The sequence below is a fragment of the Musca autumnalis genome, unplaced genomic scaffold (assembly GCF_047663935.1).
Source record: "Musca autumnalis isolate F117 unplaced genomic scaffold, ASM4766393v1 scaffold_4, whole genome shotgun sequence".
NCBI classification, from domain to species: Eukaryota; Metazoa; Arthropoda; class Insecta; order Diptera; family Muscidae; genus Musca; species Musca autumnalis.
In genome coordinates, this window is record NW_027411977.1 from 4,676,231 (window position 1) to 4,741,406 (window position 65,176).

The following is a 65,176-nucleotide window of genomic DNA, read 5'->3' on the forward strand; positions in this document are numbered from 1 at the left end:
AAGGAAATAATATTTCCAAAACTAAAGTTTGGGTATGTTTCATGCGCAGACATTTTCGTTTCGAAATACATAAACAGGCTGTCTATGTGGGAGGTACCAGAAGGAGTAAACCGATATATTCGAACAAGATTTAAGGGTGAAAAAATATTAGGATGTGCAAAGGCTGGGCCAATGTCAATCACTACTTTCGATAGTTATCGTGCCCATCAGGCATTGTAGTTGGTCACCGTAGATTTGTCTAGAGCTTTTATACCATTCCGAGTATGTGAGGAAGCAGGGACTTGCCCAAAGTACAAAAAGTACTTTTAGTAAAAATTTGCAAAGGATCCTCGAACAGCATATCTTTCCACGTATTTATACCCTACACCACACTGTGGTAAGGGGTATTATGTCTTTGTGCATTTGTATGTAACATACAAAAGGAAACGAAATAGATCCATAGTTCCTTTTGGGGATATACATATAATCACTTTCTGAGTCGATTTATGCATGTACAGGTCGCATTTTTTGTCCGATTCAGCTGAAAATTTGGGAATACAATTTTTTGGTCATAGGAAGAACGCTATTGCTTTTGGTGAAAATCGGTTCAGATTTGGATATAACTCCCATATATATTTTCGGCCGATTTGACGTATTTGCTGCACCAAACACGCTATATACGTCAGATTTTGATGAAATTTTGAATGTGTGACTAAATTCGGGCTAGAAATAAGTGTTCCAAATTATATCGAAATCGGTTCAGATTTGGATATATCTCCCATTTATATGTATTTTCGGTCGATTTCGCGCATTTGCTGCACCAAACACGCTATATAAGTCTGATTTCAATGATATTTGGAATGTGTGAATGAATTCGGTCTGGAAATAAATGTGACAAATTATATCGAAATCGGTTAAGATTTGGATATATCTCCCATCAGGGACGTAGCCAGGATTTCATTTCGGGGGGGCCCACCTGACCAAAATTTTGAAAGTTCATGGTAGCGAAAATGCCATATTTAGCAAAGATGCAAACCTTATTTTAGACTTATTCTACTGATGAAATAATTTTCAATACTATTTTTTAGTTCATATGGCGCAAGACTTCTTGGCCAATTTTATCTTTCAGAACTTTTTTGACAATATCTCCCAGTTAATATATGGTCAAAACAATGAATATATTAATAATGCCATATATTTTTCGGCGGATCATTTATCAAATAATTCACAACTACAGTGAATGTTATGAAATTCAGTGATATCACTTCGGTAAGGCCAAAAGAAAGCGAATACAATGGAAAACCTTAGAAATATCATAACATTTAAATTTCAAAAATCTTAACATTACAATTTTCAAAAATATGCAAAATTCCGATGTCTACATATCGCAAAGAATTTCTGAAGGCCGAGAACTAATGCTGAGCAATAGTTAATCTATCCATCAAGAAATTCTAGCACCTAATAGCGGTTATGTAAATGACAAATTCTGTCACCAAATCGTACATCTGTGAATAGACTAATTTTGGCGTCTAATCGTCCGACTTCACTTATAGAAATTCTAGATCTTCTCATAAATTTATCAGGAACAAGGGAATCTCTGGAATCCAGTCGTTTAAAATGATATTATGTCGCCCAATCCAAGGTCTATACATGTATACATTCTTTTAGCAAAAATCCATAAACACAATTTTTCCCAATCTACATTTTTTATACTCTCAGTCTTTAGCCAAAATGTGCCTCATCGAAATAATGGATTTAGGGCCAAAAGGTGTTTGGAAGAAATCTGTTTCAGAAAACTTGGAGTCGACTTAGCTATGTCCGTTCGTCTGGGTAGCCGCCTGGCGAGCATGATAATTCTCAAACAGATCAACAGATTCGGTCCAAAATTTGGCCTTCGTGATATTTTGATCTATCTACTCTTTCGGCAAACTTCCGCAGAGTATTTCAAAATTTTTCAGCGAAGTGCACTTTAAGACCTCTATGGATAAGCTGTGTAAGCTTAAGACCTCAATGGTCATGGCTTCACTTCCTTTATGCTAATAATTAGTTATAAGTAAATATAAAATAAATTAATAAATAAATAACTCTCTGGAAACGCTTTGCTTTTTTGCAACAAGTGTTCTCGGGGCTCCTACTACTACCGTACAAGTTTTTCAGAAGCAAGTCTATACTTCCAGGGAAAATGGCCCGAAAGCTGTAAAGATCACCTAAGGCAATCATGTGTAGTGGCTAGTGCACACGACAACTTTCGAACCGGATACTGCGTTGGTCCAAACTTTGTTTATCGCAATATTTCAGCGAGCCTTATATATACAAAATTCGAAGATGGTGCTTTTCGGTCCACTTCTTCTTGTATATTCCTCCCAAATTTCAAGAATTTTAGCTAAAGTGGTATGCGCGAGTTTTCTTGAACGGAGCAACAGATTTGGTCCAAACTTTGGATTTAGTAATATTTTTTCCAAACTTAGTTTTTGCTCGAAAATGGGCCATGGTACCTCCCTCACAAACCTTCAAAATAGTTGTTTAAGTGCAGTTTAGAGCGGTATTAAGTTTTTCGTGGGCAAGTCCATATTTCCTGACATAAGAGTCAAAAGTTGAAAATTATACTGTGGCAAACTGAAATGACTGGTGGGCGCTATATCTTTTAAAAGGAATGACTCCCAAAATAAGATCTACTCCAAAAATGAACTATGTCGGTCCGGTCCATTTCTCCATACCTCCTCCGCAACACTTGTGATCAATGATACAAATCCCTATTTTTTTTGCAAGTTCATACGTCCGAAATGGCTACAAATTTCTGAAAAGCTCCTAATGCATAGTTTTTGGGTTTAAGGATTTTGGCTGTGTAGCGGCTATTCGATCTGTCTAAAGATGAAAGTTTCAATTCACACAGGATCAGGGTATATTTCTGTCTGCAAAATCGAGTGGTACTTGTTGAGATGTTGACGAAGAAGAACCTGTTTCCGATCAGTTTTGAGATTTCGTTTGTCGTCACAAGGTCCTTTACCGAAGCAGTAAAAATTAACATTTCTAGAAATGTGCATCCATTGAAAGTACTTCCCAAAATACAATTGCTGTGGGTTTCTATGACGTTTTCTTCTGGTTTTATTCAAAGAGTAATCGACAGAAAAATCTCTGAAGATGAAATTCATTGTAATTTTGAAATATTGGAAATAATATGTAATAAATCAATATATATAAAGTAGAAAAATGTTTGTACGTTTGTTTGTTTGAAGTTTATGGACTCAAAAACCGCTGAACTGATCTTCCTGAAAAAGAGTATATCACTACATGGCCTGAAAGTAACATAGGCTATAAAAATTTCTGAAATTCAGCGTTGATCCGGAGATATAGCATCAGAATCGGAGGTACCTCCAAAAAATTTAGATTTTTTATGCAAATATCTATAGAACGTAACAGATAATGTCTCCAAATTTTGGATGTGTGCAGGAATTTGGTGTAGAAATAAATCGGTCTAAATTGGTCTAGAATTGAAATCGGTTCAGATTGGGATATAGTGCCTATATATATTTTCGGCGGATTTCATGTATTTGATGCACCAAACACGGTTTATATACCCGATTTTAATGAAAGTTGCAATGAGTGACGAAAATTGGCCTACAAATAAATTTGTCAAAATATATTTTACCTTATTCGGGGTAGCGAAGCGCACCAGGGTCAGCTAATAAAATATAAACATTGACCTCAAGCTCAATAATATTGATTTTATTAACATTCGAAAGGTCGAACAAAACATAGAAAATCGACAGAAATATCCTTTTGTCCAATAGACATTTACGACACTGCGGTGGAACAGAAATTATATCATAAAAAATGGTTGATATACATAGTTTTTTTATTGCAAATTTCAAACATAATAAAGAATTTGTAATTGTTATGAATTTCAAAATAGTTCATTATAAAAACGTGTTAGAGAAAATATACAAACAATTAAAACCACAAAGATTAAGCAACAGTTTTACATTTTATTGTTGAATTGCTCTTATAAAAAAATTTCAAAAACAAAATGTCGCAAAAATGTTTTTTTTTCTGGATGTTGCCAAGCCAAAGTATTCGACCTACAAACAAACGTTCAATAAATACAAATAAACGTATTGTTCTGAAATCAGTAACACCGTCAGTCTAAAATTACGATTAGACGCTTAAACAACACCTTAAAACTTAACAAGAACTATGCATAAAATTGCTCAAAAAGCCTAACTTGTTCTTTATTTTTATATTTTCAAATATGTTGAACAATAAGTATACCAATGTAGTTAAATAATTCTCTGTAATGCTTCCAACTACTTTACATATTTCTTGAACAATTTAAAACAGTTTAAAATTTTACTCAAAAATTAAAAAATGTGTAACATAAGCTAATATCCTATGGGAACTAAAATCATTTCGTCGGTGTCTCCCATATATATTTTACATTACAGTGGTGTAGGGTATCATATAGTCGGCCCCGCCCGACTTTGATGCTTTCCTTACTGGTTTTCACTTAAAAAAATATTGGTTATGTTAACAGTGTTAAATCGTCGAGCGAAACAATTTTATTCTTTTTGCGCATTTTATAAATTTTACAATATAATATATGGCGAATAACAAAATTCCTTTACAATTCCATTTGAAAAAAATTAAAATTTTTTTTTACGAGCACATCTACGATTTTTGGTACAGAGGTAAAGGAAAAAAACCCGGTTTAAAATCTGCTCGCGTTCACGAAATTGGCCAATGCGCGCAAAAGTTATAGCGGTTTTTATTCTCATATAAAGAAAAAATATTTAAAAATATCTTTTTTGTTGTTATGAGAAAATGTATGCATAAATCGTTAACAGCAGTCCATATCTATTCGTAGATGTTTAAATAGTTATTAAATTTATTATTATTTTCGCGGAAAGTCAACAAATAATAAAAAAATTTTGAAGTAAATCCAAATTATCCTGTCCCAGAATCCGTACAAATCCTCAAAAAATAAAATAAAGAATATATGCGGAATCTAGACAATGCGTAGAAAAATATGATACCAAATTTAAAGAGATTGGGTACATAAATTGCATATTATAGCAACAACAAAAGAGAAAAACTTATTGTTGGAAAATATTGTTGCAAATATTTTTTTGGTTTGATTCTAAAAATTAGAAAAAATATTTGGGAGTTCTCCAACTATTTTGCTAAAATCCCATAGAATAATGAATGTATACAGTTAAAACTTGATCAAAACATATGGTTTACCATCGCGAGAGTTTAACTGATTACTGTGATAACTTATAAGGGTAGGAAATTAAGAGTAATATTGAAATTACAATCATTCAATTAATATTATGATTAAAAAGCCTGTTATTCGCGAATTAGTTAAAGTCGGTTGATGCGCATCCGTTTTTGGATACAGCGAATCAATCTCTGTCAAAATTTATGCATATTTCGATGTTTCACTCAGGGGCCATTGTGTGCCACCAGTTGCATCATACACTGCAAAAAACCTTAAAGTTGGTAAAAGTCGCGCAATGTGCATACGATTTTGATGCGCATCCGGTTTCGTCAGCGCCTATCAAAAATACGTCCAAATATACCAATTTTAATTAGATTCTTCAAGAACCGCGGATGTGCCTCCACATTCTATTTTTGGTGAAAACCCCATATTACACGCGAATCTCTGTAATTTGTGACACGCGTTTTCGCAAATATTATAATCGCGTATAAAGGATTCCATTTACGTAAAAAAATTCAAGAAAATCGCGATTTAGTACGCGGATTTGTCGAAATAATTTTTTGCTGCTTTTCCTATTTTCAGGGTATCTATATCCGCGGTTTTAGTGGATGGATTCGATCGCGGAAGGTCACATTAGATCTGTCGCGTAAAAAAACTAAATTCACGCGGGGTACAAAGGAAATTGAATGGCACTTGTAAATTTTAAACGCAAAAAATAGGGTTTTAAAAAAAATCACGCATTAAATATTGGCCTTTAGACTCCAATTACTAGGATGCTGTAAGGAGCACACTCATGAGATATGCATTAAACGACGTAGAATCACGAGTTTTATAATCCTAATGTGAGTTTTGAATATTATCTTGTTGCGCGTCCGAATTATTAAAACAATTCAAAAAACCCCGAAATTCCGGCTTCAAAATGTCAGCATCAATTTTAGGTGGATGCAGTGGATATATCGAAAAATGATACACCAGTATCATATTGCCCATGAAGTATTCTTTGAGTCTTTCTTTGGGCATATGTCTATAAAATGTAAGGTTAAGCCTAAAATCGGAAGGGAGCATAAAAAAACTTGTTGGCTTCAACCCATTTTTACCTATTTTTATACATTGATGCCAACACAGCTTCCACGTAAATTAATTTTAATGGTCGACCTTATGGGATTCCTCCTAAAACACTTCAGTTTAAAGAATGTATATCATACTATATAGAATATGTTAACAGTTCGCGAATTCTGAAAGGGTGAAACTCGGATTCATCGATTGTAAAAAATTTTTGTTTTTCGCCATATACTATATTTGACAGCCCAGTATGTCATAATGAAGGTTGAAACGTTTTTATTTTTAAGTGGTCCAAAGTGTTAAGAATCGAATGCCGTTACTATTTTATTCAAATATATGAATGTCATTGGGCCCATAGTGCAATGCTTCGAATCTTATACTCATACCGAAGTTATTGTAACTGCGAATATTGAATGAAGAGAAATGCAAGATTTTTTTTTCTATTCAATATGCAGGCTTCCATGACAAACGCTTTTTAGCCCAGTCTTCGGAAATTATAAGTTTGGTTTTGAACGCTAACACCTCATGATAACATTTTCATATGTAATCGAGGACGTGAGCTCAAATCAGTGTATGCACCTTTTTAACATCATTTTATGAAGTGCCTAAAAAATCAAAGGTATTTTCGAGTTCCATGGACTGCAAAAATTGGTACATCTGTACCCCTGAATAACTTTGGTGTGGCACAGTGTAATTGTAAATTCAGTTGCCTTTAAACTTACCCACAACAAGATTTTGTTACAAATCAATTGCTGACACAATTTCACGAAGTTAAATAGAAATTTGTAGAAAATTCATTTAATGTGTCTATTTATACATATTTTCAATAACTTCCCCCAATTGTGCTTTTTTATTTATTTTAGGAATATTGTTCAATACTGCTTTATAAAACAACAATTCAAATCTTAAATAAAACAATAATTTCAATGAAAATGTTTTTTTATTTTATTAAAACATGAAAAATGTACAACAAAAACAAACACCAATAACATACTGTTTGAGGTCCTTAAATCTATCTTAATCTTAATTAGTGATCTCATCTTAATTAGATTTACTCTTTTCTATGCAATTTCTTTTGGCTTTTCCCACATTCTCTTCAAACCATTTGCCATACCACTTGGCACTGTTGCCGATTGACGTTTCTTCATCAATCAACGGAGCATAGTCCATGTGAATGGATGCCCTAAGGCGATTAAAGAAAATAATCGAAGATGCATACGAACTGAGTGTGCGAATGGAATACTTGAGAGTTATCTTCTTCACAGGTTCCACAACATTGATGAACAATTCAATTAACATTGCAAAGAAATAGAAGATAAAATGAGGAATAGACCAGGAGGATTGACGTGCCTTATATTTTCCACTGACTAGACCAATTTTTTGGATAAATCTAGATGTATCATAGAGTGGAGTATCGTCTGTAATGAAAACAGGTAAACCGCCAACAGATTTAGGTGCAATTTTCAGGGATTTGTAGGCACACATGTGACCCCAAGCCACGTTACCTTTAAACAACAAATAAAAAATAATTCGTTAGCAATGCTTCTCTCCAACAACGACAACAAATATCCTTACCAGCATAGCAGAGTTGTTGTTTACCGCCTGCACCAGCAATCTTTGGATAGACATAGGAATTTCTACTCAAAAATCTTAGCATATCTGGCATGAAAAATGTATCGCCCTCACCATAGGTCAATGGTGGACGTATAGCTGTTGTTACCAGCTGTCCAGTGCCATTACTTAAGGTTTTTCCATGGGCATTGAGTACCAATTGTTCAGCCTTCAATTTGGCCGACGAATAGCCACGAATAATAAATTGTTTATCGAATTCCTCTGGTTTCTTGGGATCATAGACAGGTGTTGCTGCTTTGGACTCCGTTTGATTAATAACAACTGTACTGGAGCTGCCTTTGAAGGGAACCATACACACAGATCCACAACTGGTGTAAATCAAACGCTGCACATTATATTTTAAGCAAAGGTCCACAACCGATTGGGTAGCTGGGTATAAATAAAATAATTATTACAAAGTTTTGTTTTGTTTATTGAGAATAAAAGGACAGTACATTGTATAAATAATAAATGTTACTTACCTTCCACATTATTTCGATTCAATTCATTGTATTTTGGAGGATAATGTAAACTCATCATACCGGCACAATGGAAAACTGTATCAACGTCTTTAAAAGCATCTGATACCGAATCCGGTTCACATAAATCTCCAACAAAGGTACGAATGTCAACCTTTTCATCTGAAAATATTAAAACAAAATTATTTGTGTTTTGTAAAAAACACTCTTCCCAACACTCTTCCCAAATTTATTTTCAACCTGAGCTTAAGAACAAGTATTATTGAGCAGCTCATTAGACATATTGGATATGGAGAGGCCAAACACGAAATGAAATATAAACTCAATCTTTGACATCAGCCAATTTACGAGAGAAAAATTGATGCTTTTGACGACACTTATTACAACTATCTTTTACATATCGACACCTCCAAATAATAGTATGCTAAGTCTAAAAAGTGAGTTTTGCAGGAGAAGCTCTCAAAGTTTGGAAATTTTTTTTTAACTTCAGTACTATGCTAAGTCAATATTTGTTTATAACTTCTGTTCGGATTGACCGATCATTACCAAAATTAGACAGAATTTATGTTAAAGGACGTTCGACACCTCCAAATAATAGTTTGCTAATTCTCAAAAGCGAGTTTTGCAGGACAAGCTCTAAAAGTTTGGAAAATTTTTTGACCTTCACTACTATGCTAAGTAAATAGTTGTTTATATCTTCTGTTCGGATTGTCCGATCATTACCAAAATTTGACAGAATTTAAGTTAAAGGACGTTATATATAAAAATTTAAAGAACTTGAAAACATGTTAAGTCGACTTAGCATACTATTGTTTGGAGTCGTCGATATAACACAGCCTATACTTACCATCAATTGTATTTTTGAAGGCATTTAAATCCACACTTCGTACTTCTTTTATTCCCAATTCGGCTCTGTCCTTAAGTAATCGTCTAATGATATGTTGGCCAATAAAACCACTACCACCGGTAACTAAAACAACATCGCCACTTTTATTGGCCATGATTGGAAATATTAATTGTATTAAATCTGTAAAATGAAAAAAAGGTTTTTAGAATTTTAGAATTTTATTTTACTTAAAATATTATTTATTAAGTATTTTCATTTTCGTTCGAAATAGTGAAACAGGCTGTAAATATTTTTCAACAAACAGATTTTTTTGTAGTAGTTCGAACGAATTTGAATTCGAATCGTCTTAGTGAAACATGTCATTCGATTTCAAGTATGTTTGGCTGGCTGCGCATGATAACTCTCGAACGCATCAGGCGATTTGGTCCCAAATAGATCAAGTTTAAGATAGATCATATCGGTCCACTCCCTCGCGTACCTTCCCCACAGAAGTTCCACATTTTTTGTTAAAATGGTGCGCACGAGGACTTTCGAAGAGAGGAACCAATTTGGTCTATACTTAGTACATCGAAATTTTTCTACCAAACATAGATCAAGTTGACAATATCCGTCCACTCCTTCCAGTACCTGCCACCCAAAATTTCAAATATTTTGGCATAAGTGCAGTTTAGGAACACTTGTCGAATCGTCAGGAAATTTTTTGCAGCAGCGGCCCCTTCTACATCTGTTTCTGAGATAATGGGCCAAAGGCTCCAAAGCACGAGAAGTCATAAATTGAGAGTACAATTAGCCGAATTTTTCTCTATTGTGAAATCTTCCAAACGTAAATCAAGTCCCAAATTTTCGCGTGCCACCCTCACAAAAGTTCAAACTATTTCGCTTAAATGCTATCCATTCTATCTGGTGAATATTTCGCAAATGTGCAACACTTTTGTGCTTTACTCCAATCAAGTTTATTTTCGAAACGTAGTTATTTATTCAGAACATCCTCAATCGTTAAGATAAATAGCCCAAAAGTTTATATATTTTTGTCGCAAGTCCAATTAAGACCACAAAATTCTAAAACCCCCCTAAACACTTATGACCTGTTTCACTAAGACGATTCGAATATAAATTCGTTCGAACTACTATCTAACTTCCGTTTTTTTTTTTTTGAAAAATGTTTGAATTGTCTTAATTTCCAATCAAACAAACCTCTCCAACAACAACACGAGTTTGGTAATAATTCGAACGAATTTGAATTCGAATCGTATTAGAGAAATAGGCCAATATTTTTTTGGGAAAAACATTTTGGTTGTGTTGTCGGCATTCAATCTGTCCCCAGATTAGCTAGGCGAACAAAATATCCCCACAGAGAAAGCCGGTACTGGACCACGTTTTTTTATTGCTCCCATAGAACGGTACCTCCCGATTTTGGGTATTTATCCAACCGAAATCGCATAAATTTGGTTATTAGGCTCCGTGGGGTAAAAAATATGCCTGTAAAAAATTATCGGTATAAGTCCACGTTTTCATATACATATATAGCCGCATAGAGCGGTACTTCCGATTTTGAGAATTGTGAAGGTTTTAGCAACATTATACTGTCGAAATACCTGAAATTTAATCATCGTTGAGGGTGTAACATTCTCTGGGTGGGATTAAAAAAATAAAAAAAGTTCAATCGTACTGAATTTGCATCCCTATACGAACGTTTACTTGTCGCTACTATTTTTAGTAACCTTACGTTATTTCAGTATTGACTTCTGTAACTATTTCTTATACCCTCAGCATTTATGCTAACGAGGCAAAATGTGCCTCATCGAAATAATGGTTTCAGACCCCAAGTATGTTTGGACAAAATCAGTTTCAGACAATTTGGAGTCGATTTAGCAATGTCCGATTTAGCACGTTAACTCTCGAACGCATCAACCGATTCGGTCCAAAATTTGGCTTTCGAAGATAGGTTATATCAGCCAACTCCTTCCGGTACCTCCCCCACAAAAGTTCGAAAATGTTCGGAAAATGTGTGCGCACGATAACTTTTCAAGGGAGTAACCGATTTGGTGCATACTTTTCACATCGTGAGGTTTCAATATGGACTCAAACAGTCCACTCCTTTGGGTACCTCCAACACAAAATTTCGGAAACGTTCAGTTTAGGACCTGCTCTCGAATCGCTTTGATTTTTGTTGTTACAACATGTATTCACTACCCACCATACGACGGTACAAGTTTCACCAAGGGCATGTCTATACCCCCTGAGAAAATAATCTGAAAGTTGCAAAAAAAAACCCCGTGCAAATACACCGTGTGTAGATGTCCGATATAGCACGTTAACTCTCGAACGCATCAACCTATTCAGTCCAAAATTTGGCCTTCGTAATTCCAAACTTAGTTTAAGTTCGAAGATAAGCCGTATCGGTCCACTCCTTCAGGTACCTCCCCCATAAAAGTTCAAAAATGTTCGCAAAAAATGTGCGCACCATAACTCTTGATCGGAGTGACCGTTTTGGTCCACACTTTACACATCCTAATATTTTTATCAGATATAGATCAGGTTCGAATATGGACTATATTTGTCCACTCCTTCGGGTACCTCCCATTTTGTGTCGAATAAGGTCACTTTAAGACCTGATCTCCAATCACTTTGATTTTTGTTGAAGCTACTTACATTCGCTGCCTCAATTACGACTGCAAAAGTTTTTTTTCAGGGGCAAGTCCATACTTGAGAAAACATCCCGAAGAGTGTAAAAACTCCTATGGCACAATATGTAGTGGCTGGAGAGCACGATAACTCTAAAACTGATCGACCGATTTGGTCCAAAATTTGGCCTTCGTCATATTTTGTCAAAACATAGTTTCAGTTCGAAGATGGACAATACCAATCCACAACGTCCGGCACTTCCCCCAATATTTAAAAAATGTCACTAAAATGGTAAGCACCATATCTCTTGAACGGGGAAACCAATTTGGTCCAAACTTTGGATCTCCTAATTTTTTGCCCAAATTTAGTTTAGCTTCTAAAATGGTCCATATCGGTCCTCTCTTTAGGGTACCTCCCCCACAAAAGTTCAACATTTGTATCTAAGTGCAGTTTAGGGTCTATTCGAAGATCCTTTGGAAATGTATACCGATTTTGTACGTGCAGCGATATTATGTTTTCCGTGGACAAGTCCTGGCATACTGGTCCAAAAGTTATACGATGACCCACTGTAATGACTAATGGGCGCGATATCTATCGAAAAGATATGACTACAAAAATAAGATCCACTTGCATAATGGACTTTGTGGGTCCTTATGGGTCATTATCCACATTATTGTCTGAAAGTTCATATGTCCAAAAAGGGCTAAAAAATCTGAAAAGACCCCAAATACATTCGATATGTCCGTAGGTGAAAGTTTCAATTCACATAGGCTGAGGGTATATTTCTGTCGGCAAGGCCGACTGATACTTTTTTACTTGTTTTTACTAACAAAAATCTATAGAAATTAAAGCGCAAAATTATGAATGAAAATTATAAAAAAAAATTGACAAAACTATTGTCATCGGTGAAATTAGCGGAAACTTTATTTTGGTTGCTAACTTACCGGCTATTTGCGTGAAGTTCCAAAGTTAGGAACAAATCAAAATTTGTCTTTAACGACAAATGTCGGCAACTCTGTTGTTAAGTAGTTTCAGAATCGCACTACTGATCGTTAAAATAAACATTTATCAAAATATTCAATGGACGCTTCATAACTTTGAAATACTAACATTTTAATAAATTCTAGAAAAATGATTGTGTTCGAGAAATATCAAAAAGTATTCAAATTGATAAAGTATAATATCTTGACCTCAAATAGATGAGCGCATGTGAACTCTATTTTTGATAACTCTGTGTGTATGTGTTTTTGTTTTAAATATAGATGACACCTTAAAACGCTATCCCAATTTGCATTACAAAACTAAACGCTTATGAAATAATTGCAATTAGCAATTAAACAATTTTCCATTACACACATAATTACGTAGAAATTTAAACTTCCTGAAATGGCTACAACAACAAGATGACATTTCCTCTGTCAGTTACCATAACATTTAATTGCATTTGAATACCAACATAATATATTTATTTTATGCTTCTTTTTTCTTCTTCTTTTCGATCTATGTATGTATGTTTGTATGTCATTTAACTGAAACAAGTTTCATGGGTATGTCTTTTTGCGTATCTAGGTTCGTGCTTTTGGTCTTCTATTCATTAAAGAAATGAAATTTTGGCCAAGGTCAGAGACGCTGCCGTCGATGGTCAATACAAACGTTTGTGTTGTTGTTACTGTCATAGATGAGATGAAGATTTTATAAACACAATTTTTCAGATTTACAACTTTCAGTTTTATTGAAAATACCCCCAAAATCAAAACACAATAGCAATAGCATCACATCAATAAATAACAACACATTTTAGAGACAATTGAACCAACCGGTTTAGTAAAGTTTACATGATAGATGATCAAACGTAGTTAAATTAATAATTTTCATGACAGTCAAAATTGTAATTTACATCTTTGAGATTATGTTTATTTTAAGCACAAACACACTGTATTATAGCTGTGTATTATTTTTCTTTACAAATATATTGTTCATCAAATATTTATTATTTTAATATAAATTTGATTGTTTTGCTTCTACTTGTAGATCACTTTAACCACCTTTTTTACTTACATAGTCTAAAATACCGATTTTTTTAATGTTTCGTTCACTTGTTGTCTGTTGTTTCAACTATTTTGCAACTGTTTTGTTTGGAGACAATCTGTTGAATGAAATCAAAGATTGGTACGCCTTAGCTTGGCCTCTGTGAGTTATAATTGGGGGTTTCCGATGTGTATATTGAGGTTTCAAGAGAGAGTTAAAAAAAACTGATAAGAGAGACTTGTGCGCTTGCGCAATTGTTTAAATAAATACCGGCTCTCTTTCGTTGCTAGTCATACCTAATGTTGCCAACGTTGCTAACTGACTGCATGGTTAGTCAAATAACGGTAAGGTAGGTAACGTACATAATGAGTGTGTTCGTGCCACTATTCGCACGAATTTTTGTCTTCAAAACCAGTTTTAGTGTTTTCTACCAGTGAACGAGACCCAGAAATAGTATTAAGAATAGACCACGAAATGCTTCATAGAAGATTTAATTATACATAATTGATATAATCAGTCTTATTTTAAATAATAACCATTATTCGTCGTTACATCTCATTATACGAAAAATACGTATGTATGTATGATAATGATTAATGCTAACTCTGCGTTTAAAGTAGACTGACTTCCAAAACGTCAGTTAGACATTTGCAAAGCAATTGACGTTTCGAAAGGAGCTGTATTAAAAAAAGCAGTTTGTACAAAGTCTAATATAGGTCTTCTATATTTTCCAAGGTGGTTAGTGTGAAATTCATGTTTAAAGCAAAACAAGGAAAAAATAATCAATCAGCTATGTATTCCTTAGCTAAGTAGGAAAAACAATAGCATGAGTGGTGGACCTAAATGCCCTATGAACAGATCCCTAATTTTAAACAGAAATATGTAGAATTTTCGTAGGTGAACCAGGAAGTTTTGTGAGTTTCCGGAGTATACTTTTAGGCTTTTATTGGGGAAGAAACTTTTTGAGGTATCAGAAACAGGTGAATATTATTGGTGAAAAATAATATTCATAATCCTCGATATATTACAAGAACACTACTTGGACTGAGTTTATGGAGGAAATTATGGTATATTATGTATTATGTGGGCTTCCTCATTTTAAACAGGAACACAAGGAGTACCTATGGTTAAAATTGTCACAAGGTACTCGATCAGCCCTTTAAATAATTTGTTGAAGTTTTGTGGTGGAGATACTATAAGGAATTGTCCGATCTTAGCCCACCTTCCGCCTTGATTAAAGTTTAGCAGAAATATTAAGATGTGCAAAAAAGTTCGACCGTTATATCACAACGATTTTAATTTGACAGGAAAAAAAGGTCTTTGTAGGATTTTTCCATCCAATGGTGCTGTTTCCTGTTTCCTAATTTTATCATAACGTTATCTATTTATAAGTTTAAAAAATTCTTAATCTTATTAAGGCCATATATGTTTTTATTTTCTCTTTGTTGATGGATGGATGGATTTTTGTACCATTGAACCTCACCATTTAAAGCAATTTGTAAATATATATGTCCACGTGTATCACGGCACATTTCACAAAATTTTGTGAAAATCGGTACGCTAGTTTTCGAGATATAACATACTCGACTTAAAAATTGGCCGTGGTCGGGCTTCGGCCCCAATTAATAACGATTGATCGGGATGCAGACATCTTTGTATCGCAAATTAATTTGCAAACCGATGTGTTCATAAGTTTTGCAAATATAGAGTTTTTAAAACAATAGTGCCCTCCGAAGTTCATCAACAAAGGGGTCGATTATCGATAGCAATTACCGTTAAGTGGAGTTGTCAGTTGTCAAAATTACTTTATGTATGGCAACCTTCAACTGAAGTTGCGAATCTCAGTTGACGAACCGGCTATTTTTTAGCAACCAGTTATTTTCAGTTGCAGTGAATATTTTCGAAGAAACAAGAAGTAAAATTGAAAGGAAAAAACATTTTCTTAACAATTGTTGATTATTTGCATGATTAATCAATTGATAAATTGAGTGCAAATCCAATGTGCACATGGGTCCATACGACAACACCAAGGAATTTCGTTTTTGAATAAAAATTATTTTTGCTTTGTCTTTTTTCCTCATCCGTCAACTTCCTAGCTAAATTAAATGGAAGTGATTCCATGTGAAATCATGATTTCACTGGTTGTTTTGCATGAGTGCGAAAGGAGTCGTGAAAGATCCAATCTTTTTCATCGAATTTTCATGAGTACAATTGAAGTCGTGAATTTTCATGAGTGCAATTGAAGTCGTGAAAGATCCGATCTTTTTCATAGAATTTTCATGAGTGAAATTGAAGTGGTGAAAGATCCGATTTTTGTAATAATATTGTCATGAGTTTAAATAAATTAATAATTACCAGCACAATAAATTATCAAATACTCATGTACCCGAATAATTGTGTACTTGCTGAAGTAATTGTTAATATAAAAATAGAAGTCAGATGAAAGTGATCGATAGTGCCAAAATGTATATATTTTAATTAAAAATACAATGTAAATTGATATAAAACAAAAGAAAAATATATTTTGTGTTTGGAAACCTGCTTCGTTTTGTGGATATTAAAAAGAAGTTGGAAAAGACCCGGTCTATAAACCACGAGCTCCACCAGCCGACCAAAACCGATATAGTAAAACATATCGAGCTGCAATTATTGGGTTGGTTGGGCCATGTTAACAGGATGGATAAAGATGCCACCGGCATATGAATACGAGCCATTTGACGTTATGCGACCCGAGGGAAGAACAAAACTCCAATGTAAAGGCCAAATTGAATGTGATATCACAAAACATGGCATCCAAAATTAGAGAAGCAAAGTAGATCGGTAAAATAAGTATAAAAGAGACCATAACATGGTAACTATTACAGGCTAAGTTTTTTCTTTTGAAATAACATAGCAGAATTCAAATTTATACTAGATTTCCCAAATGATGAGCTTAGTTCAGAGATTGACGCATAATTTATCGAATATTGGAAAAACGGAACCCCAAGTTGAAAGAAATATCTTGCAGCCATCGGAAGAGGTAAATATGATATTGCAGATTCGTCTTCTTCTTTATTTACTCATCCGTTATCCGGATATAAGTGATCGTACAATTCATCTTTTTTTAGTATTTATCGCATTTTAATTATTATCTTATTGTATAATGGTTGTCAGCTCTCTGTGTTTTGCAGCATTCAGCAGATCAGTTTCGTTGATATAACCTGTCCAGTCCATGATGTTTTTGAGCCAGGATGTTTCTTTCCTTCCTCTAGCTGGCCTTCCTTCAATTTTTCCCTTCAGAATTGCTTGTAAAATTATGTATTTGTTGTTCCTTAATACATGTCCCAGATACGCTATTTTGCGCCTTTTTATAGTTGTTATTGATTGCCGGCTTATATTCATCCTTCTTAGTACTTCGTCATTAGAAATTTTCGCAGTCCATGGTATTTTCAGTACTCGCCGGTAAATCCATATTTCAAAGGATTCCAATTTTCTTTCATCAGAGGATTTGAGCATCCAAACTTCTGTTCCATATAACAGCACCGACCAAACATAACATTTTATAAAACGTATTTTTGTTGTTATGTTTATGTCATGACTTTTCAGTGTTTTACTATATTTACAGAAAGCATCTCGCGTCATCTCTATTCGACTTTTTATTTCTTTCGAGGGATCCCATTTGTCGTTTATTAACATCCCAAGATATTTAAAGGTTCTCACTCTTTCTATTCCTGTACCTTGCACTTTTAAGTTCACCTCAGCATGGGGATTTTTTCTGCTAATGATCATGTACTTCGTCTTCTTCATGTTGATTTTAAGACCATATTTCTCACTTACACGTGTCAGTTTCTCTACTAGTTTTTGTAGACCGGATATGCTCCCTGCCAGTAACGTAGCATCGTCCACATACCTTATATTGTTGATTAGTTTCCCATGAATTCTGATTCCGATGTTTTCTCCTTCGAGTGCAGATTAATATATGTAATATATAATTTTGAAAATTTGATACAAAATAAAGAAAAATAACATCTGTTTATTGTATTCTTATTAATTCAACAAATTATATAATTCTATTGCAAATTTTATTTCTGATTGGCGAAAAACCGGATCCGAAGCATTGGTGCAAGAAGCCATGACAATGAACTGGTGCAAGAAGCCATGACAATGAACTGGTGCAAGATGCTTTGACAATGAACTGGTGCAAAATGCCATGACAATGAACTGGTGCAAGATGCTATGACAATGAACTGGTGCAAGATGCTATGTTGATGAACTGGTGCAAGATGCTATGACAATGAATTGGTGAAAGTGTGTGCCACTCCCTTGTAAATTTCATAGGTGATTCACCTAAATTTTCACCTATGACATGTTACTTGCACCCATGATTTGTCATCGAACATTTTGCTGGGTTTGAAACGATCCAATTTTGGCACAATTTGTCTACATAAGCAATAACCAATTGCTAAGTCTACATACCACCAATAAAAAACCAATATCGAATATACAGAAAAACCAAACATAGTTGTTTTCTGAACCAAGACCGAGTAAACATCAAAAAGGACAATGAAAACGGGAAAATAGTTGCCAAAGAGAACCGTACCTAAAATCTTCTGAGCAACCTTTTTGTAGAATATTTAGATTTGGAAAATCTCATCTTGTGGTACTTCTACTACGGTTCAAGAAATAAAGGACGAAAAGGATATGAAAGGAATTGAGTTAGAAGAATGAAATATTCTACAAAAAATTCGCCAATCGATTTGACTGAAGATATGTATTCTCAAAACGAAGCTACAATAACGTCAAAGAGAGATATGCAGATATTTTCCCAAGTATTATAGGGGAAAAATAAAAAAATTCATCACGCGATATCTCAAAAACTTGACCTATGGCGAACATTTCCTTTTGGGTTCTTGATATACATACTTACCAAGGGCTTTCATCTCCAAAAGGAATTTTCCACCTCCCAGACTTTGAGTTTCATTTTGTGTCACAGTGTTATAAAGATCTTTCCAACATTAGCTTCAACTTACAGTGCAGATCCCAATTCCAATGGATTCGACTTGTCCCTCAAATTTCTTCTAATAGATGTCATGTCCTGTACATTTTCTTCATCATCAAAAAATAATTCTACTGAACTTATAATTTTATTTTTTTTTGCGAATTGTGCCTTTTGGATTTTAGAGTTCACAAGTTTGAAAAAACACTGATCGATAACACGTTTATCGACAACCCAGTTGGGTTGACACCAATTATACAACATTTCATCTCAGTTGTGCTGACAATTGATAACGCAACTCAAGTTTAGTGGTAATGCAAAATCGACCCCAAATATATACAGTTTGACAACAAATGTATTGCAAGGCCAAAATTGTAGAAAAAATTCATATTAATTGTTTGCTTATGGCCATAAATTATGTAAAAACTATACGGTTTTTTGTTCACAACTCTTGCTGTTGGTCCTCAAAACAATATTCTGTCGAAATATACAAAGTTTATTTGCAATTTATAAGAAATACGGACTAAAATAAGAATTACCTACTACTTTCAGGTGACAATAAATTTATTGTTTAGGGAAAAGCAGTACTATATTGTTTAGGGTAAAGCAGTACCAGGTATAAAACGTATGAGACCGTATTGACAATAAAAAATGACGAATCGGCCGCAGACAAGTATGCAAATAATGAATATTTGACTTTGAAAACATCGAAATACCTCTGGACACTACACGATGGGGCCAATAGCAGGTTTTCGAGGCAAAAAGTCAATTTTTGAAGTGAACAATTTGAAAAAAATATTAACGGATTTCGATTGCCAACACTCTGAATCACTAAAAATAAAAAAATAAATCAATCTGGTAACATCACATAGCGACATACTGATCTGGCAATGGTGACATATTTTCTTATGCATCATTTTCCGACATTCATTATAAATAAGTAGTGAAAGCATTTTAGGCGCCAAAAAGAACATTTCAACATTTTTATATTTTTTAAAAATGGAAAGCTCTTCAATTGGTATGTAAAATAAGATAGTGTTAACAAATGATAAACATGTTATGTGTGGTAAATGTATTTTTGAGTTAAGATGTTATGTCCTTTTTGGAGTATTTTGCTTTGTTATCCATGTGTTCTCTGGAGTATAACTTTTGAGATCTAGGTAGATCTAGGATATTATATATATGTAGTGAAAGGTATTAATGTGTACTATCATTTTGTGAAAAAATTAGCTGCGCCTATCTGCGCCTTTTCATACAAATCTGATTTCAGATGTCGTAATACTTAAAAATATGGACATTTTTATGTTTTGGTTGGCGAATAATCGGAAACCCACTAATGTTACCAATTGGATTTCGGAAAAATTTAATAGACGTATATAATAATAATAATAATAATAATAATATATAATTTCAAAGATATAGCAAACTTTGGCTTTTGTGGCGGAATCTTAGCCGATTTTTACTAAATTTGGAACCTTTTTTTATTAACTTATAACAAACCACATACATAACCATGAAATTTGAACATATGTATATAGGGGAGCTATTTCTATATCTGAACCGATTTAAATATAACTTGACAAACTTATTTGTAGTCCGAATTCCGTAACATTTTCCAAATTTTATTGTAATTTGATGGAATTTGCATGCTTGGTCAATCATTTACCTGAAATCGAGCGAACATATATATTGGAGCTATATCCAATTCTGAACCAATTTCAATATGATTTGCCAAAAATATTTCTAGACCAAAATCCTCACACATTTCAAATTTCATCAAGATTGGACATACATAGCAGGATTGGTGCACCAAATACCTAAAATCGGGCGAAAATATATATGGGAGCAATATCAAAATCTGAACCGATTTCAATATAACTTGGCAAACTTATTTGTAGTCCTAATTCCGTGGTATTTTCCAAATTGCATACAAATTGGGCAGAATTTGCGTGTTTGGTCCATCAATTGCTTGAAATCGGGCGAACATATATACGGCAGCTATATGTATATATGAACCGATATGAACCAAATTTGGCATATTAGTTTCTAAGCTCATTATAAACATCTGTACAAAATTTGGAAGGTCTAGCTTGCCCCAGTGATTTGTTGCCTCGAAAACCTGCCATTGGCCCCATCGTGCACTATAGGGAAAAATAGGCCCTCAGTGTATTATTTTGAAAGACATACAGCAGAGCTCTATTTCCTCTCTCAATATTATTGGAATCACTTCATTTTTATACCCTACACCACTATGTGGAGAGGGTATTATAAGTTGGTTTTGGCCAAAAAGTTTGTAACGCATCGAAATAATGGTCGTAGACCCATACTTATATATACCAAAATGAATGTCTCGACGAGCTGAGTCGATCTGGCTATGTGTCCGTCCGTCCGTCTGTCCGTCTGTCCATCTAAACCTTGTAATCACGCTACAGGTCGCAATTTTGATCGGATCGTCACCAAATTTTGGACGTTGATGAGGGTCCCGGAGGGGAAGAAGCCTATTGATTTTGGTGATGGTCGGATAATAATCAGGGGTCGGAATGGGCAAAAAACCTATTTGCGGAAAAAGTCAACGTTTTGTTTCAAAGCGAATATCTCCGTATCTATAAGGGGTATATTAAAGACAAAGCCTGCTAACGAAAGCAGAAAATATCACCTTTACAGCGATGTATGGTAGGTTATCGTAGGTGGTCAAACAACGAAGATATCGCAATAGTCGCTTATAGAACCCAACTTTTCATTTATTCTATTTTAATTCTAATGACGAATAACACAGCTTTTGTTGGATACTTTCCAAAAACAAAACCTGACTATGAAAGTAGAAAATCCTGTCTTTACAATGATGCAAAGTAGGTTAGCGTAGGTGGCCAAATATCGGAGATATCACAATAGTCGGTAATACATCCCATTTTTCCACATTTAAAGAAATCACGCTACAGGTCGTAATTTTGATTGGATCGTCACCAAATTTTTGGTGTTGATGGGGGTCCCGCAGGGGAAAAAGCCTATTGATTATGGGGATGGTCGGATAATATTTAGGGGTGGGAATGGGCAAACAACTTTTTTGGAGAAAAAGACAATGTTTTTTCCAAACCGAATATCTCAGCTTCTATAGGGGTTATGCCAAAAACCTGCTAATGAAAGTAGAAAATCTCATCTTTACAATGATGCAAAGTAGGTTGGCGTAGGTGGCCAAATAACGGAGATATCGCAATAGTCGTTAATACATCCCATTTTTCCATTTCTTTGTAATCACGCTACAGGTCGCAATTTTGATCGGATCGTCACGAAATTTTGGGTGTTAATGGGGGTCCCACAGAGGAATAAACCTATTGATTTTAGTAATGGTCGGTTATTATGCAGGGGTCGGAATGTGATGGTTGATGGTTGGCATACATCCCACTTTTCCATTTTTATACCCTACACCACTATGTGGAGAGGGTATTATAAGTTGGTTTTGGCCAAAAAGTTTGTAACGCATCGAAATAATGGTCGTAGACCCATACTTATATATATCAAAATGAATGTCTCGACGAGCTGAGTCGATCTGGCTATGTGTGTCCGTCCGTCAGTCCGTCCGTCTGTCCATCTAAACCTTGTAATCACGCTACGGGCCGCAATTTTGATCGGATCGTCACGAAATGGATGGATGTTGATGGGGGTCCCGGAGGGGAAGAAGCCTATTGATTTTGGTGATGGTCGGATAATATTTAGGGGTCGGAAAGGGCAAAAAACTTAGGTGGATAAAAAGACGTTTTTTTCCAAAGCCAATATCTCAGCTTTTATATGGGGTATACCAAAAGCAAAACCTGACAATTAAAGCAGAAAATATCACCTTTCTAATGATGTAAAGTAGGTGCTCGTAGGTAATCAAACAACGAAGATATCGCAATAGTAGCAAATAAAACCCCAATTTTAATTTTTGCGATTTTAATTATATTGACAAATATCACAGCTTTGGTTGAAAATTTTCCAAAAGCAAAGCCTGACTATGAAAGTAGAAGATCCCGTCTTTACAATGATGCAAACTAGGTCGGCGTAGGTAACCAAATAACGGAGATATCGCAATAGTCGGTAATACATCCCATTTCTCTATTTTTTTTGGAAATCACGCTACAGGTCGCAATATTGATCGGATCGTCACGAATTTTTTGGGAGTTGATGCGGGTCCCACCTAGGAAGAAGCCTATTGATTTTGGTGATAGCCGGATAATATTTAGGGGTCGGAATGGGGAAAAACTCATTTGGAGACAAATTCAAAGTTTTATTCTTTGTGAATATATTGGCTTCTAGTAGGGGTATTCCAACGACAAAGCCTGTCAATGGAAGAAGAAAATATTACCTTTACATTGGTGTAAAGCAGGTTGGCGAAGGTGGTCAAACAAGGGATATACCAGAATAGTCGGTAATGCATCCAATTCTTCCATTTTTTTGCAATCAAGCTACAGGTCGTAATTTTGATCGCATGGTCACGAAATGTTGGTTGCTTATGGGGGTCCCAGAGACAAAGAGGCATATTATTTTTGGTGGTAGTTGGTTTATATTCCCTAAAAGAAATGTTTACCAGTGAAAAGCTTATGCACAGGGGTAGTGGTGTAGGGTATCACATGGTCGGCCCCGTTCCGACTATAGCCTTTGCTCACTTGTTACTAAATGGATAGATATTATGCTCTGCTATAATAATAACCCAAAATGTGCGCTAAATCTAATAAAACCCATCAATATGGAAATTATACACCTTCTAGAAAAGCTGGAATACCGAATTTTTGGGTACTATATTTTTTACCAAGCAAAAAAGTATGCAAAATCGGGTTCACGGATATAATAACGATTGGGAAGACATTCCCACTAACAACATTAGGAAATATTTAATAGTCATTATGAAAGTCCGTAAAACGGTTCCAAAAAGCTCAAACACGTTCAAATACCACCATTCCAAGGGCCAGATCATGGCATATTAATCTTATTTGTGTAAGTTGGTGATGTAATATAACAAAACTAAACTGATAAATACCTCGGGCCAAACTCCTGATATCAACCCTTATAAAGCTTGTGGGTCCAGTTTAAAAAAAAAAAAAATCGAAAAAAATTCTCCAACGAATGATCAAGATTTAATAAAAATTGGGGAACCAGTACCCTTAGAGTGTAACATGCCGAGCCTTTCAAGCTTTTTTTCTAAAAAAAAAACTCAATATTCATTCATTCATTTGTAAATCGAATTTCGAATCGATTTGGAATGAAAACGATTTGCCCAAAACGAGTGAATTGTTTTTAGATGTGATGGGAACCGCATCGAATTTTAATTCCATGTTGTTTCAATTGCATTAAATTTCCAGAAACAAAAAACCGACTATTTATCCCTAATCTGCAGTTAAAAGAAGAAAAATGGAAATAAAAAACAATTTTTTCTGTGTAGGCGATGGCAAAAGCCGAAAAAATTTAATAAGAAAATTAATTTGTGTTCTTATTAAAATTGGTCTATAAGGAAGTTTAGTGTGGAAATTCTTGTCCTATTATATGAGAACTACAAACAGTGCAAACGACATATTAAGAGAGTATCTTCACGAATTTGGAGAAAACAAACGGTGTTAAAAGTAGATTTTTTATCTGTTTTTTCTTTTATCGAAATATCAAATATTTTCGTAACAAAACATACCAGAAATAAAGAACATAAATGAGTATTTATCTATTCTATATCCGTGTTTAAATTTCAAGCTTTTTTTCCTAAAAAACTCAAAATTCATTACATTTATAAACAATGTAATGAACTTTGAGATTACCGTTTTCAAAACGAGAAAAATAAACGATTATCGGAATTCATCACACGTTGTTTTGATCAAGTTTTCCATAGAACACAATGGAATATGAAACCGATATCGAAACAATTCGAAATCGGAATTACATGCATAACACCTACAGTCCTTTTTGACTCGTTTTGCGCTCGAAATCGATTTCCATCACATACCTGACAACATTTTGTGTTTTTAGCCATAACAAAGAATCGATTGGACAATCATTTTTTTTTTTCATTTGGGTTAAAAGTACCTTAATGTTTACATTACTCATATTCAGCCTTTTTGGGACTCAATTCATGTGCAATGAAAATGCGTGGAATTGGAAATATACATATTTCCTAAATATATATTTGCTGAATACGATCCTTAGTCAATTGTAAAAAGCCTGTGTAGTTACATTTCAAAAGAAAAATAAATAAAAATTTCCATTTAGTTGTAAATGCATGTTTGGTTTCACTTCACTAAAAATAACGTTTAAATATGTTTTTTTATTTTTCTTGTTCTTGAAATAAAATTGTTTTACAATTTTTGTAATAATTTATTAATTTCGTTTCTTGTACAATAAAACTTATTATAAAATATACATTTGATTTATTTAACTAGGTTTATATTAAAAAATATCATCAGATTAAAAAATACGACTTACAATTAAAAATATAAACTATAAAATAGAAGCAATTTAGTTGGTTTAGTTTGTTTTGGGATTACACATTGCAACATGTTAACTCTATAATAAATATATAGATAAATTGTGCTATAAGGCAGCGAACGGTGTCTTTTTGTTTATAAAGATTATCTTGTATTCTTGTTTCAAAATATGTAAACTTTTTAGGTTTTAAGTACTCTAGGTAACATACAATAAGATGTCTTAAAAGGCATTACTGTGTAGAGTTTTTCCCCATTAGCAGAAACCTGAAGCGTTTTTTGAGTAGTATAGTGTACATTTTCATGTCAGTGGTTTTGTGTTATATTGCATTATGACAGTTAGATAGTAAAGCATTTTATGCGCTATTTTGTTAAATATTCGATAAACTCAATACCGATTTTTTTGATTATTACATTATAAATAAGAAATAGAATACAACCAATAAGTCTTTTAATAGAAGCCAATAAACATGAACCCATTAAATAGGTCAATAGGATAGAGCCGAGGATGCTCGTGAACCAACTTTAAAATCTTTGTACAAAGAAAAAACTGAGATCTGTAAAAATATAAGACAATTATTAAATTCTACTTGAGTAGCTATATTTGAACTTACTTTATCTTTTAACTGTTGACATAACTGTAGACCGGCTGACAGCATAAACAGAACCTCATTAAGCCAATTTATGGAAGCCTAAATGAAGCAAATCAAATATAGTAATCACACTCATAAAGATATATTAATGAAGAATTTCCTTACCTCAGCCTGGCACGAATCAAAGCGCATTGTCCCATGAATATTTGTAAGCTGATATACGGCAATAATTAATTTATGTGATTGTAAATAAAAACTAATAGCTAAATCTTCCGATAAATTCGGTGTCAGAGATTTCTGTGCAAATTAAAATAAAGTGAATTAAAATTAATCAATAATAATAGCTAAACAGAAATGCTTTGGGAGTACCCACCATATTGCGCCCCTTAATTAATTCATCTATGGGTTTCTTTTTTGGTATGACGAGCGATAAGCGGCCCCTCTGCAACGCCTCCAATATATTGCCAACAACATGCATTACTTCGTCGGATGTTCTGTTGTTATTGTTTGGATGATACGTTTATTTGTTGGGGTTTTCATGGTTAATTGCAAGCGGCAAGAGATACGAGAAAAAGAAAAGAAATGTATTATCGATAAGAGAGATTTGTTTACATTTTCTTCAATTTTTATGTGTGGGCTAATTAAAAAGGATTACCAATTGGATTTTTTGTATTTAATTGAAAACAATGTAGATATGCGTAGAACAGACATTTGTTGCATTGAATGATAAACAATGTTAAGCATAAATATAGAAATTGTTCAATTGTTATATTTAAGAACTTGCTAAAATCTAACATTTTTAAATTTTAGGTATGTACTTTTTCCTCCATAAAAAGTTACAAAATTTTATGTATGTCTTATGCCAGACTATGAAAATTTTCATTAACATGAAAATGAGTTTATAGGCAAGAGGTGTGAAGAGTGTGAAACTGTGCACACAAGGTTCTGTAATCTGACATTATTCTTTGTGTTTAAGTTCGTAACTCTCAAACCAATGTAAGGCAATCAAAATATAAAAATTTCCATTTGATTTCATTGTGTGGATGTCAATGAAATTTTAGAAGAAAATGACAAAGAGTTTTCAATGAAAATTTTCATAGTCTGGCATAAGACTTAGAGAACACAAACAATAGAAACTAAAAACTTTAATCAGTAAAATTTTGCTCAAGTACAAGATTGACAGCTTAGATATGCATTTAACACGTTCGCGGACGTGAATGCTATTGCATTCATTTGCAAATTCAATTTTTTGTCATTTACTTCTACACAATCGTACGTTTTTGCGATTAAAGTACATAGTACTATTAATTTTATCAATATCCATAATCTATATATATAAAAAAGGATGATGTTAGTTACTACGCTTATAACTCAGGAACGGCTGAACAGATTTTGACAATTCGCACCAATTCGGAATGGTCTCATGGCAGAAAAGGATAAAACCTAAAAAAATCGCGAAAATTTGCAAAAATTTTGCAAAAATATTTTTTCATGAAAGTAAATTTTTCCACAAATTTCTATCGAGATTCGCGTTTGGATTATACCTTGACACTTATTTGGACAGTTTTTGGCGAAAATTGTATATGCACCAACTGTGAGGGTCCATTGTGCGACTCTGTTTTGTCAATTTTTGAAAGTTTTATCGAATTTTTTATTCGCAATCAAATCGATTTTCATTTATTTTCAAGCGTTTTTTTAGGAAATTAACAGCGAAAAATGGTTGAAAGGAGAGGGCTTAGTTTAGAGTTTGTAAAGGTTAGTGGAGGTTTCGGTCAGATGCCGATTGAAAAGATGAAGATGATAACGCCGAAAGTGGTTTCCACAGTTTTGAGGAAAAAAGTACAAATCCACAAAATTGGTGGGTTATTTGAAAAATCAAGAGCTCCGAGAAAATTTCATTGGAACTGAGGTTGTGGGATATATGTATACTTTTAAACTGTAAGTAAAAACATCTTCCAAAGACCAACTTCCGATTTATGCCGATAAAATTTACGCTGTACCAGATATATATTGTACCGCACTGAAAAGGTATATGAATTCAATCAGTTTAGTTCCCGCAGAGCTGGAAGGCAATTACAAATGACCAAATACATACATATGTACATTGGTACTGTTGATACACTGTATGTATGTACATCGAAAAAGGATGATATTCAAAATTGGAAAGAAAAAAAACAAGAAATCGGTGGTACTGTAGATTTTTTTGGTCTAATTATCTGACAAATATTCTTTATCGGGCGACATAAATAGGTAAATACTTATTAAACGTTAAAAAGTTTGTGATATTAATTTGACTATGTTATTTACTTCGAAATTAAATATAGTAATCGACAACAATCACGTGTCAGTGTGACAAGACTTCAAGCATCCTAAACACACAGAGAACGGCAACTAATAGAATAGCTCTGCTAACAAGGATCAATGTACCAAGTACTGAATAGTACAGTCTCAGTCAAAATTCAATTTCCGCATTTGTCCGTGTTACCAGAGCCATTGCATCTAATTCCGAACTTGCAATGCAAGCAGAATTCGGGAGATCACGTTAAACAGAGAAGTCAGGAAAAAAGCTGACGAAGGTGGTTACTTGATAACGATCGGATCTTTCTGCTCAAAATAGGTTAATTGATTAAAACGCAAATTTAAATAAGCACTATATTCAGCATTAAATTCAAATTCCTACGATCGCATTCCTTCCTACGAATTCAATTACTTGAATGAAATATCGTGTTCAGTGGTGAAAACAAGAATTGTAGAAAACCATCGATTATGAAACGAATAGGGCGTTATGATATTATTTTGCTTCAACTATGCTACCGAATATTTTTATTTAAATCGCAAAATGTGTTATTTGCTTAAAAAAATATATCTTTGTCCCGATTTATAGAGAGAGAGTCGAAGAAAACACAAAACACTTTGCCTCTCAGTACCTTCTATCTTCGTCAAACTGACAATTGTCGAAAGTACATTTATCTAATGCAGCGTCAGGCGATTAGGCGCCCGTGTGCGCTCATTTAACGTTGCTCTCTCCACACACACAATTCAACCCATTGAAAAAGCATGCACTCACACAATGACACCCCGTAAATTATGCAAAAGAAAAGTATGGTGCCTGACGCTGATCTAATGTACATCTGCTTCAAAGATCATCCTAAACAGTTCAAAACAAAGAAATATTTGCCACTGAACAAGGTGATAGCAATAATAGTATTATAGGTTTGAATCAAAGCCATCAAGTTCTGTACCTAACAAACTGCGAGACGAAGTTCGCCGGGTCTCCTAGTATAATAAATAAAAAATTGTAATAGGACTAATAATTATTTAATAAATACAAAAAAACTAACTTCAGAAAAAATTGGGTGTCCGCGAACGTGTTAATATACTATACATTATCGATCTTGTCTATAAAGTAGTAACTGGGGAAGAAGAATTAAATGACCCAAGGAGTTTTGTATTGAAAAAGTCATATCTAGCGAAGCCCCACAAATCCAACTAATATGCTACGATCGTTTCGCTAGTAGTTATTCAGCTCATCAGACATATCAGTAGTGGGATTCTGTAGCTTTTTTGCCGTTACCGACAAAAATCGGTAAAATTAAAACGCAAAATTATGAATGAAAAGTTTAAATAAAAGTTGACATCACTTGGAGTTAGCGACTACTTTATGTTGGTCGGTAACTTATCGAAAATTTTCGTTAATTATCGAAATTATAATTTTGGCAATTCTCTCCTTATCTAGTTACAGAATCGCACTACAGATGTGATTGGCTAGAAAAAGATCGTCTGTTTTAACCTCTATTTATAAGAAAATTTTTGCAAATTTACAGATATGAAGTAGTTTTGATGTTTTTTTTTCTATCATAACCAACCTGGTGTCTGTCTTTCTAGAATTATTCATTTATGTTTTCTAAAACGATTCGTTATGGAGACTAAGCAAGATGAACAAACATTTCAGACATATAAACTACAAGTATACAATTTGTGCTGTTTCGATTTCAACGTCAAATAATAATAGATTTTGCTTCGATTTATGTCGTTAAACATGTCGGTGAATAAATAATGCAATAAAGGAAGCCAATTGATATACCAGTAATAATTGTCAACATCAACAGGTAAAGTAAAACTTGCGCCGGCTTTGAAGTCCGAATTAGTTTAACAGCTTTATAGCAAAAGCTAACCAGTATTGGAGTGATAAGTACAGATATTTCAACAGCAAATTAAGTCAATGAAGGCAGCGGGTTCTTACGTACCGGATTGACCCGAAACCAAAAGTGTTTCGGCCAGCGGCTGCCAAACCAGCATTATATGCTGCTACAACAACATGAAGGCAATAATTCAAATAGGCCTGAATTGTTCTCGAATCCACTTACAAGATACAGAAGCGTCTCCCGCAGGAAATTCTTAACAGAAATATTAAACTCTTCTTGTCATCATTCTTAAGGCCATGAACACTGAAAAATATACCAGACAGTCCACTGTCGATCAAATGAAACATTTATTTGACAACATTCCTTCATCCTATTTAATATTTTCTGCAACCAATCAAATATTGCTATATATGAAGATGTGATAGATATGAAGAAATGCGTCTCATTTCAACAGTCCCAATTTATAACGAAAAAACTCCAACTAGATATTAAAAAAACTATTCTACACGAACATGAAGACCATTTTTATCGGTAAGTCCAAATGGTCTTTTGCACATAATACGTCACGACTTATAGAGAAGATTTCCATATCCGAAATACTAGGAAAACATTTTACTGAGGTGTTAAGATGATATTGTATTGCTTGTGATACGAACTCACTCAGTGTACAAGGCGGATGTGCTATTGTAAGAAATTCAATCGGATGGTATTAGTGTGTAATAACCGTAATAAAACACTGTGCAACATTTTTAAGGTGATCTTGTGCAAACACTTCGAACTGAGGATTTTTTGAAAGCACAGACCCAAACGACAAGAAACCCTAGTTGGGTTTTGTTGTGTCAGATCCAGCTCGGATTTTATGGCCCCATCTAAACATGGCTAAATATTGAGTTTTTAAAGAAATTCGGGGCTATATCTCTGAAACCAATGCGAATCTTCTTCTGACCTCTGAAGCAAATTTGTAGATAACGACAAGAATAAAATATTTGGAGAAATAATGAACTCGAAAAACAACATTTATTACCCCAAATTTCAAAATATATGCAAAAATTCCATAATTTTTATACATTTCGCACCGTATCTCCAAAACCGTTAATATCTTCTGAATATTTTCTTTTGGAAAAATATTCCCTGGAATGTAATGCACAACTCTTCAGAACATGTAATTGTTGTAAAATGCCTCTACGACGTTGTTTTCAGTACATTTTTCAACGACGATTAATTAAAAATGTCAATAATGTAGTGAAATCTGAAATGCGTGAATAAACTGTTGGTGTGAACTGTGTTTGAAATATGTGTTGTAAAAGAAATGATGCAAAATACCGCTGAAACAACATGAAGTAAGCATTTTAGAGTTTCAGAATGTTTTAAAGAATTGTTGAGAACTTTATTTGGAATGTTTTTGCAGAAGGGTACTTGGTTCAACTCCCAATAGTTTAGCCGATACTGACCAGAATTTCAGCAATTATGTAAAATTTTCTATATTTTATAGATTTTGATGCCCTAGATGGAGTTTTTCTTATGTGGTTTCTTCAAGAGATAAGTTCTCCTAGTTTAGGGCTACAATATTGCTAAAGATAGCAAGGCCAAATTCCTATTCGTTTCTGAGATAAAGGCCTGATAAATGCAAAAAAGTGAAGATGTAGCCCGGTTTAGATGAGGCCATAAAATCCGAACTGGATCTGACAGGACAAAACCCAACTAGGGTTTTTGTAGTCTAAATATGTACTTTCAAAAAATCCATGCTAGAAGTTATTTCCATTTTCAGTGTTGCATAGTGATATCTGGCATCAATTTAGAATTGAATCAACCAGTGAATGAACTCTACTAATATTCAGTACGTCAACTGTCATTTTAATTTATTTGACATTAAATAAACTAATATTTGATATAATCACGAGAAATAATAATCAATCAATTGGCGGCATATTAATTTAGACGTGTATATAAAAGCAAACAAAAAAGATTAACGAAATATGAAATATTTAACATTTTTAATTAAAATACACAATAAATTGAACGCAACTGTAGCCATTAAATTTGTGGGTCGATAGAATTGTACGGTCGTATACATACACATGTGAGACGTATGTATGAATAATATTATTTATTGTTGTGTATCCATTTCATCGTCTAAATTTGATGAAGTAATATAATTAATTGAAATCAGGTCTGTAGAGACGTAGTAGAACAATTTCATTCTATACATACGATCACAAGTTGATCTGTTTAATAACGCGGATTTTTGAATTAGGGTCGTTACAAATTAAGTTATTGTTTGTTTATTTTTCAACAGGATAACTTGACTGAATCTAGAAATAGCAAGTTAAACTGATTCGTTACAAAACAACCAAATTCTAAAAATATCTTTATAGGCAATCTGCAATTACTGTAGATGTCAACTCTCATCTGTTCAACAAATTAATGAAAAACGCCATGTGCATAATGATGCATTAATTTTATCTCTCGTTGCCCCACAATTTCTCACTTGTAAGACATCTGGTATGGCACAAATTTCAGTGTTCCACATTTCTTTCTTACGTACAGAAGAAGAAGCGTTTTATACGATAAAACAAAAATGTACCCTATACCACGAACTCTCTATGAGTAATGTAATGGTTTCTTTCTTGTTCTTGTCGCTTATCACATAAATTTGTATAAATAAATATTTATTGAGGGTATGAGGGATTAGAATTGAATCTACATATAAAAATAAATACACTTTGTCAAGTAAATGTTGTCGAACCGAGAAAATTAACATTATGCCTGTCCGTGTACTCTATAATTTGTAATAATTATTACAAATGTTGCTAAAACTGACAGTTGTATAAAGAAAAAGTTGCTGAAACATGTCTTTCAGTAACATTTAGTAAGTACAAGGACATACCTAATATTTCCTATTCATTTTTGAATAATGACAAAGGAATACGGACTTTTCTTGAAACAATGCGAAATATGGTATATTTTTCCAAGCAGATTTCTTTATTATACCCTCAGATTTTAGGCTATATAACGGTTTTAGACCACAATTATGTTTGGACAAAATTCGTTTCAGACAATTTGGAGTCAATTTAGCCTTTAGCCATTTCCGTCCGTCTGTCTGGCTGGTGCGCATGATAACTCTCGAACGGATCAACCTATTCGAACCAAATTTTGGGTACAGTAATATTTTGTCCAAACTTAGTTTAAGTTCGAAGATGGGCCATATCGGTCCACTTCTTCAGATACCTCTGTAAAATGGTGTGAACGATAAATCTCGAAGGGATCAATCGATTTGGTCCAAACTTTGCACATCGTATTATTCCTTCCAGATATAGATCGGGTTCGAATATGGACTATATGGGTCGGTCCACTCCTTCGGGTACCTCCCACACATCCCACGCATCGCATCTTCCAACCTTAGTTCAACGTAATTTAATATTTCGAGTCCTTTATGAAGAAGTTTGGTCAGTGGCAGAGGGTATATCTCCGCCAAAACAGTTGACTGATACTATCTTACTTGTTTCATTTCAACTTATTAAACCTGTTATACTATAATACATTTTTAATAATTGATGATAGTTCATGCCCTAAGAAATTTATAATTTTCAGATAGTACCGGTTTTATGACAATTCCTAGTCTAGTCGATAAACTTTGTTGGTTGATCTCCATAAACAATACGAGTATGCCATGATTTACTAATATTTACATGAGACAGGGAGATTTTGGTTGCTTTATTTAAGATTAAAGACATTCTCCAAATATGTTTTCCCAAATTTGTATTTTTTTCTGTAAAAAGCTCAAATATGATCACCATAAGCTTTAAAAAAACACCCATATTGCTAAGGATAGAATAATACTGATAATTAAATTCCTAGACCCATACCGCGGAAACTATGGACCTCGCTATGCTCGTATGCTATCTAACAGGTCTATATAATGTACTTCATAAGCTTTACTGTTATACCCACAATATCTTCGACATATAAAAGATATAAGAAAATTCATTTTCGAAACCTTAGAGATATATTTTTATATGAACCGGACATATACAAGTTTTAGATGTCGTGGTCAGGGGGACGAGACCTACCTGTGGTATACATTTCGTCACGATTCGACAGTAGTGGGTAAACTCATCATTTATATACACCCAAATATTGTCGTAAACAAGGCGATCAAAATGGTTTTGCAAAAAATCACACATTTTCACTACCTTTCGTAGTAATTTTTCAATATCAAATTTCTTGTTTCGAACACATTTTCTTGACAAACTGTATGTAGGTATATGGACTTTAGCGGTTTTTACTTACTTAAAATGATACGACTCATCGACGTCATCAATGTGATTAATGGCTTGTTGTAAATGGTTCGCCGCATCCTGGACTTGTTGCAATTTCCAAGGTGAGTCCTGTGTAATGGAGGTTCGTTGAATTTGATGAGGTGATTTGGATAATTTAAAACTAATGTCCTACAAAGAGACAAAAAAAAAATACATATGTACTACATATCAGCTAGAACATTAATATGCACAGCCTCTAAGAGATAACCACTAACCGCTTGTGTAATGGTATCCCCCGTCAGAGTGAGTATGGCCTTCAATTGATCTGGTGGTTGAACAGATAAAATGAATTTTTCAGTCTTCTTTCCCTCATTTTCATACAATGGAACAGGAAACCGATGGGCACATTCCTATCAAGATACACAAAGAAAACAAAATAATAACATGATAGCAACAACAACTATAACATACCTCACAACAATAGTTGTTTAATAATGGTAATTGTAATGCTATATTAATCATAATAGTCTTTCTTTCTTCTCAACGACGCACTACTTGGTGAGATAACAATAACAAAAGCATGAAACCAAAGAAAAAACCCAGGCAATAGGTGATAGGTGACAGACAAAAAGAAAGACGGGTGAACGCACGGACGGACGGACGGACAAAAAACAACTTAGCAGCATAACAACAGAGATAGATTTTCAGTTGCCACTTACTATGAGAATAAATTTCAATTTCTTGAGTAGCTGGTGCACCTCTTCCCTCAACACCCATTCGAACTCTTTTTGCTGTAATTCACAAAAATATTAATAAAAAATGCATATGCTTTCAATTAAAATTGATATTCTTCACCTACCAGATTAAATTCTTCTTGTTTCTCTGCTTCCATGGCTGGTTGCTGTTTGTAGCCACAATCCTCCTCGTCATTTGATGGTAGTGAATGAGTCTGTTGAAATAAATATATTAGAATAAACTAACACACCAAAAAGTATTTAAAATTAATTAAATTATTTAATGTTATTGTATTAAGAATCTTTAATTTAATTTCTGTACATTTTCCTTCTGTTTGATGTTGCGAGCGCCGATCCACATCATGACCGTTTTAAACCCAATCAAAGAAACTACGAAACTGATGAATGAGAAAATAAGAAATTTTGACGTTTTGTTTTATTGTTTAGAAGGAAGAATAGGGAAAGAATGAAAAATTTCTCTCTTTACGAATGAGCGGGAATGGAAGAATTTGAGAATTCTTCCATGAAAAGAGTTGCCAACTTGTTGTCAGATGCAGTTAATGCTATCACTGCGATTTAAAATTAATATTCTGATTTATATATTATATACATCAATTTTTAAAATTTAATAATTTCAGACTCTTTGTTTGCAAAATATGTAGGTTTAAATTAAAAAAAAAATAACAATCAAACCTGTTGAACAGCTGATATAACGATAGCTTCCGGCAAGGGCGCCAAATGACGTTGATGCTTTCGCCTGGCATACGGCGAAAATGACCAGTTTGTGCTAAAAAAGAAAAAAATCATTACAAAAATTAAAACAAATGTAGAAAAATAGTACGTTTACATATACGAAATCGAGTAGATTTCTGCTGTCAATTCGTTTGTGTATACGTTAAATGATAACTCTCTAACTCATTTTTTAGTTACCGACAAAAATCGGTAAAATTTAAATGCAAAATTATGAATGAAAAGTTCAAATAAAAGTTGAAAAGACTCTTGCTATCGGTAGAACATTACGACCGCTTTTTATTCGTCGCCAACTTACCGAAAACACCGGTAATGGCTACATCACACCATATGCTTTTTCACATGTATGTTGTCACTTTGGGTATAGTGGTATACAGACCAGCTGATGTCATACATGTGAAAAAGCATATGGTGTGATATAGCCATAACTACTGAAATTATAAGCATTTTAATTTTATCGACAATTGTCGGTAACTCAAAAAATGAGTTACATAATTCCACTATTGAAATTCATTGGATTTTATTTGACGTTTAACACTGTATTCGTCCCGGTCCACTCTAGACTGATTTCATTGAAAAAAATTCATGAAATTATGCGTTTCTATATCGAGTTCCATAGTAGAGTAAAATCATTAAAAATGTCATTACACCATTTTCAGATGTATTTCGAATTATTTTATTCGTTATTCGAGAATTCTGTTTGTATTTCGTAACATATCATTTGTAATTCGAGAATTCCATTTGTAATTCGAATTATTCCACTTGTAGTTCGAATTATTCCATGTGTAATTCGAATTATTCCATTTGTAATTAAATTATTTTATATGTAATTTGAATTATTCTACTCGTAATTCTAATTATTTCATTTGTAATTCGAATTATTCCACTCATAATTTGAATTATTTTATTTGAAATTCGAATTATACCATTTGTAATTCGAATCATTTTAATTGTAATTCGAAAAAGCCAGATATATGTAAAATCAATACAAAAATTATTTTCTATTTTTTGTTTCGACTTAGAAATAAAATGATTCGAATTACAAATGGTATAATTCGAATTTCAAACAAAAGAATTCGAATTTCTTATTCGAAACAAAAAAAAAAAACTAGAAAATAATTGTTTGTATTGGTTTTATATCTGTTTTTTCGAATTACAATTAAAATGATTCGAATTACAAATGGTATAATTCGAAATTCAAATAAAATAATTCGAATTACAAATGAAATGTTGTGGATTTCTCAAATGTAAACGTTATAGAAGACTTCAACGAATTTTAAGTACAAATTAATAGCCATATTACAACAAAAATAACATTGTTATCAATAGGTCTGTTTTACAAAAAGCTGTTCGATAACAAACATGTTCAATAAAAGAGAAATGAGAAGTAGTTGCAAGTACTTTTTACTTGTAAAGTTAGTCCCGGTCCACACTAGCGTGAATTTCATAAAAAAATTTCATGAAATTAGGTGTTCCTTAATCGAATTCCCCACTACAGCAATTTTATGATTTAATTTCATATCAAAATTTCAGTGAAATTACTGTAGTGTGGCCCGGGACTTATCGAACAGGCCTAATATTTCTTTGCCTGTAAGCATGGTACAAATACACAGGTAGCCGCATCGGCAATTGTTGGCAACATAAGATGTCAAAATTTGACATCAATTCAATGCAGTTGACACATTATGTTACCATCAGCTGGCATGATAATGCTACCTGTATTATTGTACCATGCCTGTAAGTATGTCCCGGTCCACACTAGAATGATTTCATTGAAAAAATTGCATGAAATTATGTGTCTCTAGATCGACCTCCATAGTAGAGTAAAATCATAAAATCGCTGTAGTGGGGAATTCGTTTTAAGAACACCTAATTTCATGAAACTTTTTAATGAAATTCACGTTAGTGTGGACCGGGACTATCAGACGCCGGCAACCATGTTACTATTTTTTACATGCTCAAATTTGTCGAGTAAAAAGTTTTTAAAGAGAGCGCCATTCAGCGCCATTATTGTTTAAAGAGAAGTGAACATTTTACAACTTTTTTGTGTACGGGAACGCTTTTTCGGGTAAAATGTGTAAAAGTCGTAAAAGTTGTAAAAACTTTTTAGTTCTGGAACACAGCTTTTATTGTATAGGAGACTCTTTTCTTTTCATCACCTCAGACGCAAAAGATATCTTGAAAATAAGGGTAAATGTAAATGTAGCATAATTTAAGAATTATTCAAGCATCAATTATCAGTGAGTTATTATAATGTTCCATTTCGAAGTGATTGAAAATGAGTCTTATCGAGCGCCAATCTTGAATTTCTTGAATTATTGAGAAAAAGTGTCCCAATGTCATCCTTGCAACGCCTAGAAATAAAACTTCAACGACCAAATGCAATCTTTGAGTCTTGGCTAGAGAAATGGTTACTGGAAGCAGAACGAAAAGATAGCCGTTCGAAATACAAATTACGTGAAGCTTTGGAAGCTTTAAAAATGTATCCTTTGCCATTAGCTTCGGGTCGGGAATGTGCTATTTTAAGGGGATTTGGTTCCACCCTTTGTAATCTGATTGATGAGGAGATGCGCCAACAACGGGAGAAAGCCCAAACCATCAATCTTAATAGCAGCCTGTACGAGCAAGATATAAAGGAGGTAGTTGAAACTGTGAAAAAGAGTAAAACTAAAACAGTGCCAGCTAAGGAGAAACCAACTAAACTTACGAAGAAACAACAAAAAGCCTTAGAGGAAGAAGAGGAGCGTGTAAAACAAGTTACCATGAGTCCAGGATGTTTCCGTATTGTGCTTATTGTAGACACTCAAGAAACTAATGGTAAAAACAAAAAGACGTTGGATCAAACTCGAGGTTACTTGGAGTCTTTGCATGTTGAGTATGAAGTACGTCGCCTTACAGTAGGCGATTTTCTGTGGATTGCTCGCGATAGTGAAGGCAACGAATTAGTCCTTCCCTATATTGTGGAACGCAAACGAATGGATGATTTGGCTTCTAGTATACGTGATGGCCGTTTTCGTGAACAAAAACATCGTTTAAAACATAGCGGAATTCAGCATGTAATTTATTTGGTTGAAGATTATGGTGACAATGAGCATATTGGCCTGCCACTGGAAAATCTTAAGCAGGCCCTCAGTAATACCCTTATACACAGTCAATTTTGCATAAAGAGAACAGAGAATCATCGACGGTCCATGATGTATCTTCAAGGTATGTCACAAATGTTAATACGTGTCTACAAAGACAAGGTCCTTTTGAGTTGTGATAAAGAGGATATTCAACCACACAAGCCAACACAGAGAATGATCGGTTTACTAAAGTTTAAATCACTCTATGAAGATTCCGCACGAAATGCTCTTTTGACAGTGCGTGAAGTTTTTGTACAACAACTGCTGCAACTACATTCCCTGTCACTGGAAAAAGCTATGGCAATCGTTGAAGTATATCCCACACCTCGCTGCCTAATAGATGCTTATGAAAATTGTATTACAGCGGACGAAGCAAAAAATCTCTTGACAAATATACGATATGGGCAATTGGAAAGGCCTGTGGGCGAAAAAATTAGTCAAACAATTTATGATTTTTATCGAAGTGAATTTTAAATTAAATGTTTAACTGTTATGGATCCAAAAAGTGAATGAAATAAAAAGAAGAAATAAGAAATCAACAAAGGAAAGATGTTGCACGTAAGTTTAAAATTTATTGATTATAAAATATGATTGTTTAAAACAAACTGAAAATAAACAAAATGATAATGAAAACATATTTAGATTAAAAAGCCGTGCACAATGAAAATAAGAACACGACGATGACAAGCCTTATTGGAAAGTTCATAGGTACAGTTAGTCAACTTAATTATTGCAAAACCAAAATTATTCCAAAATTGTAAATAAGTCATCATTTTATTGGTATAAATATCAATATGCTTGTCTCCGTACTCGCTAATTTGTAATAATTATAACTAATGTTTCTAAAACTGGCAGTTGTATTAAGAAAAAGTTGCTGAATAATGTGTTTCAGCAACATTTAGTAAGTACAAGGACAGACCTATTATTAATATTTTTGTTAACAGTTTAATTCTTAAACATGTTTATTAATAAAATAGGAAAATAGCTAAATTTCACTAAACATTTTCTTAAAATTAACAAAAATCAAAACAACTCATTATTTGCACCGTCAACCAAAGAATTGCAAAATTCACAACTTTTAAGTCTTACACGGTATTTTTCGAAAATTTGGTTCTAATATTTCGTATATCCACATTGGGCACCAATAACAGCTTGTAAACGTCTCTGAATTTAATAAGTTTCGGAATGTCGATTTTATTTAGTCTCTCCTTTTGTGGGCGACCTATACCCGAATTTTTTCTTCATGTGTACCCATGAATTGTCGATGGTGTTAATTTTAAGACTTTGGACTGAGGTATCAATGACTTTGGTGCAGTTGTACAACAACCAAGTCCTACATAAATAAGATTTATGCTTAGGGTCGTTGTCTTCGCAGTACTTATATTGCAATTTGTTTGAATTTTCAGGGTCGACCGGACCAAAATTCTTGGCGCTGTTGGTTAAATTATATTTTAAAATATCTAAACCTTCTCTGTCATTGTTTACTCCAAAATCTGGATGTTACCAACGTCACTGCTTGGTATACAACCATAACTGACAGTTTTCCGAACTTTACGGTATGTGTTAAATTTTTGTTTTCCATGGATGTAAGGGGTTTCGCAATGCTTTTTGAGGTCCATCGTATAGTACAACATGATTTTAGTCTCAACGGAAAATATAACTTCATCCCAATACTAAAGATGGCGTGAAAAGTTGTGTGTAACAAGTCTGAATAGTTTCTATATATTGTGCTGGGAGGGCAATGGTTTTTACCTAGTCACTCGGGATGAAGGCTTGTCATTCTGTAGCACTTTTCTGACTATTCCATGTGGCACACTTACTCCAAAATCTTGTTTAACTAAAAAAAACAATTTTCTTGAGCTACTTTGGGGTCTTTCGTTAATTTCTTTAATCATTCTCCTGTGGTAAGTACCTTTGGCCTGCCATGTAACGTCTTTATTTTGAACCTGACTTCTCTCTCGGTGCGGTATATGATGTTGTATACAGTTCTCAGCTTATGAGAACTTTTTCTGAATATGCTGCCTATGTTACACACACAATAATTAAATTATGATCAAAAATTATGGATCTCTACATGTCCACATACCATAAAAGTAATAAAAATCATTAATTGCAAAAAATCGCGGGGAAAATCCCACGATTTTGTTCCACATTCATTCATTTTGTAATTCTTTAGTTGACATCATAAAAATCAGGTACCTATACTTTTTGCCCGTTGTTTTTGTTATATGCGACCGATTTCTCCATTTATTGACTTGATGTTGTCATTAACAGGTAAATCAACAGATATGTACAAAAACCCCAACATTATTGAAAGAATATCTAGTAGTAATTCCTAATTAAAAATCTAAATTATTAAAAAATTCATCGTTTGCAATAATTTAGTTGACTAACTGTATATGCTCATTCGGATAGCTTAAACCGACACAAAGACTTGAATAAGGGGTTCCGTAAACCAACGTTGACAAAATTAGATGAAACCATTTTATGTCATCTAAACGTTAAAACTATGTTTGTGCAACACTTTTATGGGTCTATCTTGTATTGCCACTAAACTTGAGTTGCGTTGTCAGTTGTCTGCGCGACTGAGACGAAATGTTGTACCATGAATGTCAACTCAACTGGGCGGTCGATAAACATGTTATCGATCAGTGTTTTTTCAAACTTGTGACCTCTATTCGCCAAAAAAAAAAAAAAAACACACACATTTTAAAAATAATTGCGCTTTGGATAACTCTTTTGTGTATTCTGGACAATATTTTAATACTTTGGCTGAGTTTTCGAGCAAATTTGGAAAACAACCCAAGATTGGAATATAACCTGCCCATTGAATCTTCGGATCGTCAAGTTTTATTTGCTGTCCCAAAAAATGATAAGTTCGGTGGAATTATTTTTTGATGATTAAGAAAGTGTACAGGACATTGCATCTATTAGAAGAAATTTGAGGGACAAGTCGAATCCATTGGAATTGCCATGTGCACTGTAAGCTGATGATCATGTGGAAAGATCTGTATTTGTCACCAAATTCACTGTATTTGTCACTCTGTCACTCTTCAGGTGTTCGTGTTGAAGGTTCATGGCTGTTTAAACTGTCCGAAATGGACCTCCACGCTTCATCCGCTGTGGCTTTGGTTTCACCAAAACTCCCGAACTCCTCGGGCTAAGTTTGGATTTACACTCAGTTTATCAATTAATATTTCGAACTGCTGCTTGGTCGTTATTTTCACCATATTGATACACAAAATTAATTAATGATGCAAAGAATCAATAATTGTTAACAAAATGTTTATTTTTCCTTCTATTTTACTTCTTGTTTCTTCGAAAATGTTCACTGCAACTGAAAATTTGTGGTTGCTGAAAAACAGCCGCTTCGTCAACTGAGATTCGCAACTTCAGTTGAGAGTTGCCATACGTGGATCAATTTTGACAACTGGTAACGCCACTCAACGATAATTGTTATCGATGATCGACCCCTTAAAAAATAGTATTTTAAATCTTGCACAAATTTTAAATCTTACACAAAATCGAGAATCAGGAACGCCAAGGACACGTATAATCCATTTCCAATACTCGGAAATTTATTCATATATTTAAATAGATTTGTTTAATAACAAAATGTGTGCCCCCGTGGTGCAATGGTACGCACACCCGCCTTACATGCTAAAGGTCGTGGGTTTGATTCCCCGGTCAGGCAACATCAAATTATCAACGGTGGGAAAATACCCCTCTGTAATGTAGGCGAAATTTCCTAAGTATTTCAGCCATGTAAAACTTCACTACAAGTTGTGTCTTAAGACACTCCGTTCGGACTCGGCGACAAACAGTAGGTCCCATATCATTGACCTAATATGAATCGGGGGCACTTACTGATATGAGAGAAGTGTCCCTTGTCCCGTCTGGGAGGTTTGTGGAACAATTACATATAGTACAAAAATTATAAAATTCTTAAAACAATCTTTATATATAACATCCAAAGTTTAAGACAATTTTAAAAGATAGTACCATTCAAAGAAAGCTTTATGCTTTAGGAAAAACGCTTTAAACGTTGCTAATATACGGGAGATATTTTGATATTTGTAGAAAGGAGAGCACATTGGTTACTCCCCTGATAAAACACAACGAAAAAATGAGAGCTGACACAACACAACTGGTGGATATCAAAATACAGGAAGCACAATAGAAAATTTGCCACAATTAATGACACTTCAGCAGTAATTTTGAAATAAAAGAGAAGATACATTTGACCAACAGACGCCTCTTTGGGCTACGTTAGAGATTTATAAACAAAGGCCGACTTCCGTATTGTCAGTTGCTTTGTATTCGTGCATGAAACTAGGGGTTCTTAAATCGATTTCCCCACTACTGCAATTCCATAAAATTACTCTGGTATGGAACTCGATTTAAAAACCCTTAGTTTTATGCACGAATACAAAGCAACTGACAATCCGGAAGTCAGCCAAAAGCAGCTCTCAGCAAACAATAACTGTCCACATGACACTGATACTAGTCAGGCTAATGTATGGATAAGAAAATATTTGTTGTGTGGGTCAATCACCATTAATCCTAAATATCGCCGTCGTGTGAACCTCGATGTGTACCGGCTATATAATGACATTGACATGTTAATCATATCGATTTATAACGATTATGTTGGTTAGGTCATGTCATAGGTATGGATGAAGATGTTCCCACTGGACGGAAATATGTTTCGGTTGAAAATAGACTTTTTTTAAAAATCTAAAAAGGGGTTACATTATATTAAACCCACACCATAACTTAAATAACGAAATAAATAGAAATGTAGTAATTTTGATCCGCAGTTTTCTATTTTGGCAACATAATTCTATTTCATTGATTTGTAACATTTTTTTCCAATAAGTAATTGGATTCAATACCCAAAAATCGTTGTTTCACAACTGCTGTTAACAAGAAGCAGATTGTTCAGTATACCTACACACATATGAATTATATGTGTGTTCATATGGAAGTCCATCATGAATTCAGAACAATGCGGTTATTTCCAGTCCATATTATCCAGAACCAACCTCGAAATTTAAAATACATAAGAACTTTTTTGAACGATCATCAAAATAAGTACTTGCATTTTTGTGAATAATAAATATGTGTAACCTTTATTATTTTTTATTTATTTATTTAACAATAATGCGCAGCCTTGCCAATTAAGGGCTGTAAACTACAGGTCGATAGTATAACTATTACAATTCGTCCTAATAAGACAACAATAAATAAAGATTATTTCTTAATCTTTATGCATATAAAACCAATAAGCCAATGTTACATGTATTCACATTAGCTTCCTAACACAGCCTTCTTATAAACATATGAAACAATGCACAGCGGCCAGTTTTTCGAAAAAACATGGCTAAAAACTCTAAAAATTAATGGATTTTGACCTAATCTTGGGTAAATGTGTTTTTTTGTCGCTGATTTCATTAATCAGATTATCCAACCCTTATGCGGGCCATTAAAGGCTTATTTTAGGTAACTTTTTTAAATATGGTCTTATAAGACAAAATATTCTACAAAATTAGTCGCCTAAAATGTTATCTAATCTAAACTCCAAAAATATGTAAAATAGGACACTAAAATAGGGTGGGAGGTTTCCACCATTTCTTGGGATCCTTGCACTTTAGGTATATGGTGTATTTGGCAAATTTACTGAGATTTTCGATCCAACACAAAGCCAAAAATTGTAGCCAAGACAATAATTAAGAACTCTTTAGTACATAGCACAAGCATTGGAACGCTCCGTCAGGCAGTTATGGTCCCGAGAATGTGCACATTTTTTGGAAAATATCGATAAATTACACTGTGCTACAAAATTTGACTCAAAGTCAGTGGGTGGAAATTTCCTTTTGGAGATGAAAGCCCTTGGTGAGTGTACTAAGAACGCAAAAGGAAATTTTCAGGATAGGTCAAGTTTCTGAGATATGGTTTGGCCAAAATATCCTTGAAAATAATTTCAAGTCAAAATCCGGGGGCTCGATTTTCACCGTAGACATATGGTCTAGTGGACTTTTTTGCTCAGTACAATCCCAAGAAGCAGAAACTCCAGGCGCCCACTATCACTTTTTTCCTTCCTTTTTCAAAAATCTTTAAAAAGTATCCTTTTAAATGTGGTCGTATCAACTCAAATTGTTGTCATAAAATTTTACTATAAGTCTCAGAATACGTCTAAACTCTAAATTTTACCAGAATGTCATGAAGTGACCCTATACTATATTCTTATATTCCAAATCAACGAAAATCTGTATATATCTGCAAGACAAAGTATTACATAAAACTTCAGTGGAAGTTTGTGGCAGCAGATGTAAATTAAAATTGGTAAAAAGGCACGCATATTTAAGAATAGTTTAATTAAATTGCAGGACTCAGAACTATTTTGCTAATTTACCGTGATTGATTACGAATATATTCAACATCAATTATTAAAAAACCCACACTTTATTTTTGGCACTGAACATTGTAAAGACGTTTCATACACCTCTCATTACAATTGCCAAAAGGAAATATTTATGGGTCTATCTTGTATTGCCACTAAACTTGAGTTGCGTTGTCAGTTGTCTGCGCGACTGAGACGAAATGTTGTACCATTAATGTCAACTCAACTGGGTGGTCGATAAACATGTTATCGATCAGTGTTTTTTCAAACTTGTGACCTCTATTCGCCAAAAAAAAAAAAAAAAAAACATTTTAAAAATAATTGCGCTTTGGATAACTCTTTTGTGTATTCTGGACAATATTTTAATATTTTGGCTGAGTTTTCGAGCAAATTTGGAAAACAACCCTAGATTGGAATGTAACCTGCCCATTGAATCTTCGGATCGTCAAGTTTTATTTGCTGTCCCAAAAAGTGATAAGTTCGGTGGAATTATTTTTTGATGATGAAGAAAATGTACAGGACATTGCATCTATTAGAAGAAATTTGAGGGACAAGTCGAATCCATTGGAATTGCCATCTGCACTGTAAGCTGATGATCATGTGGAAAGATCTGTATAATCAGTAAATTATTTCAGGTTTAAGGCGTATTTTGGATTGCCAAAGGATGCCGTAGTTTACGTTGTGGAAACGTTAAAGGATGACTTCAAAGAAAGTTACAGATCAACAGGAATACCCCCACTTTTAAAAGTGTGCGCAGCGTTGCGATTCTTGGAGGACGGAAGTTTCCAAAAGTCCCATGGCAATGATTTCAACAATTGCATGGCTCAATCTACATTATCGAGAGTATTGAAGGAAGTTGTCCACTTGATAGAGGACAAATTGTGCCAAAATTGGATCGTTTCGAAGTTGACAAAGGAGGAAAAAAGGCAAAATAAAAACCATTTTTATTCAAAAACGAAATTCCCTGGTGTAGTTGGCTATATAGATGGAGGATGTTCGTCATTTGTACTTAAACTGAACCTACTGTATTTGTCACCAAATTCATTTGCAAAAGATTTGCTGCTGTCCGCTCCAAAGGCGATAAATTCACTTATTGTGATGGACCACCACCAGTGTCGTTGAAGTTTATTTTGAGGCATTTTCTTTTTTAACTTTCAGGTGTTCGTGTTGCAGGTTCATGGCTGTTTAAACTGTCCGAAATGGACCTCCACGCTTCATCCGCTGTGGCTTTGGTTTCACTAAAACTCCCGAACTCCTCGGGCTAAGTTTGGATTTTCACTCAGTTTATCAATTTATATTTCGAACTGCTGCTTTGTCGTTATTTTCACCATATTGGTACACAAAATTAATTAATGATGCAAAGAATCAATAATTGTTAACAAAATGTTTATTTTTCCTTCTATTTTACTTCTTGTTTCTTCGAAAATGTTCACTGCAACTGAAAATTGGTGGTTGCTGAAAAACAGCCGCTTCGTCAACTGAGATTCGCAACTTCAGTTGAGAGTTGCCATACGTGGATCAATTTTGACAACTAGCAACGCCACTCAACGATAATTGTTATCGATGATCGACCCCTTAAAAACTGTTAATTTTGGATATATAATTTTTTAATACCCGACTAAAATGTGAGAAATGCAGCGGACTCTTTTGAACAAAATTTAAAAGTATTATGACCGTGTATTATATTTTTATTTAATGAAAAGTATTTAGTATAAATTCATAATTGTTTTTCTATTCTTGGCCAGTTTTTTTTTTTTGAGGAAGCTGGCCACTGTGTAATGCGATGGCTTTGTTTTTCATACGCTTCACTTCACTTGAAAATAAAATAATGCTGAGCCATGGAGTTCTTTGTTTTGTTTTTAGGTCAACCAAACAGCTGCTTCCCAAAAATTCGATTAAAAATCCAAAGAAAATAGTTTAATGATAAGACTTTAATATGGTATTCTCCGTTATCTCATGCAGCAAAATAATTCTGACAACTTGTATTGTCTCTAACTAAACCTCAACAACTTCTGGCCAGTGTCTATATGTACATACATACATATATTCGATGTTTTGCTTTGTTTTTATCTTTACTTAGAAATGACTAATAACGCTTTAAAGTTTCGTTGAAGCGTGGTTAGTCAGTTGGGAGATATTTGTGGTTATTCAAGGTTTTTCTTGTATTAATACGAAATGGTATTAATCAATACAAATGGATAAAAAGTCAGATAACAGATAGACAAGAGTTGAATGACTGTTCCATTCGCAAAGGTTTTGTTTATGGTCAAGCAAATCAATGAATCACAGTGGGCGATGAATACGAATAGATATCGTTGTTGTGACATTTCTTAAAAGTTTTTGTTTCCGATTTTAAGATATCACTAAGTGTTCTCGAGTAGCATGTCATTGTGTAGGACCGACCACTTGTACAATCATTCCACTTTTCATCAGATATTTGTTATCGTACATATTTTGTTTATTATATGAATTATTGATAAATCTATTTGCATTGCTTTCGATTCAATGTTATTTAAATATACACACAATACATACGTTATAATATCATGTTCTATTTAAATTTTATGATTAATCGTGTTAATAAATAACGTCTATAGATTTTTAGATTCTAATAAATATTTAAACATGTATTATAAATCTGTTATTAAGCCCCTATGATTTATGGTCTGCTGAAGGGAATTTGTCACTTTCTTCGCACCAAACTTTAATAATTTTGTTTATTTGTAAAGAGATTAGAAAAATTATGTTCTATGTACTTTCAAGATACATTTGCAATCTTTGTTCATAACGTACGTTCTATTTTGATTAGAACATTGAACTGAACTTGTTTTCCATTATAAATCAATAATTTATGTCTAAATATGATTTCAATGGTTTTTTGATTATTGAAATCTTGAAACGTATTAAGATTTACAGGACACAGTGGTCTCTGAGTTGATAGAAAAGGAGTTCTGCTTCTAAATTGATATAACGCAGTAGGTCACAGCCAAACTGAACCACTACAATAAATCCACTAGTGTAATTTTGTTGCGGATTTAGCAGGTCCAGTTTTGATTGATTGATCCTGCTACAGGTGTTAAATGTCATTTCAGAAAGAAAAAGATACTTTGTAAATCATGTTTGTCGCTTTATTGAAGTTAGGTGACCGAAAATATTTTGGCCAAAGAACTGCCCATATACAAACTGTCAGCAAGTTTGCGATTTATTTCAAAATTAGAATGCAGTGTATTCTCATATTGTTCCATTCTTTTCAGATTTGTACAAAATATGTTTTCAAGGAATTGCTATATAATTCATACGAGTTGTTATACCAATTTTACTATAATCAAACGATACTCTACGAAATATTAAGAATTTACATTTCTATGTAAGTAAGTTGTAAATTCTTGATAACGGTACGTTACACATGTACAATTAACGTGAACCTTGATTTAATTAATTAAATTATCATATGACTCTCGGTGTATATTATTTCCAAAGCTGTTTTCACATTTAACGAGCTATAACTTGATTGTACTAAATCATCTTTGCCTTGCAATTTTCCAAAGCTTTTTTCACATTTAACGAGCTATAACTTGATTGTACTAAATCATCATTGCCTTGCAATATTTCATAAAATTCAGATTTTCGCCCTGGGCCTGGAAAAGAATAAGGGATAAGATGGGAGACAGTCAGCAGAACTTTTCAAAACAAAGCGAAATCATCAAATATTTAGGGAAATCTGGCCAGAGGAACGTACATATATCCAATGGTTATCTACCATGTCCATTGTATAAGAAAGGAGATAAGGCTGTTTGGGCCCACAATATAAGCATAAGAAGCCAGCCTACCTACTAGGGATACGCAGTGAAATGCAATAATCGGTTTTTCGATTATACGGTTTTCGTGAAAAACTTGAAACTCGATTTTCGGTTAGTCGATTATTTGAGAGTGTACTAAAAGTCGACTTTCGATTATTCGTTAACCGCCGAAAACCGATTATAATCGAATATATAATCGACCATTTTCGTTGATGCGGTCCGTGATGTAAATATGTATAAAAAAGTACCGTCCATTACTCGTTTTTAGCACAAACTACGACTAATATTCGACTACAAATAATTATAGACTACGACTAATGGTCAACGAATAATAGTTCACTCGGTCTTTCGAAAGTCGATTAAGAATAATCGATTATCCGGTTTTCGGACAGTCAATAGTCAACTACGACTTTTAAGCTGAGTACACATTTCCAGTTTTGAATGACAGCTTTGTTGGTGCTTGCTAGTGTGGCCGTTCATTTTTGTCATTCATCATGCAACCACAAAATGTTTTGTGGTTGCTGGACGTTTGGACAGTTGTCGATAACTGCGAAATATCGACATTCAAAACTGACAATGTGTACTGCTCTTTAGAAATTTTGCGGCTAATAATCGATTAACCGAAATCGATTTTACGTATCCCTACTACCTACCCATCACATATAAGCTGCTCTCGAACATAATGTTTGAACAACTAAATCCTTTCGTTATCGCATTAATCGGGTCATACTACCAACGTTCACAGAAAATCATTTCGGTGGTCTATTGGACCAAACATGACTTTTTGGAAGCAACTTGTACCGCCCCCCTGTGCATGTCCATCGTTTTCTTACCACATTTACCCTATGCTAAATTTTCAGTCCACCTATTCGTTGACTTCGGTAGCTCAATATGATTAAAAGTGTTCCAAGTCATGTTCGAGTTTTGCATTAGCCGACACAAAATAAGCCGTTAAAATAGATAAGGTCTCCTCCGAGCATTTGATATCGAATGAGAATTCTCCATAGGTTCCATAAAGGAAAAAAGCGAAAATATCAATTCTTGAAACAAAATGGATGTCCATAATTTTATTTTGCCATTTAGTAGACTTTTTCATTTCAAAAATCACATCCTAACCTACTTTCTGTTGAAAAATACAGTTGAACCTCGATTATCCGTGAATCGATTATCCGGGAACCTCCATTATCCGTGATAGAAAAGAAATATTGAACTTTTTGCATTTCTTCGTTATAAACCTCATTACCAGGGAGTAAAAAAACACTTTCCAATTAATTGGATTAACCAAACAAAAGGTAAACAAACGAAAAATGGAAATTCTCCCGTATTACACAATTTGTGTATTTATGGTATCACAAACCCCATGGGACAAAATCAATTCATATGAATCTGATGATGATATTATGTATCCTTCTAAAACTTGGGGGATTACCGTAACAAATTTAATAAAAATTGCAGATTTTCATATTATTTTACAATATTATGCAATTTTTACCTAATAATATGTTCAAAAACTCCATAAAAGCATTATCCATTATCCGGGAAAATCGATTATCCGTAATGCCTCCGGTCGCGACCATCACGGATAATCGAGGTCCGACTGTAGTACATAGCAGTATACAAAACACTCTATTAAAGCTAGCCCCAAAAAATGGCCGATCCACATATATTTTTGTGAGCTCGTGAAGTTCCTAATAGACATGTCTTTAAATGATGGAATTTAAGAAATATTCTAAAATTTAAATCAAAATTTCGGTTTTAACGACAAATCGGACAAAAAATTATAAAAATCCAACTACTATAATTTCATAAAATTACTCTAGTATGGAACTCGATTTAAGAACCCCTAGTTTCATGCACGAATACAAAGCAACTGACAATACGGAAGTCGGCCTAACTCTGCCGTCTGTCTAGGACATAAAATAAACCAGTAAAGATTTCTTTTCTATTTTTGAAAGTGTGTAGGAAAATATTGTTTTTTGTCACAAACCATATTAATATACATTTCAAAATCGTACTGGAAAATTTTATAATAAAAGTAAAACATTAAAAACAAAATATCTTTCACTGTGCTTTAATTCTTTTATATTGCTGCATATTTTCAGGCTTTCACTTTCCAAAAATAAATCATTGCCACTGAATATGTCAAAACAAATTATTATTATCAAAGACAAATAATCTCTATTTTATCAGTTTGCAATAACAACAATAATGCGCTAAAGGCAAATTTATGACAAAAATGTATGCGAAGAAAAAGAGTTTAGTTTTTTTTTCGTAAAATAAAAATAAAATAAACAAACTACATTTGACTGAGTGTATTAACATAATCTTATTATGCTGTATTATTTTCAGCTGCATTGCTTATTAATTTACACCAAAACAATGTTTAACATATTTTTACTTTGTTTCTTTTGTTTATTTGTTTGTTTTTTTCTTTCAATGTATAAATTGAGAATTTTTGTTGTAGCGTTGTTTTTTTTTTGTATTTCAGCTGGATTTAATTGGTTTTTTGAACTTTTTACTGATGTTTTAATTGAAAAGGGTGTATTTAAAACATTTCTAAACAACAAAAATTAAAAAGAACAAACGAACACACACACACCTGCTTCTTTGAGGCATTTTTGCTGATATTGCTTGGTTTGTATAGTAGAACGTGTTAAATTCCAAATTCACTGTTATAAGTTAAACAATAACGAAACAACTCAACCGACCGATCGACCGTTTCTTCTGTAAATACGTTCACAAACACATTTACACACACCCGCGTAATTGTAGTAATTATAGAATTTTAACAAAATTAACTTCGACTTTAAATATTTTATTTCGGGTTAAGTCCAAAACAAAAACACGACCATCTAACAATGCCACTTTTTGTTCTCGGTGCACCAACCAACCATTTGTATGGCTGGTTCAAATAACAACTAAATGAAAAATAAGCTTTTCAATAAGATTCACCCGAAAATAAGGTTCGCACAGCAGGCAGCGCGCGCTTCATAAACGTAGTTAACACACAAAAACAATTGAACCGTCAACGCAGCGCCAAAGCATTGTAAAGCCCCAACGGTAAACAAAAATCCAGGCGAACAAACAAACATAAGCGTCTGACTGACTGAACGAATCCACGATAATAAATTAAACTAACTATCGCCGAAAAATAACTGAAAACTTAGTACAAACGTTAGCAAAATTTGCCGCGCTATCAAAAGACTTTCCGAGCCTGTGAGCTATAGATCCGGAGTCGTAACTTTAGTAAGCACCACCAGCACCAACAAAACACCCAGGTAGATTGTCAGTGGCAGGTAGTCAATCAACGACTGACTGGCTGGTCTTAACGAAATTAAATGATAAGAAAGAATTTATTATTAGTATTGATGAAGGCATGTCTGTATGTCGGTTCCGTACTTACGTGCTAACTTAATAAAAAATAAATTAAATTTGTTTCTTCCTATCTCGCTCTCTCACTCGTCAACAGTGTATTTGGAGTACTGGAGAGTACAAATGTTCTTGCTAACGTTCTTTGCTTCATTTCAATTCCAGTCGTTGGAATCGTCGTTTGTTTGCTTATCATTTGACCAAATATTTTGTTTGTGTTCAAATTTAATTGGAGTTACGACGATACTGTAGCATTTTTTGGTGATGGCTAGACAATGAAATGCGCATGACCAACGGGAATCTGTGTTTGTATCTTTTATGTTATGTTTGTGATTTTGCGCATTCAGAATTTTGTTTAATATTTTGGTTTAGTCTCTTAATCAAATATGGATTTATTTGTATATAAATTCAAATTGATTATTTTTTATGTACATTTGATATGTTTATATGGAAAATACTTTTGAAAATGTGACGCCAATGTCCATATACCTACATATTTGTACAGAAAATGAAGAGAGATTATTCTGGAATTGTCGGTGGCAACATTATTTATTTTGTCAATTCTAAATGTGGGGTAAATTATTCTCCCTAGTTCTCGAAGGCGGGAAAAATTTACAATATAACGTCGGTGTCATGCTTAAGTGTTCCATACGCCATTTTTGACTTTTTGAGATACAGGTCCTTTCTATGGTTTTCCGGTATGCTCTTTCCGAATTTCTAGTCGGCTTTCTCCTATCTGCTCTAGTTTCCGAGATATCAATGCATCGACACGAAAGCTTAAAATTTTTTCAGTTATGAAATTAATATTTTAAAAATTTACAAGTTTAAAAGCACATTTCAAAAATCAGAACTTTAATTTTCGATTTAGAAGTATTTAATTTATTGAGACAAAGATGGAAAATTTTTTTGTCACCTTGTTCCATGTGATTTACAATATTTCACATTTGTGTCATAAGTGTGGATATGGAACAAATCGACAAAAATTCTTTTTTTTTTAAAAAAAATCTCTATAACTTTTATATTCCAATACATATTCCTCTATATTTTTGCAAATATGTTATATGTACTATTATTAATATTTCAAGTCAAAAATATAAATATTTTCTTTAGTTAGCTCCACGCAGTTGTGACGAAAATCATTAAAATGCGATTATCTCAAAACGGGCAAATGGCGTATGGAACACTTAAGCATGACACCGACGATAAGACTTACACTTAACCTTTCACAAATGTTTTCAATGATAGACAATACCATCATGATCGTGTAATCAACGCTTACGTAACGATATCCATGGGGATAGATACATTATACTTTTTCTTGACATCCTGTTTCAATAATCTAATCAGAAGTTTCAAAATTGGCCGGAGGAGTGTCTTTTAATAGACCACTCACTAACATTTCTTTGTTATACAGCCCGCTATGTTTAAGTTCTCCACCGTTTACAGAGTTTATAGTGTTAATTGGCAATTTAATAGATATCTCTGATGTTAAGGTAATTTAAAGTACGAGTAAACCACTTTTCAGCTGACAAGAAAATTGAGAAATAGTCAGTGCATTGTCTCAATTTGAACTTCTATATCTCAAAAACGGTAAAACATACGAAAATATCGCTAAGGTCAATCTTGTGAAGAATTTTCACAGCTACAACATTTTACATAGGACTCGCGGTTTCCAAGCAAAATCGTGAAAACCTAAAGAACCCCTAAAAATGTGAACTTAAATGGCGATTTATTTGAAAATCCCTACGGCGATATTTTTTTGCTTCTTGATATTTCTTATCTATGAGCATTGCAAAACCTTCCAGGTGTAAGCACCTTCCACTTAAAATTAGTTAAGGCGCACCGTGCATATTGTTTGACTTCAGCTGCACGACCTTTCTTTTTTGAGATTTCGGGGACAAAGATTGTGACTATCGACAGGACAGGACATAAGCATGGAAATTCTCTATCACTTCACTTTATTAACGTTTACACCGAAATGTGCTGGTTGAGACAGCAAAAAAAAAAATGAAAAATCATTAGCAGCAAATTTCATTGTTATCTCAACAAACATATCAAATTGTCTAGATCCTTTTTGGAAGCCAAAATACTAAATTCAGAGAAATGCGTTTAAAAATGTATCTAATATCGTCAAAATACCGATAATCGGGAGTACGTTTATGTGGACAGTACAGGAAAATGGGTCGTATAGCAAAACAGCACATAAGTTTCGTACTAACTAGACTGGTTTTAACTCAAAGGGAAAAAATCGATGTCGGATTTTTTCATGCGGCGTCCTTAAGTGTTTAGTTTTGTTAGATTTTAAGATTGCCAAAGTTTGAGCACAAATGAAATATGTTAACACGTGCCACTCACTGGGTTCTCAAAGTTTCCATAGTAATTTATTTATTTGCTTTACAGTTAAAGTTAAAGTTTATTGAGGCTCATACCAAAACATTGAAAATGGTATTGGGAAACAAATACATAGATAATGAAACTTAAAACTATAAGGTATTATTTTAATTTCCATAATATGTTTATGTTAACAAATTTTAAATAATATCGGTGTGAGAAAATGAATACAATGTTATTTAGAAAATATGCTTGCTCCCGGCACATCCAGTATCTCGCAGAGCTTTGTCTGCTAGGAAGTTAATAATAATAAAAAACATTTACCTTAAAACTATCTTACAAACTAAATATAAAAAAACCTAACCCCTGTGTATACCGGGAGTAGGAGAGTGATAAAGGATAGCACTATTTTTACCAATTTGTTTATTCATAATGCCAATGGGCAACAAATAATTTGTATTATTCCAATTAAAGTTTTCTTCAGAAATCAAGATGTTTTGTATCACGTTACCTTCAAAATTGTTAAGTCTTTGAACAAATCTGAATAAAAGATCAAGAGCATAATCCGAAATTTTGGTGATTGAGGAGGACTCATATAAATATTCATTCGAAAATCTTTTATTTTCTGATTTATAGTTCTTCCCTATGCATTTTCGAATTATCTTTCTTTCAAAAACCTCCATTTCCCTCATTACTGTAGGCGAAATGGTAAACCATATTGGAAATGCATAGAGAAGAATTGGTCGAATACTAACTTTATATAAAAGTAATTTTGTTTCTACTAGTAAATACTTTTTGAGAAAGAATGTTGCATTTTTTAGCTTTTTGCAGACTCTTTCTAGCATGAACATTGAATTTTAGTAACTTACTGAAATTCACTCCAAGATATTTAAAACTATCTTTCATCTATTTCATTACCTTGCAAGAATAGCTTAAGTTCCATACTCTGTGGGACAACAAAATATTTGCATTTACCAGAAGGGTTACGTATACATATAGCTTTACTTTTCGATGTATTAATTTTGATTCCCCAGTTCGCATAAAAGGAATTGACGTGTTCTAGGTGCGCACTCAATTGGCTGAGCGCAGCATCAGGTGATTTACTATGAGCATAGAGCAAAGAATCATCAGCGTAAAGGATTCCTTTAGATTCTCCAAATTCGTGAGGAAAATCTTAAATTAATATATTGTAAAGAAGTGGCGACAAAATGGAACCTTGTGGCACACCACAGCTAACACTTCCAGTGGATGACAAATTGTTACTATGAGTAACGCAAAATTTTCTATTAGAAAAAAACTTTGAATCAATTTAATTAGAGAAGAAATCAAATTGAAATCATTTTATTTAAAATGCTTTTGAGATCTGCTCTGTCAAAAGCCTTTTCTAAATCCAAAGAGATTGCTACTGTGCACCTACGATCTCTCAAATTTTGTCGAATTTCCTTTTTTGAATCCAAATTGATTTTCTGGAATAACGTCATTTCTTTTATGTACATCTAATTCCTTTTTAATGATTTTTTCATATAATTTTCCTAAATTTGGAAGTAATGATATAGGGCGAAGAGAGTTAATGTCATAATTGCCCCTTTGTTTCTGAACCGGAACGATTCTAGCAACTTTCCACCGATTTGGAAAATAACAGTTACTTAAACAGTTATTTTAAATTATTATAGATGGGATTCTACCCGGTATTTACCCAAAACTTGGGTAAATACCAAATAAATATCTTTTTTGGGTGTTTATTTGGGTAAATAAAATTTTATTTTGAAATCAAAATTTTGTTTTTTCTGTCAGACAGAAAATCAAAAAGAATACAAGAAAAGCGGTAAAACCACGCGGAGTAAACTTTTTTATACGTCAAATCGGTCGTTGGAGTTGCTCGTGCGAAACAGTTAGCGAAGAATGCAAAAATTATAGGTTTTTCGAGGCGGGCGCAAATCTCAAGATTATCTGCTGAAATCGTGGGTTAATCCATCTGATATATCATAAAGTTTGGATTTCGATCCAGCATTTATGATTTTCTCCAAGAAGATATACAACAAACTGTTCTAAAAGTTGTCAAATACCGAAAATGTGATGTATATACAATATATGAGAGATTTACCAAAACATGGACCAAAATTGATCATATTTTAACTTGCCCCGTATCCAAAAACGGTAATTTTATTCATAGTCATTTAAAATTGTAAAACACTGCGGTTTCGCATCTAATTTCATGATTTTAGTTTCTGTAGTTTATACCCACAATTTCGGTAAATACCCGGGTATGTACCCATTTCTACCCAATTTACCCATTTTTATGGGTATTTACCATTTGGGTATTTACCCATATCCCATCTCTATAAATTATTGTAAGAAATTCGAAAGCTTGCTCAGGCAATTTTTTGATAATAAAATTAGAAATATTGTCAATACCAGACGATTTTTTATTATTCAAAGATTGCACTACTTCCACAACTGAGTCTGAGATTGGTTCCAAAGTTCTTGAAATTGATCCCTCAATATCTTCTACATATCTGATGGACGATGTGCAATTGTACATAGATTGAAAATGACACTTTAAATGCTCTAACTGACGATCAGATCCTTAGATTTCCTGGCCGTTCACAGAAACTGTTTTAACATAGGAACGGTTTGGTCTTCCAATGATTTTATAAACCTCCTTATATGTTGATGGTCCTGGTTTAATCTTACTAAGACGGTTATTAAATGACTGCTTGATCGATATTAATTTGCTCCCTTATTATTATAGAAATTAGCTCGATTTGTTTTTGAAATCAGGAGATAATTTGGATCCCTATGTTTCAAAGTCCGCGCGTAAATGGTCTTTAATTTTTTTTGCCATCTATACTTTATTTTTAAAAGCTGTTTCACCTTTTCGGAAGTTCTGATTTTTTTAGAGTTGAATTGGATCTGCTCAGAGTGCAAAGATGTAACACGATTGAAGCCATATCACAATTTTGAGGCCAATTTATATAATTACAAAGAATCCACCCAAATACCATAGCTACTCTAAAAGCAATTTCATATATAATTCATCTTAAATCTAGAAATTGGAGATCTAATTATTTCGGTTACAATTATGTTCATTTATTTTTTTTAGAAAATTCTTCATTACTTCATAGCTACTCCAATGTTAAAGCAACTCGTAAATTGAATACAAATTAATAATAAATATATCGTATGAATTAAATTATGAAATGATAATTAACAGATATATGATGTGATATGAAAATGATAATCAATTTTCGCGCAGAGAAAAAAAACTCGTGAAACCTAGATAGTGGAGATCTAATTATTTCGGTTACAATTATGTTCATTTATTTTTTTAGAAAATTCTTCATTACATCATAGCTACTCCAATGTTAAAGCATATCGTAAATTGAATACAAATTAATAATACAATATCCCAGTAAAATCTTCGATGAAAAATCATGAGTTGAATCATGGGTGCAAGTGATCTGGCATGTCATCTTTTTGTCATTTTCACTCATGAATTTTATATGAGCGTGACCCCAAAAAGATGATGTTCTTTTTTGGATCCTAAGCATGTCATTTTAACCAATGCATTGACACGTCATTTTCACCAATGCTTTGGCATGTCATTTTAACCAAAGCATTGATACGTCATTTTCACCCATTCTTTGACATGTCATTTTCACCAACCCCTTGGCATGACATTTTCATGTCTTGTTTGGAAAATGGAAATGCTCTATTGAAATATGGACAAACAAATTCAAACGAATTCACGAATCGCCACCGCTGCAACGCAAAAGATTACTTCCTCCGTTCTCCGCAACTGATATTCTTTCATCTTACAAAAGGTTTTTTCTATTATCTTCCCATCACCAGTTCAGATTTCGACATGGACTAAAAATGCACTCCTTTTAAGTATTTTTATTTCTTAAATTACTTTTATTTTATAATTTTGTTATTTTATAACAACATTTTGGAAATGTATACTCTTTTCTTTAGTGACGAAAATATGTAGGGATCTACAACCCGGCTTGCTTTAGGGATCTCTAAGAACAAAATGTAACGAACGGGGAGGAGAGACCTTTTCTGGAAAATACCATTTATGCTTAATTAATTTATTTTTAATTGTTTCATTCCAAAAGTCGTTTCTTCTTTATTTTCAGATTCTTGTTCCTTTTCGTTTCGGACTTTTTTTCAAATTCCAAGAAGCGAGATTTGATTGATTTCGTTCTATGTCAGATTCAGAGATGGTCTGTCTGCAATTATGACGTTTCTGACATACATTTCTGACGTATATTACATACGTCGGAAACGTCGTAAACCTTGCCAAACAAACAAGGTTTTTGACGGAATAAACAAACGAATTTTATAACCTAAAAATCGATGTTTTTCATAATAATAAAACTCATTTTGTTATTATTTTTTTGAGATCCTATTTTATTAAAAAACAGGCATAAAAAGATTTCACTCTTAAATGTACTTTTTATATGTATATTATACATATGTTTGTTTATTATTTCACCCGCAAATTCTTTGAATCATACGTAAAGTAGTGGTAGTGTTCGGGATATATTGTAGGTGGCGTCCTAAGTGCGTAATCCAATTTATTGTTCAATTATTTCAGTTATTTAAAAAATTAAAATATTAATAAAAATATGATGTTATTTTCAAAAAAGGTACCAACGCTCTGCAATAACGACAGGCTAGCAAAATTATTATTAAGTGAAAAATATGATTGTAACATGCATTTTTTGAGGTTTATGACGTTTACTACTTTTTATACGTTTTCTACGGGTATATGACGTTTTCGACGTTTACAACTTTCTTACCGTCGAAAACCTAAAAAATCGTCATACAGACCATCTCTGGTCAGATTTAGAACAGACATGGGAACTTTTAAAATAGCAATGTGTGCAGTCCGATTCTATTTTTAGCTCGATGATTGGGACTTCATTTTTATTGCAGACATTTCGAGCTTCATACAATACCAATTGTTTAGAAGTTTTAGTTGTCTGATATGCAGGCAATGTAAGACGACGACAGTTCTAACAACTTTGATCTGTTCCAGAATCTGCAAGAAGCTACTAATTTCTACTACGATATTTTTTCTTTATGTTATCGGGGAAAAATAGTAAAAATTAGTAGATTCTTGCAGTACTGGAACATACCAAAATGAAAATAAACAGGTGTGTAAATAAAAACACAAACATCATCTCTATTGGATCGATGGAATGGGTATAAATGCTGATGAAAAGATCGGATCTTTCACGACTTCCTTTGCATTGGTTCAAATCCTAATGAAAAGATCGGATCTTTCACGGCTTCCTTTGAACCAATGCAAAAGATGACATGAAATCACGTCATCGCAAAGAACCCCTTCCTTCAAAGGGGCCAAAGGTGAATTTTTACGAAATTGCTCCAAATCGAAGAGAAAATGTTACCAGTTCATTTCTGTGGCTAAATAGGTAATCCTACACAAATGTTTGAGGGTCTTAATTGGCCAAATATGCTATTGGAGCAATATAAACATCATACCCGATTTTCATAAATTTTTGTAGGATTTTTTTCTAGCCACAGCTTGTGGCTTTTTGAGCAATTGGCTCCATACAAATTACTATGGAAACTTTGAGCCCCCAGTGATAAAAAGTAAACAAAGTAAAGTAATGTGTGCATTCATAAATGCAATAAAATGACATGTCTCTTTTTGACAATGTCAGTGTTGCATTTATGAATTCAGCCATAAAGTCCACTACAATTTATCTATTGATTGTTTATAATTTATTTAGTAGAAAGAATGAAAATTAGTTGTTGGCACACTAAGATTTCATTTGTAAGTTATATGTGGAATCTAATACATCTAAACACCCATCAATTGGTGAACTTGCAATTTAGACAATTGATGGAGCCACTGTACGTCAATAAAAATGGTTTCTTCTAAATGTCTAATAATCTTGAAATCATAATTTTGCGGCCTAAAATGTCCAACATAAAAAAAACACAAACACATATCTGATTCCCAAATGTGTTAATAACAAATTGTGACAACTCACATGTGTCAGAACAATAAACAAATGTTCGCATGACGGTTAATTATCGATTTGAACATTGTAGGTCAACAAATCTGCTTTTTATTTCCCAGCTTTCTTGCAAAACATCTTTTGGTGATTTCAAATGCCTGTGGTCATTTAAGCGTAAAAAGTTTATGACACACATTTTTTAAGATATGAGAGAGTCGCTTTGTTTAATATCTTCGGGGATTTTATATTGCACTAATTGAATTTACCTTGTTCCGAATTATCTAAAACAAAAGTAATTTTCCTACTTATATTTGGGAATTCTAAAAATCTCTTAATATTGCTTAAATTTGGAAATTCTTAAAATATTCTTATATTGTTTACCGTTGTTTGTTATTAAAATATATCAAATTGTTGTTTGTGACTGACTACTTGGCCGATTCTTTGACTACTTCACTTCATTTAAAGAATATTTTGACGTCATCTACAGCAAATGGAAATTACTAATACCGCGCTAATACTTTTAATTAATAACTCTAATCAATAACTTTTGTGGATTAGATAATAAAAATGTTGATTTAAAGCACGAAATTTCACACCGTAGTCTCGAATGCATGGGGAGACATGTTTATTATTCACATTGGTGTTTACATAATTGGGAGTTATTTAAGAGCATACAATTCAGCATATTTTATTTAAAATTAAAGCATTTGCATGGGTCTTAGTTTTTTTTCTCAGAAAAATCTAAATAATTTTCTAGAATTAAATAAAGTAATTTCGCAGAAATTCACATATGCACATAATATTCTACAATAAATATTTATCTATTAACAAGTATTAGCATAGGAATCACGTACTGGCAATATCTCATTTTTTTAAATTTGGAATATTTTAACTATTGTATATGGTGTAATTAACGCTGCTCTCAATTAATGAAAGCCTTACAGTTCACACCATTACTTACTTTTGAATATAAAATGCAAAGTATAAGGTGTCGGTGTGTAATGTAAGACAATGTGGATGTGGCCTTCGAAACGTTGCTGAATCAACCATTTTTGTGGCTACATTTCGTCGATGCAGCTTTAAATTTCAACCACTTGAAGTACACGTGCTTTGCTGTAATAAAAAAATAAGCTTTTGGGTTTAAATAATCCACAAAAAAATCCCCACAACGCAGTTCATTAGTTTAGTATTGAATTATAATTATAATAAATATGTTAATTATAATTAGAAACTAAAGTTGTTTTTAATTTTACTCCTAGAAATATGCTATATTTTAAATATCCATAATCATTTATGAACATCGCCATCTTCTTGGTTGGCACGATAACGTTTATATTTATTTCTCTTTTAATTTTCTTTATTTTTAGTAATGTTAAAAATATATATAATTCTTCGATTATTGCCGATTCCTAAATTATTACGTATTACAATGTTATGAATAATAATAACATAAATATTTATAAAATAATGTAGCAGATCTGTATTCAAGGCAAAATCAAATGACAACGATACCTTGTAAAATGGTTGAAACAATTATTCTCCTTAAAAAATCCTGGACATGAGAGAGTTCAAATAACATAAATATCGCACCTTTTCAACAAAAGGGTAGTAACCCAAAAATTCTTATTTTTCAGCAGAGACAAAAAACAGTTGATACGTTACTAGTAACCCTGAAGACATGAGTGGCATAACGGCATTTTTTGACGAAAGAGTACAGAAAATAATGGGAGATTTTTACAGTGGGTGGAGTTGAGTATAATGTATAGTTTTTTAATAATACTACCCTTTTTTAAACAGGTGCAATATGTAACAAGATTTTGAGTATGAAAAGAACTTCTGATGATCGCTATGTTCCTTGATATAACATTAAGTTAGGGTTTTTTTTGTAAAATATTCCGTAAATTTTTTTTTTCAATATTTTTTTCCATGGTAGAACAATAAAAGATAACATCAATACACAGCAAACTGAACTGGGTAGTAATGTTAGTGCCAAATTCCATACGACGTTTTATATATTTATTTCTATTTCAATGTACATTAGGGATATATATTTTTTGAGGAAAAAATATATCATTCCGAAAAAAATTATTTCCCAGAAAGACTTCTTCATATCAATGATATGTAACCTTCTCCAAGTCCGAACGACGAGCCGCACAATAAAACACCGCTTATAGAGGCGGTACAACGTTTGTTGATATGTGAGGTATTTTGTTAAAGTTGAATAAATAAAGCCCTAATAAACGTGTGCTTCTTTGATTTTAAAAACAAAAGATTGAACCAGCTTCTCCTTTTTCAATGAATTTCCAGCGACCCCAAACATTTTGTCAAGAATTCTACTTTCTGCGAGAAATTATGCATTTAGTGGAATGATGTGCATAATTGAAAATGTAACGAATTTTCATTCATGTTTTCCAAAATATTCAATCAAATGTAAAAAATTATTAGTTTTTTAAATTCAAATAATTTATAGACCATTGGTAGGCAAATTGCGAGAGACTCATGTATTTTTTACACTTTTGTGTATGAGGCCGAGCATTTCTGCCCAACAGCGTTATAGACATTTCATTATATTATTTACGTATACCTTTGACACTAACATTACAAACAAAACCAAATTTCTATGTGGTTGTTGTTGAGTTGTATTTGATGTAGTATTTACTTTACCTTGTATTTGTTTTACCATGATGTTTTTCTAACATTGTTATTTATACCGTAAATACCAAATTTCATTGTCCTTTTCACTTCTACTTAAATGTATATCGAACGCATCATAACTCAGATAGCATTAGGAAGATTGTTTTTTTGAAAAATCACATTGCGGAGTCTTTTTAGAGTCCTTTGGTGATCAAAATTTGATTAAGTCGCTTGTATGATTAGAAAGGGACTCGTAAGTGACTCCTCTAATGATTAAAAATAGTTCAATTATAAATACAATAACAAAATGTATAACAATCGAAAATAAATCATTGAGGCGTTTAAATTGTGTCTATTATTTCTGTTATTTATTGTCATATCTTGATCATCTGAAGATTGAAAAATGCTTAATCAGAAACATATCATACAAGTGTTTGAAAAGTGATTATAGTTATGTATTATGATTATGGATATTTTGAACAGACAGGTGACTAAACACATAATGTTTTGTTTTGCTAAGTATTATGGTTTGGTTGTAAATAATTCTCATATACCCTTTCTACAAAACTTATATATATATATATATATATATATCACTCATAATATTAAGAGTAACGACAAACACAACACATGTTCAGGTTTTGCCAAGTGAAATGAAGAAGCAGTATACTAACCACCGCGCAACATATGGGTTAATTATAAGTCATAACAAAGCAGAAAAGAAAACAAATCAAAGGAAAGAAACAAAAAACAAAGAAGAATAAAAAAAGAAAATTCTTTTACTTTTTTGTCTGATAAAAAGACTCATAAATGACTCACTAAAGACTAATAAACGATTATAAACATAACTCAAAAAAGACTCGAAAAAGAGTCCCAAATTAATCAACAAATCACCAATAAATGATTAAAATACGAATCGAAAAATACTTTACATACCATCAGAAAATTGTCGAAAATGACTCTAAACTAATGCAGAGGAAGACTCATTTGTGATTTGTTTAAAAAAGTCGCTCAAGGTTACATTTTTCTCATATTCCAGCTTATTAATCGCGCAGTCGGATTTGATTAAAAATACACAAAATACTGGCTGGGAAGTGACTCAAATTAACATTCTGCAACAACAAACAAAACAAAACAGGGTTTTGGAGTCTAGCCGTTTTTGTTTTGAGTAACGATCGCGTCAGTCAGTTGCAGTAGTGGGGAACATATTTTATTTATTTATTTATTCAATCCATATACTAATACAAAAGCCTTCAAGGCCAATAAATAGTATTAACAAACATTCCGAGTAGAAATAATTATAAAATCTAATTCTTAATGCGTGTTGGTATAATTGGCTCCCCAGCCATTAAAAAATGAAAATCAAGAAAGAGAAAAAAAGTATAGGTAAAAAGGGGCCAATAAGCAGCAAACATAATTACAGCAATAAGCAAGATACATGTCGAGTTTCAATATTGCAACCAAACACCATAGAAGTCATTTAATAGACTTTCATAGACTCAATAAAATGCGGGAAAATTGTTGTTACATAGCAAACGTCATGGAAGACAAAAGAAAATCAAGCAATAAACACAAACATTGTGAGCAAGTCTATATTTCAGGTTGAGAAGTAATATGATTCATCACTTTAAGCCTAAATGCATTATTGAAATGTGAAAAAACTCTCAGATCAAGGGGTAAATAATTCCATAATCTTGCAACGCGTATTAAGATCGACTTTTCAAAAGTAGAGTTGTATATTCTAGGTATAAAAAGTTGTGTATTCCTCGGTGAAGAAAT

The 65,176-nt window shown here is 33.2% G+C and overlaps 3 protein-coding genes across 7 annotated transcripts; 1 reads left to right on the forward strand and 2 right to left on the reverse strand.

Annotated features, from left to right (window-relative positions):
- Nucleotides 1-7,177: 7,177 nt before the first annotated feature.
- On the reverse strand, nt 7,178-18,992 carry LOC141402009 (3 beta-hydroxysteroid dehydrogenase/Delta 5-->4-isomerase type 1). 4 transcript variants are annotated; one of them, XM_073982616.1, is made up of 5 exons: nt 18,856-18,992; nt 9,194-9,373; nt 8,350-8,508; nt 7,832-8,257; nt 7,178-7,761 (listed from the first exon to the last, which is right to left on the reverse strand). In XM_073982616.1, the coding sequence occupies exons 2-5, from the start codon at nt 9,345-9,347 to the stop codon at nt 7,298-7,300; spliced, it is 1,203 nt and encodes a 400-aa protein (XP_073838717.1). In that variant the 5' UTR covers nt 9,348-9,373; nt 18,856-18,992; the 3' UTR covers nt 7,178-7,297. The 4 variants fall into 4 exon arrangements, with proteins under 4 accessions (XP_073838717.1, XP_073838714.1, XP_073838715.1 ...); XM_073982613.1 differs by lacking the exon at nt 18,856-18,992 and adding an exon at nt 18,753-18,822; XM_073982614.1 differs by lacking the exon at nt 18,856-18,992 and adding an exon at nt 13,877-13,973.
- A 6,149-nt stretch (nt 18,993-25,141) lies between these two features.
- rogdi (rogdi atypical leucine zipper) lies at nt 25,142-52,378 on the reverse strand. Of its 2 annotated transcripts, XM_073983206.1 has the most exons (11): nt 52,245-52,378; nt 51,670-51,988; nt 35,686-35,779; nt 35,118-35,207; nt 34,978-35,049; nt 34,534-34,668; nt 34,290-34,447; nt 26,228-26,348; nt 26,020-26,151; nt 25,876-25,953; nt 25,142-25,818 (listed from the first exon to the last, which is right to left on the reverse strand). In XM_073983206.1, exons 2-11 carry the CDS (start codon nt 51,684-51,686, stop codon nt 25,750-25,752), a joined length of 966 nt encoding a protein of 321 aa, XP_073839307.1. In that variant the 5' UTR covers nt 51,687-51,988; nt 52,245-52,378; the 3' UTR covers nt 25,142-25,749. The 2 variants fall into 2 exon arrangements, with proteins under 2 accessions (XP_073839307.1, XP_073839308.1); XM_073983207.1 differs by lacking the exons at nt 35,686-35,779; nt 51,670-51,988; nt 52,245-52,378 and adding an exon at nt 35,315-35,623.
- mus81 (mus81 structure-specific endonuclease subunit) lies at nt 37,966-39,410 on the forward strand. The gene has a single exon (XM_073983204.1). The coding sequence runs from the start codon at nt 38,079-38,081 to the stop codon at nt 39,339-39,341; it is 1,263 nt and encodes a 420-aa protein (XP_073839305.1). The 5' UTR covers nt 37,966-38,078; the 3' UTR covers nt 39,342-39,410.
- Nucleotides 52,379-65,176: the final 12,798 nt, after the last annotated feature.

Bases quoted from the DNA above. Each gene is read 5' to 3' on its own strand.
- mus81 (XM_073983204.1), top strand. From the start codon at position 38,079: ATGTCATCCTTGCAACGCCTAGAAATAAAACTTCAACGACCAAATGCA.
- rogdi (XM_073983206.1), bottom strand. The intron at 35,050-35,117 runs GTAGGTGAAGAA...TGTGAATTACAG, and splicing joins AACAAGAAGAATTTAATCTG to CAAAAAGAGTTCGAATGGGT. The intron at 25,954-26,019 runs GTAAGGAAATTC...TGCTTCATTTAG, and splicing joins TTGATTCGTGCCAGGCTGAG to GCTTCCATAAATTGGCTTAA.
- LOC141402009 (XM_073982613.1), bottom strand. The intron at 8,509-9,193 runs GTAAGTATAGGC...TAATATTTTCAG, and splicing joins CTTCAAAAATACAATTGATG to ATGAAAAGGTTGACATTCGT. The intron at 7,762-7,831 runs GTAAGGATATTT...TGTTGTTTAAAG, and splicing joins ACAACAACTCTGCTATGCTG to GTAACGTGGCTTGGGGTCAC.